The sequence below is a fragment of the Lepisosteus oculatus genome, chromosome 2 (assembly GCF_040954835.1).
Source record: "Lepisosteus oculatus isolate fLepOcu1 chromosome 2, fLepOcu1.hap2, whole genome shotgun sequence".
Classification (NCBI taxonomy): domain Eukaryota; kingdom Metazoa; phylum Chordata; class Actinopteri; order Semionotiformes; family Lepisosteidae; genus Lepisosteus; species Lepisosteus oculatus.
In genome coordinates this window covers 37,711,422-37,772,369 of record NC_090697.1, presented here as the reverse complement: position 1 = coordinate 37,772,369, position 60,948 = coordinate 37,711,422, and the positions used below count along the sequence as shown (strand labels likewise).

Here is a 60,948-nt window from a genome sequence, read left to right as displayed (position 1 = left end):
CATAGTGCCATGCATTCATAGTCAATTTGGGGATATATTAGTTTTCTCATATTAATAGTAAAATATCTGTCATGCTTTCCTGTTATAAACAAATGAAATCCGGCATCTATTAGAAATACAAATTACAGATGATAATCATCTGCCAGTGACAGATGTTGTAGTTATTCTACTCACATCTGTTTCTAATAATAATCATGAGATAAAAATAATGTAGGTTTTAATTTAAACTTAATGTATATAGTATATGACACATCATGTTTATTTTTAAGTTTAACTTATTTTTAATATTAAATATGCCATTTTTGTTTTCTTTTTCAATCCTAAAAGAATGTTATGACAGACCTTGTAGTTCAATTTACATTGAATTAAGATAATTTGGTATTTTAGAACACCTGTAGAGTGTAATGATAAATTTGTTCAATGTAGGTCTTGTACAGTACATTGCAATGTTGTTCATCATTCATGAGTCTATTGAAAACCATATGAATTCATTTCTATTTCAGAATATAAAAACACACACAGAGTTCACTGTGCTAATGTCCAAGCACCCCACTGATTGCACAAATTTCAAGCCTCCTGTCTTGGTTATATTGTTATATAACTACTGCCTTTATCTTCCATAGGTTTCAAGCCTTCACAATAGTCTAATCTGGCACTCATATTTCTGTTGAGGCAATTAAGTAATACGATATGAGATGTTTGGGATCATCTTCACTGATGGATTATGGATTAAGCTGTTTAAACAAACCAAAAAGATTAGTTGAAACTCAGTATCATTGCATTTTTAAAATGATTTTTCTGTTAGATCTTATCAGTATTCTACAAACCCTAATTCAACTAATGAAATGCATTAAGGCAAAGGAAATGCATTATGCTATAATACTTCTAATACAATTGTGTCAAAGAAGGATTAAAAAACAACATCATAAGATTTGTATACACATGCTAAAATAACAAAAAAATAAATGGACCATTAACCATAAAATGCATTCTGCTAATGTATCATCAGTTAAGGTGTATATCATGTTTTTTTCCCTCTTACTACGGTTCCTTTTTTCAACCCCAGTACACTGTGTATGTTATATATGATTCACTTTTACTTTATATACTTGGATTATTACTTTTATATTCGTACAGTACAACTGTGGAATGACATTTCTTAAAGAAGTTCTCTTAGGCTATGATAGGAGAAAGAAAAAAATTAAAACCCAACAGCTTTAAAGGTATTAAGTGGAGAAAAATATTACACCAGGTATTTGTGTTGCTTATGATGAATCAAATAATTACTTTTCACCTCTGTCGCAAGACCGTTCTATTCCTAAAGTTGAAACACTGGTGGATTATGAGAATTGATTTATTAAATACTATATGTTTGTTTTGTGAATTGGTCATTATAACATAGAAAAGGGCAACACTATTGCTCATAAACCCTGTGAAGTGCTGCATTTTAACCCCAGTTTTGAATGTGATATGCTCTATTGTTTTCCACTTGTTCTTCAACCACAATACATCAAACATTGGTTACATGGTCAGGGTTATCTCGGACTTCAATGCATTCAATCTCTTCCCTTTCCTTTCTCTTTGCACGTTTCTTTTTCTTATGTCTCTTTTTGGATGGAGGAAAAAATGTTAAAAAAACAGGTAATATGACAAAGCAGTGTAGAACTGTGCAACCGGCAGTAAGAAGAGAACATTTAAACAGCGTAAAGGTCAAGTTTGAAGGCACAAACACTAAGGGCATCAAACCAATGAGAAAACAACATGTATTTTGCAAAATGGCTGATCCATGCTCCTCTAATGAGATCTTTATGCACTGAGTTCTTGTGTGCTCAGTGGCTAATACAAAAGTATAAAGATGGGGTGCACAGTGATCCATTGCAAAATTCAAAGTGTAAATAAGGCACAGAATAGATATGCTGTCCATGTCTACATTCCATAATGTCATTAAGCCAAGAACTCCCAGCTCTACTGAGGTTACTGTCAGTATCAACCAAAAGTTACCAAGAGGGTGAATCACTAAGAAAAATGTCAAGATTAAAACAATCAAGACACTAAATCCAGAGGTCAGGATTGGGGAAATGACAGAGGAACTGTATCGGTCCATAAACACAAAGGTAGGGTTAAACACTATAAATTTGATGCTATTGATGAGAGAAAGTGGCCTCAGTCTCTCCAACAATTCCAAAACCTCCTCTCTTGTTTTCTCTGTGGTTCTGGCTACCATGTACATCCTGGATGCAATGATATCAACCTCATTCACTGTTTTGGAAAAAATAATGTCGTCCTTAAAATGTTGAAATTGTGGTTTCCTTAAGAATGAACTCTGCAGGACAGTTATGAAGTCATTTTTGGTTGATGCGCTGATGTTAACAACTTTTAAATACTGAAAGTAATGATCAATCCAAGATATTTTATTAAACCCCTGACCTAAAGTCTTCAGATGATCTTGAACAGTGGTATTCCAATATTCTATTGGCTCATAAATATAGAACCCAATCACAGGACTGTAGTTGCTGAAATATTTTTGCTGTGTAAGAGCATAGGAGACGCTTGGTGAATCACTAGCTAAAAGGTTAATGATGTTTGACCCATCACTAATTTGTAAACATCCCATAAATGAAAATGATGCATAAATCAGGTATAATATCACAACAAAAGGCTTGACATAAGTATTTGTAATCCATTCCGTGTAGTGTTCTCGCAGAAAGTGCTGAATGAAGTGATTTTGATAAGGAATGCTGTCATGATGAGTGGAAATGTCATGCCCGTCACTCATCATGGTCTTGAACCAGGTGGGTTGCTTCTCTAGGTACTCTGCAGAAGGTATTTTACAGCAGAATACACTGTGATACCGGTTTTGCTCCAGCTGACCTGCAAAAACCAAGCAGGAGCCGTAAAAAGAAAAGACATAAAAGTAGTTCACAAGAATTGTAACACACATGTTCTGGCAGAATATTTTCACAGATTCAATGTTGGTGAAGGGGCTGGCTCCCATTCCAAAGGTAATGATGTACAGGGAACTGGTCATGGTGTAGCACACCATCACATCAGCAAAGGCATCTGCTACTCTTTCTTTGAAGGGCAGGTTTTCCCTTGTCCTTCTCCAACCAGCAAGAAGTTCAAAAACGCCTTTTGTTCCATGTCCTGAAACAACAACAAAAAATGTTATAATTACTTAATTATAATTTCGAATTACTTTTCTTGTAGAAGGAAAGGATGAAGGCAATACATGATATAATCCAAAGGATGACTGCATCTATTAATAAATGTAAAACAAATTCCCATTTCACTCTACAGTGTATATGAACATTAATTACATGGATTGTAAAAGTGTAACTGCAAGGACAAAATGGAGACAATCCATTTTCAATGAAAGATTATGGTTTTGGGATGGCATAGTGGTGCAGTAATTTCAGTAGCTTTGCTGCCTTGGAACACTGGGACCCTAGGTGCAGTTTCTTAGGTGCTATCAGCATGGAGATTTTATGTTCTTTCCGTATTCATGTGAATTTCCTCACGATGCTCCAGTCTTCTCCCAAAATTCAAAGACATGCTGGTAGGTTAAATGACGTCTGTAAAAAATGGCCTTGGTGTGAGTTTGTGCATGTTTGTGTCTGTGTGTGCCTTGCAATGTACTGTTGTCCTATCCAGGGTGTTTTCCACTTTATGCCCATTGCTTGCCGGATTAGGTTCTGGTTCCCCCAATGACCCTGTACTGGATATAAGAGTTTAGAAATGGATGGATGGATTATTGGTTTGAAATGCTACTACCCAGTCAACAGTCATATTTAAACAACCGGACATTTCAGCTTTGAGAGTCAGATTATCTGTGATCTTTTCCTGATTGTAATGATGTGTACAAAATACCACCTAAGAACATATATTACAATTCATTGCTGATAATATAGTGCATACATTATTTGCATTTTGCTTTATTATCATGCTGCGCATTGTATTTATTTAACTGTTGGGAAGGCTCACATATTTTGGAGACAACTTCATATTGCAAATATCTGAATGACTGAACAGAAATCAATTGAGTTGGAGAGCTTCTTCTCTCCCCTCTGGTTATTTACACTTCATAATAATTTACACAAAAACAATGCCTCAGGGAAATACCAGAGAAACAGCAGAGTGGACTGCAGCTTTGACCTATTTCAATAGCTAATGCCTATACTCATTTTTCTACTCTTACAGTAATGAAAATTGTAGCTCATGGTGTAAGCAGTCTTCCTATCTGGAACAGAAATCCTTATTGGCAATATTTAGAAAATGTTAATTAACTTTTATAGATTTACATATATTAGATGGAAAACAAATTGATTTTTGTCTTTCACTTTTATTAGACAACTTTCTAAATATAACTTCAATCAATTAGTGTCATTTAATTAAAAATGTAATTTAATTACTGGTCCACCTGGGAAAAAAGTGGATCAAATTGCACATGAACCAGTGGGACACCAATATAATCGAGAATAATATAGTTACTTGGAAAAGTATGTATACCCCTTGCACAGTTCTCCATTTTGTTGCTTTAATGCTTGCAGTCATGGCACTTTGAACGAGCAAGTAATATTTGTTATATGCACAACCTAGTTCACATATTCAATCCAAAACCAAGAAGAAAGAAGTAAATTGTTGAATAATCCGAAAGAAAAATGGAAAACTCAGGATTACATAAGCATTCAAATCCTTTGCTGTAAGAAACCTAAATTAATTTATAGTTTAAAAATAATTTAATGATACAAGAGTTTTTTAGAACAGCAAGTTACACAGGTCTTGAAACAACCAAACAAAGTAAACATATGCTGCACACAGATTTTCTTGATACATTTATTGATACAACACAAAAACCTGCATAGCTACCCAACAAAAATTTAATATATATATATATGTCTGAATTGATCTGACATGGTAGAGAAGATTGATCATTTACTCAGGCATTGCAAAAATGATTTTCTAACGTCAACATTCAGTGTACATCAACTATAACATTTATTATTTATTTGTTATTCAATTACACAAAATGCGATACCATCAGAGGATCTGAATACTTTTGCAAGGCACTGTACTGCATGTTGTGAGAGTGCAGCTCTGTCTGGGCCACATTCCCTAGAAAACGTCTGGGGAATGAGCTACTTTTGTCGGTCACCTGACCAGTTGTAGCAGGTGTCAGTTGGAATAATATCTGCATTCTGGAGTACAGAAGGCAGACCCTTTGTGTGCTGCACCCACCAGAGGAAGAAGGCCTATGATGGATAGGGACTTTGAAAGGAAGTTAGTCAGGAACTCAAGAGGGAGCTTAGGCTTTTGTTTTTGTTTGGTTGTGGTATATTTTCTTTTTCTCTGCACTGTGTGTTTAGTGTGTCTGCTGGTCTGGACCCACTCTATTTTAAAGATCCCATTATGACACACTCAATGGATTGTCACACTCTATAGAGTACTCAAGGAGTAATTCAACTACAGAACACTGAGCTCATACTGTTGCAGTCAGACCAGGTAAATATGCCAACACTAAACTTAAACCAAATAACCTTAATTCTCTAATTATATCAGCAATAATTTAAGGCCACTTCATTGCTAAGTAATTATAACCTGGCCTAACTGAAAAACATCTATGGAAGGATGACTAGAGAAAAAAAGTATTTTCTTTCAGAAAACAGGCAGGAAACAATGGGTGGTATGGATAGGACCTCAAATAAAAAATCATGTAGAAGCTAAAGAACTGAATAAAAAGAGGCTACAAGCAGAAATTATATTGGTGGTATACAGTAACCTACAGGTTTCTATATACTCATATACTTATAATACAAGTTTCATAATTGGAAGGTAAAAAAACCTGGAGGCTTTATGAGTGCAATGAGTCTGCAAATGGTAAACTGGAAAAAGATGGATACCTAATTGACAGTTATATTTTAAAATGTTTAATTCTTTAAAAAAAATTCTTAAAATATGTATGTGTCTAGGTAAATTGAGTAAATAATCTGAGAAAATAATAATTATTTAATGCAGAAATTAAGAAAAAATGTTAAAGAGCATTCTACAGACTATTCTGGCTTAAATCCCAATATTCAAAGACTGAAAAAGTACACTGAGCTACAGGTGAAAAATTATATTGCAACTATCAAAAAGGAGACAGAAGGTTATTGCAATGGTAGAAAACAAATATCCAAAACACTTATTCAGTACTATCAGGACAGTAAAAAACAGTAAAAGGTTAAATAAATAGTTTGAGACAAAAAGGGATTAATAATAGAAGATTTAAAAGAAACCATAACAATGCTAAATTCGTATTTTCATATAAAGGTTTTACATGAGATGGCAATAAAATGTCCCATGTTATAGAAGGATTTCCATCAATACTGGGTAAATTTAACACAACTGATATTCCAGTTGCGCAACTCCACAGTAATTTCAGGCTTTAATAGGATATTTCAATTCTCACTACAGATGAAATATGAAAGCAGAAATTGGATAACAGCATATGTAATGCCAACTGCTAAAACGTGGGCACTATGGTATATGACCCAATACACTAAGACTTCTAGAAAGGCTATGATCATAGATGAAGAGTGGGGAAATTGTACATCTGAAATAATCTTACAGAAATAAATGCATTACAAGAAAAATTCTCCCTGGATTCCAAGACTCAACTTGGTTAAAATCGACTATATGTTAAAACCTCCTGTGGGTCCCATGATAAAGTTTTCAAGGTAAGGGAAGTTTAGATTACATTCAGAAAGAGTAATAATGCAACAAGTTCCTTCTACAGACAAATAGTGGAGAGTAAACGTAACACAGTCAACTCCAGCATCCAACAGGGCTGTTTTCCATTTGTCTTGCTTTGCTTTTGTGCGTATGTAGCAGCCTCTGAATGTTAATTCATACTTATCATTGAAAATTGTGAGTAATCCATACTGCATGTCAGGAAATTCATATATTTATTACTTACTGTATGCTAGTTTGTTTAATAAGTCCACAGTACAGTGTTGAGAAATGAATGTATTTATGGTATAAATTTAAAAATTATTTTAAATTAAAGTAATTCTCTTATTTATTTACTGTACTATATATGTAAGTATATGTTATACTATTACTATTCTAATTATAGGGATTTAAAACGTTTCATTCATTGTTATTTCATTTCTCCCCTCTTATATAATAAAAAAAAGTTTCCTTTCTTACTGTACTTTATCGACTTCTATATGTAACTGCTGTTATATTCTTTATTCCTCTCTACCTCTCTCCATTATACACATTCTCGTGGACAGGTTCTTAAGAAGAGTTATAATATGGTAGTCCGTATTAAAAAGAATAGTATGCATGTCTACAGACATCTGGAAAATTGGTTGCCACACCGGAGCTAATTCTCTTGCAAAGAACTTCACAATTATATTTTCAGGACCAGTTCCCTTAACATTTGTACACTGGAAAGTACTCACGACTTGATCATCATTAATGATAACCCTGTCTGAACTGTTAAGACAGTATATGACTCTCAGTCAGTTCTTATTTGAATTTGAAAAGAAGGTTTTGGATTGATTTTGTCAAACCCTTCCAGAATATGGATTGTTGTTGATTTTTTAACTGATTTTCAATTACACATTGCATTTGTTCTAAGCAAGACAATTTCAATGAAACTATGATCATCAACATATCCTTGATTGAATGACTAGTTAAACTGTATTTAAGATTAAATTTTTAAGTAGAAAGTAAACATTTCCATCTGTCCATTTTATAACCATCATATTAGGTATCCAGAGGAGCTGCTACATACAGTATCTTCACAGGCAGTGGTGCAAAGCAGAACACACACTAGATGGGGCACCGGTCCATCACTGGGAGAAAATCTTTCAACAGGCCAATTAATCTACCAGCATGTGTTTAGATACTGGGAATAGCCGGAGGAATCCCACACAAACATGGGAGGAATATATGAAATCCATACAGACAACACCCCAGCTCTGCAAGGCAGTAATGACTAACCACTGTGCCACCCAAAAGGAAGCTTTTATAAATAAGAAAATCGATCACTTTATGAGTAATAATAAAGTAATTATCATCCAGTAATGATTGCTCACTATTTTATTGCACACAGATGGAGGCCCAATTCAACTAATTGCATTACACGTTAAAGTAATTTTGTGCAACTAAACTTTAATTAGTTTGCCATAAAATGGAACTGATCAATTTTTATTAAGGCCGAAAAAATCCTGAATACTTATGCAATCAGCATATTTTAGTTTTGGATTTTTCTGTGCAAGTTTTGCTGATATTTAACTCCATACACCCATGTGTTCAGTTCGATAATTCAAGTCTGAATTGAAAATATTCAGTTGAAAAACGTGTATATAATTAATTCAACAATCTGAAGACTGGTAATAGCAATGTTTCCTGGCTTTCTTGATTTGTTTTTTTATGGGGGGTAAAAAAATGAAATTCAGACTGATTGAAAAATGAAAAAAGTGCATGTTGTAATGCCTTTATGGCAAGACCTTCTTCCTAAAAGATTAGTCAGGAATAAATTTGCTCATGTGTATCAGCACCATTTCCGCCCTCCAGGAATAAGTTTCGTTTGCTAATAATTTTAAGATTAATGATTACAGAGGTATGTAAAACATTGTATTTAAATTGTGCAATAGCCATATAAAGACTTTAATTCTACAATAACTAAATATAAAACAACCGGACATGCAGGTGAAAATGAACCTTTTCTTGACAGAGAATATTTAACGCAAAATTAAACTCCCAAAACGTTTTTTTCAATAGTTAATATAATTAAAAAGATGTATACTTTGCTTGGATGTTAACCAAGTATGAAAATTATTTGTATTTAGTGCTTAAAAATAACTGAAAAGCATCAGTTAGTAAAAACCCTTTTAACAGACAGAAACCTAATAAAGTCCACAGAGCACTTTAAATACTCGGACAAAAATACCTGGCCTTCATACATACACAATGAAACATCTCTGCAACGAGCATATCCCCTTTTCTGAGAGTTCAGTTAAAGGTGCAATCCCCAAATCAACCACCTTATGCTGCACTGAACAAACAAATAAGACTTGAATAACAACAGAAAAAATAATAAGTGATAGTGTAATTCACATCACTTTGAATTTGTATTGTTCTCTTAACAAAATACATATTTTATATTTTAATATACTAATGCCCTTCAAAAGCATAATGGTACTGCAGACCATGACAAGGCAGGGAGCCTCCAGAATACAGCAACAAGGTCACAGACATGAGAAGGTAAACATTTTAAACATGGAGGGAGGGTGAAGGAAGGGTGATGAATCATATCCAGCAGGTTGGCACTGTTTATATCAGAAGAGTTACCCTATACAATACATTTCATATGGTTTAATGAATGGCCCTGGAAGTGAGGGAACAAAGAACGTTAGTAACTGTGAAAGTTAGATCTTAGTCTTTATACAGTACACAGTAGGAGTAAAAAAAGTGCCTAGAAAATGGATATTTAAATATATCTATTGTGTTTAGTGAAATCAACTACCTGGTAAATGACTGGCATAAAATATCGATTTATATTTTCTGATTATACATGATTTAAAGAACATATGAAATTGAGTCAGCAGATGTTACTTTTGTCTGGTAAAATGATTTAAAATGACTCTCTGGAAATGAGAAGTTGTACTTCTTATTACAGTGTGTATTCTAGACAGGTAGAGTGGTTGTCAGAAAAAAAGAAGGCAGTTTGTTATTAGTCTCTGTGGATCATTCTAGACGGAGCGCACCATGAAAAACCTGGAAAAAAAACTGAAGTACTGTCTGGCTATAATGCTTCAGCATTCCTCTGACTATAACACCAATGAATCATTATACAATTTTGCCATTACAGAATTTCACTGCTGCGGAGGCAGAAAACACTTTTTCCATATGGCAATAATGAAAAATCAATCACCAAAAGCATGGCTTACCTAATCAACTTCATGTTTTTTCAAAAAAAAACAGGCGGCTGTTGGTCCTATTTATTGACTTTGATTTTATGTTTTTCCTATGACTCAAGGATGTGATGTGTTATATAACCTTTGTATATCTATACTGTCTGTCATTTCTTTGTATAGATGTTTGAAATGTAATTTTCCACTTCATTGCCACTGTGAAATCTTCAGTAATGTGAATTTAAACTTAAAAGTTACCCAACTGCTAAATTAATACATTAATGAACACTGACACTAAAGTATCACAGCACATGTTCTGTGGAAACTAAAAAAAGAAATCTTCACCCTTTACCCGTTAATAAGTAGCACCTGCTACAGCCCACTTTAATGTATATTTGGAGTTCAGTTCACAATTTCATTAAGGCAAAAAAATCCTATACACAGTAAATAACAAGACAGGTTTTAAATAAAATGAGTAAAAAAGATCATTAAAAAAATCCTCTTGTTACACCCTGTTATCATGTTGGATTGCAAAGGTTTAACGGGTATAAGCCTAGGGATACGAATGTAATCTAAGCAAATGGAATGGTGACTCATAGGGATAATATTGTAGGATAATTGCCAAATGTCATTGAGTGCTTTCTTTTCTATACTTTCTCTTCTTTGTTTTTCTTCCTTTGTTTCAGGTCTGCTCCACACCTAGACTGTATGGAATTTGGCGAGCGTCTGGGCAAACTGTTAAGGATTCGGCAAGTGAAACCAAAACAAAATAATGAACCCATTTGCAGGAGCTTATTAAGCCTAGCCGTGATCCAAAAAACAGTAGTCGAAGAAATGAGCCGAGAGTCCAGGGGAAGCCAGAGATCCAAACAGGGAGAGAGTAACTGAAGCCAGACCGTAATCCAAAAAAACGTAGTCGAAGGGAAAATCCAAAGTCCGAAAACCAACAAAGTAACAAAGAGAAGGAAGGCGTAGCGCAACAAAGAAGCTCGAATGGAAAACCAATACTGAGCGAGGAGGTAGGGAAAGACTAGTGTTTAAATACAAGATGAGACGGACGTGTGGTGGTAAATACGTACACTAATACTGTAGGTAGACTAATGAACTAAGACTATGCCTTCTTCTGCCTCTTCCGTTGCCGGGAGGAAGGGATCGTAACACAAACTGTGTGATTCTGTGAAAATTGCTACCCTTGTGCTAATCATATTAAGAAATAATAAGAATACACCTTAATACAGGGAGCAGATTCAGATACAGAAACATCAATATTCTGGTAGAGCCTCCTCAGATCTGGAAACAGTCACATTTACCTTGGTTCTCTTTCCCTTGGACAGGCTACTTTTACTTAACAGATTTCAGCTGTGTAGCATTGGGATCCAAGAAAAAGTATCTCTTTTATGTATATTTTTAAGTATACAGTGTTTATGGATTAAGTTCTTTACAAGTAAAACATACCTAATATATTATTTTAGCTTACAATTGTACTTTTTAGAACCATTTGCAGATGCAGATATGTAGAACGAGCATCACAACTACTGTCAGCTGTATGCAAGATGTTGTATATGTCACCACTGATGTCAGCAGATGTCGCCACTGCTCTACACGCTACCCTCTCACACCTAGAAAAGAAAGAAAAATTTCCCAGGTGTCAACATCACAGACAATCTAACCTGGACCCACCACACCAACCTCATAGCCAAGACAGCATGGGAGCGCCTATTCTTTCTCCGCAGACTAAAGAAGTTTGGCATGCCATCAAACATCCTAACAAATCTTTACAGGTGCACCACTGAAAGCTTCCTAACCAGCTGCAGCACTGCCCTAGAATGCAAGGTAGTCCAGAGGGTGGTGAAACTAGCACAAAACACTACCTGCTCAGCGCTACCGAACATAGATGATATCCACTCTGTTAGATGCCTCAACAAGGCTGGGTCTATTCTTAGGGACCCCAGTCACCCTAACCACAATCTTGCTCTCTCTGCTACCATCCGGAAAATGATACTGAAGTATACAGATCAAGACCACCAGGTTTCGTAACACCTTCTTCCCCCAGGCAGTAAGACTGCTAAACAGCAAATCACAGCAGATGCCTGCAATTACCTCCTTGAACTGACAGGAGCACCAGCACCCTCCTGATACTTGCACTCTCAGGACTCATCTCAGCACTAAATACCTCCTATCCTTGTGTTACTTTTGCACAATCTGTAAATTGTATTGTAAATTGCAATTGTGTGCGATTTATTGTATCCTATTTTTTTTTCTTTTCATTAATCTAATCCCTATAAATTCCTGTCCTTCTACTCTTCTATCCCTCTTAACAATACCGTGGACAAAGCATTTAATTGCCGACAAAACCGCTGTATGCTGTACTGTGCATTGATAAATAAACCTTGATTGATTGATTGATTGTATACTTCGATGCCAAATTGAGTGTTTAGCAACCCAAAAAACCTCGTAGTGTATTTATTCTGTTTTAAATTTGAACATCAGGAAAACAGAATATATGTGTTATCTCATGTATGATGATTTCATTTATGATTCACAAATTTTTGCGAATTTTCCTCTAAAATCCAACCAACCTACCAGTATGTCTTTGGACTGTAGAAGCAAACCAGACCCCCTGGATTTTACCCCAAGAACTGAATTCAGGGCCAGAGAGCAGCAAGAATCTATCAATTCTGTATAGACTGTTTCTAAGCTCACGGGGGAATTACAAGTTTTAGTCTCCTTGGGATGGTGTCTATTGAATTGTTGAGGTAGGGAAGAGCTGCTCTGACTTCCTTCTTCCTTCTAAGATTCCCCTCTTAAGAGATTTGTGTGTACTGTACTGTACTGTATATATACATTCTTTGCTTTGTGTACATCGTCCTGTATTTAATGTTTGTTTAAAGTTCAGTTAATATTGTGACACTCTTGTTGGGTATATATAAAAAGGAATGGGAGCACAGATATTATATGGCCATTGTTGATGGTAACATAAGATGCCCAAGGAAGATATCTTGTTGCTCTCTGGTTTGGACTTTATTAGGGTAAGCCTGTGTTAATTAAAATGTAAGGTTATTTTCTGTTCCCTGCTCTGCAAAGTGTTCCTTGGGTAATGTCTGTCAACATATCTGAACTGTTTTGATCTGGTTTTCTTGGCTCATGTATTAATCCATGAGTGTGTTTATCATCACAATTGTTTGTATTGGACCTTTTGTGAATTGTGGTTTCAGTGATATTATAATGCATGTTTATATTGGTCAAATGATACAGATTTATATACCTACACTTTACCTGTTGAAAATAAACCTTGTGAGTTTGATTGCAGTGTTCTTTCTCTGTCATTGAGACCAAAGTTGCTCAACCAATCAAAAAAAACTGTACTTTTTGAAAGCCCAGACTATTGAATTGAGTCCTAGACTTCTATGAAAATTCTGATTTATTTCCCTTTAGCCTCACAAAACATGATCAACAGCAAGAAATATAAATTAAAGTTTGTTTTTCCCTCCTAAAACATAAACTGTGCTTCCTGAATACAAATGTAGAACAGGAGACAAAAGCTCAGTGGAATACAGAACTGCTGCCACCACCAGCTGAGGCCTTTACTTCCAATCGGACCACCATGTAACACTGTGAGGAATGTCACAATGGCAAGCCAGTGAGAAAGAGAGGCCAACTTGTCTCTTATTGAAACACAGCTGATAGAGGCAATTACAATTACAATTAAAATATAACCAAAAAAATAACATGCATAAAGATAAATCATTTAAATTTCAAATACTAAATTCAGTTATATGATGGCAGCAAAATCTTCCTCCACCAAAACAGTACAATAAAATAACTCTCCATTGTTTCTGCACTTGGGAGCAAATCCATTGTCCATTAATCCTGAGGGAATATGTTAAATTCCAATCCAAGATGAATATTACATACAAACTAAACATTAATCTAAAACTGTTGAAACTGATTAGATGACTCTGTTAATTTAACTCACTAGAACCAGTTTGTGATTTTGTTGTCTCAAAGCTCTCAGCAATGTTGACTGTTTCATTCATTGCAAAAAATACAAATGTCAAGTCTAAATCAGGCTGAAGGCTGCCAAAATCTAAACTGATTTCACTAGGTTGAGGCAATAAGACGGAAAAAACAACCAGTGCTATTTTCTTATTTTGTCTGTTTTCATTTGGGGTGTGACTCAAGATTTAGATTTAATCAGGACCCAAATGTACAACTGTTGACCTTATCAGTCCACATTAACATAAGTCTTGCAGCTACTCTCTGCTTTATCTAGAGTGTAAACTGGACTCCAGCTTTAAGCTAAGGCAAAGTTAACCCGATCTTGGTGGTGCAGAAACTAGTGACACCTCTTTCTTCTTCTTATACAATGCAAGGTGTTAAAAACATAACTGGACACTAGACTGGAAGAATGATACTTTGGTTTAGATATTTTAAGTAAAATATGTAGCTTTAATAAACTGAATCACTTTTGAATCTATTTTGTGCTCTCCATGTTGTTTTAGTATTGAAAAATTATTAAAGACATTACGTACAGTAAGAAGTTCAACCTCCAAGGGTAAGAAGGTATTCTTTATAAATTTCAAGCAGCTTTCCTGAATGCTATATGAGATAACTGGTCTGATGGCACTAAATGAAAGTTTTATTAATAATATGAAACCATTTTGTATCTTGAGCAATGATAAGCCTTCAAAACAATATCTCTTTTCTACAGAAAAATCATATTGAAGTTTGAATGGAATATTCTGTATGTACATCAATAAGACATGTACAGCATGATTTGACAAAAATCACAGAAGACTAACATTCTTAAACCTCTAGATTTAAGCACTTAAAAACTAAAAACACTAATACACTGAGGATAGGATAGATGGTAGATCATAATAACTGCTGGAGAGATAAACAGACAATTGCAATGCTTCCTGCACAAAACATAAAACCAGAGGAGAAATCTTAAATTAAATTGAAACTATTACAGGCTTTTATTCGAAAGCCTATTATTAAGCAAATGGGAAAATAAAATAAAATGGCATTCCGGGCTGCATAGTGGTATAGTGGTTACCATCGTTGCCTCACAGTACTGGGGCCCTGGGTTCAATTGCTGGGGTGCTGTTTGTATGGAGTTTATGTTACCCTCATGGTTGTGTGGGTTTCCTGCAGGTGCTCTGGCTGCTTCCCATAGCCTAAAGACATAATGGTAGGTTAACTGGCTTCTGTGAGAACGTCATCCTAGTGTGAGAGAGTTCATTTGTTTACAGTATGTGTGCTGTGATGGACTGGTGTCCTGTACAGAGTATATTTTGCCTTGTGCCTGTTGCTTGCTGTGTTGGGTTTCAGCTTCCCCTCGACCCTATAGTGAATTAAGCACTTAAAAATGGATGCACTGATCGAAACTGCATTCAAAACATGTTTCTTTTGAATAAAAAATGGCAAGAACCTCTACCTACAGTAGAATGAGAACTTTTATGAAAACCTAAATCAATGAAGAAGGGAACATATAAAATGACATAATGCATAAACAAGCATAGATTAAAAACAAAACAAGAGCAAGTAAATCTAATAATCAGCATTTAATTAAAATAAAACATATTTTTCCCTGCAGTTGCACTGTTTTGCTCTAACTGCAAGAAAAATGCTTTATAATTATTTTTCTGCAGAAAAAACTTGGCATTGGAAATGAATGGAACCAAATGTTGACTTAACAGATTTCCTTCTGCCAAGGCTGTGCTAATTCCCTGGTGATTGTTAAGCATGGTATTATATTTACATAAATACAATCCAAGCGAGTAGGATATTGTTAATTCATGGACATTTTCCACCGAGTCACCACAGACCTCACAGTGGCATTCCTAACAAGTTTCCTCCTTTGCTGGCTGCTCAGTTTGAAAGGACAGTTTGATCTAGACAATGTCAGAGTAGTACTACTCTAATATTGATTTCTGCATTCTTAAAAGAACATTTAATGTCCTTTAACTTTTTTATACTGCTCTCCTGCAAATGTTTCCCTGACTTGTTTTGAAATCTCCTTGTTTCTCCCCTCCCATGGGGTCTTTGCTTGAAATCTACAACCTAACTGAGGGACTTTACAGAAAAAACATGTGAACCGCTATTTACTGTATACTCACAGAAAAGCCATTCAACTGTGTGACTTGTCAAAGTAATTTAGTGCACCTGTACTAATTAAGGTGTGCCATACCAAAAAGTGAATTCTTATGTAGTTAAGATTTTAGTTTTTCTTTGCAGTTTTTGCTGATGTTTTAATTTGTTGCTTAAGCATTCAGGTTTTGAATAAAATGTTCCCTTTAAAAATGCATACAGTACACATCAGTTGTAATTCAACAAAATAAGATTTGAAACAGTACATTTCCTGTCAGTAGTGGCTGCCAAGGGTTGGTTATTATTAGATTATTGGTGAAAGATTAGTGTTCAGATTCTCACATAGGTTTTAATTAGCTGTGGTTTAGTGTTTTAAAAGTGATTTCAGTGTGGTAGCGGCGATTGTTTCTTTTAAGAAAGCATATAGGGCACTTGGCTAATGTTAATAAGTAGAGAGAAAGGATGTATCTCTAGAGTAGGACGGCGGTTTTCAGTTTTTTAATGTAAATACTGAAAACTGCAGTAAAGCTTACCTTATTACTTTGGACATTGTGGGCTTTTCACATGTACATATCCTTGGAATTGTTTAAGCTAGGGATGGGGTACAGTATATTCAATCCATAAAATTACAAATGCACTTTTTTACACACTAAAATAAGTTATGTTTAATTACCATAAGCATGTGCGTCAGCTGTATTTACTAACTTGGCCCCTTTTTCACTCAGTGTTGTCATTGGTTCCCTTTGCAATTTGTTTATACCATACTTTGGATCCTGTTCAAGTGATATCACTTTGACTTGTTCCCTGACTCCACAGAATTTTGAAAGAGACTGTGAACTCAGTGCGTGGATGGTAAAAAGAGTTTTTTTTTCATCTTTGGCCTGCAGATGTACAGTATATTGAAGGTCACAGCCCTGGTCAAAGAACAATGATCTGATGAAGGAGGGTTTGGTACTTATTGATTGGCTTATCTACCACATTCACTGGGATTTACTACTTATTGATTACGGCTAGAAATGTGAACAAACGGCTCAGGTTTATGGCCATACTCTCTATAAATAGCATGCAAAGCAATCTTCTAATTTATCCGTGGCTGTGTTGTTCCCTTTTCATTTAAATTAATTTATAACAAACACAATGGTGCCTTGTAACATGCAAAAATAAGGTCTCTGTAGTATTTGCAGTTTCCACAATATTTGAAATACGGAAGCTACATTCTATAGTTATTAATATGACAGATTTACTGTATATCCCTTAACTATGAGCATCTGGTTGCTATCTTATTCTTTCTTTTCATTTTTTACTCCATAATAATATGCAATTAATAAGGTCTTTCCTCTGTTTCTTGAACCTTAAAATATTTTTGTTAGGTGCAATGAATTTACATTTTAATTTTTCTTTTCCTCTTTAATATGCCCTATTCTGACATTTTTTTAGTCTAGAAAGTTTTATGTATATTAATAGGAGTATTCCTTCTATAAAATCCATTGCAACAGAATTTCAGTGGATGTGATAACAGCCTGAGATGTGAGTCATGCACACCTCTTTTATAAGTAATTGATGCAAAAAGGGAAAGCCCCTTTCTAGCTCCTTCACATGAAATTCTCTTTAGTTTGCATAAAATATCAAATGCAGCTTGCCACTGCTCTCATGAATATAGATGAAAATAGAGATCAGAAGGAAACATGGCTTTTATATATACCTCTCAAAGCTCTCTAAGTAGAACATTTGGTGTTCCAATCGTTGCCAAGAGAAGAAAATGTAAAAAAAAAAGAAACAATGTTTAGGCTGTTGATCCTTCTTCTTTTTCAGAGTGTGGAATTAACTTTCATTTGTTACTTTGCACTCAATGCATGCTGATGCAACTCCCCACTCAAAGCTCTTACTGTAAAGTATATATCTGCTTATTTGGAATATGTTGTTCATCAGGGAAATTGTGAATTGTTATTTAAAAAGAATAGCAACCATAAATCTGAAATTGCAAATTGAAATTGATTACTGATTTTGGGATGTCTGCCATTGCTGCATCTTTATTCCATTTTACTTTGATCAAAATCCTTTCTGCATTTTCAAGGTAAAAAAAAGCTTTTAAACCTACTTTTTAACACAGTCTTTGTTTAAATAAGTATTACATATATGTTTATTTTTAACAGTATAATTGTAGATATATCTTACAAGGAACACTATTCAGTGTTATTCATGAGAAGATAAGAAAACTCTATAGTACTGCTGGAACTTGATCATGGGGCATATTATTATTAACTGGAATGTGGGGCACATTATTATTGTCTTATATTGTAAACACCTCTACAAAATATTGATTTAGTGTGTTAATTATATATTTATAAACTTCTATTATTATTCCCCTATGATTTCAGAAACAACTCTAGCTTTTTAGTGTACTACACTAGTGTTTTGGATTATTTTTTGTCTCTATTTCAAATTTTATTTTTGGTCTACCTGTTTTTTTTAATCATGGACTATTTTATGCAATCTGTGGCTTGATGTTTTCTTTCCAGTTTTTTCCTACTTTCTCCACTAATTCATTTAGACTTCTCGGTTTTAGGAATTAATTTGATTTAAGCCTTTAACATTATGTTTTTGAAGTATAATCATCCTTCTTCCACTGACTCTGTATCCATGTTCTCATTTCACTTACAGTATTTCCCTGTAAGCTCTGTTTCATTCCATTAATTTTATACAGCTGTCCACTTGTGTCATCTGGTCCGCAGTTGCCCTGGGAAATTGAGAACATCCTCACAAGGGCTCAGGGTTTTTCATGATGCTCCACTGCAGCTGGATCTCCTTTTCTACTCAGGCCCTCAATAATTCAATCTTCCCTTTTCCCTAAAAAGTTTAAAAGTACCTCTGAAGTGGCAATTCATCATTAACTGTTCATTTCCATTTCACCCAATCTCCAGTTTCCTCTGAATGATTCTTCAGTGGTCTTCATTCCATGTAGTCCCATTCCGTCTGGAAACCCGGACCTTTTTCCAGTTGTCTCATCCTTGCCACTACCCAGCTCCATTCCTGTGCAGCTTCATTCATCTAGAATTCCAACTCATCTATTGTTCTGCCAGGAAACCCAGTGCTCACCTTGGACTGTCTGCATCCTTCACTCTGCTGGGCATTCAATGCTCACCGTGGACTACTTCCATCTAGCTGCCAACTCAGTCATCACTCCATGCAGTCCTATCCCATCTGGAGCTCAGAACTGCTTCTGACTCAGTCATCACTCTGTGCAGTCTCTCCCTGGCATCCCAGTTTAGCCACTGGATCTGTGCAGTCTCTTTTGACTCCTGAGCCCAGACATCGCTGATCAGCCTCCTATCTACAGTAGGAGCTCTGTTCACCTGCTATATGTTAATGTGTTAAATACTTGTTGGGTTTAAACTGAAAATGCCACTGCACACATTGTGCTCCTAGAATAATTTTACAGAATCATTAGCTTGCCTTTTCCTATGATATTTGCTCCAAGATGGACTACAGTATTATAACTGGTTCCAATCCAACTCAGGGAAGCAACACATAAAACATTACTCCCTATTGCTCATGCACACAGCACTATGTCTCTAACTGAATCCATCACTATCACAATCTTCCTCTTATAGAGAGGGAGAGAGTCAGTCCCTGACTTTTCTGGTCTTTGTTTAGCTTTTCAGAAGATATCAGTGCTTTTTTGGCATTAGAAAGTTCCATTAAGAGATCCTGGATTTTATTTTTTGGTTCATTCTTTAGGTGATTCTCACTCACTAGTTTCCTACTGGTTAGATTTCAGCAAGAGTTCTGAAGAGACGATCTTGATCTTGATTATTTTTTCCAGTTAGGGCTTGGCTGAATTGGGACTGCACATTTCCCCGTGTACCCCATTTCTTCACTGCCTTGCCAGAGCTCAGAGCGTGTGGCCATCCCCTGCTAGGCCTTTTCCAGCTCTGCCTAGGCTACAAGACTTTTCCTAGCTCACCTCTTTCAATCATTTCTAAAGTCAGGGTTTCCTAATTGCTTTCGCAGTCGGCCACCATAGACTCACACTTCTACTTCTTTTCACAATTGAATTTGGTACACTCATAATTTTTTTAGTTCTACACTTTGCTGGATTTTTGTCTGGTATTGCACTGGAGAACATGATGCAGAGTAGCATTCTGCCATTGTAGTAGGATTAACAGTGCCACCACTACCATCTTCCAGCAGACGGTCAACATCTGTTGGATCTCATACAGTATGCTCATGACTCCTTAGGTTTGGTTTCCATTTTGTAACTTTCCTGTTTGGGCATTCAGCCCCTCTAAGAACTTAATAAATCAAGCTTATCCCCCCTTCCACAGGCTCAGACTACACTGGGGTTGGGATGTATTTCTTCTGTACTTCTGTCTTTTTTTTTTCTTTTCCTTGGACAGGGGAATTTTGCTACTACCTTAGCCACCCCTGAGAAGGCTGTGGTGTATTTGGTTCTCAGATTACATCAAATTAGGTTAGCAGTGCCTGCCATGACCAGACACCTCACAGTCACTACATCAACCAAGGTCTCTTTTAAAAGGATTGGGTCTCATCACTCATGACTTCTCTGAAACTTCAGAGGGTTCATACCCCCAAAATCTGTCTTCTATATTGCTAGTTTATAAGCATATTGCAGGTTTCAAAAAGAAAATGGAAGAGAAAGAAATGTTCAGGAGCACCTCTTAGTGGACCTTTCTACACAAGATCTATCTTAGGGTTTAGTACCAATTTGTGATTGAGATTGTGATCTACAAATTAAGAAACTTTAAAAATGTCCATTAGTACTATGCACATCTTTATAAAGCAAACACTCCATGTACTGTATGCACATTTCTAGCCCCATCACCAATAATCCTATACTTAAATAACTGACACCTAGCTGTCCATTTACATAAATTATAAGTTCCAGGGGTGGACAAAATAATGGAAACACCTAATGAAAAAGGATCTGTATTCTGAAGTAACTGAATTGCAATTAAAAATGACGCTTTTTTATTGATTTCAATACTGATTGCCAATTGCCAATGGAGAAATCCAGCAGATTTTGAAAGAAGTGAAGTAGCTGGTGTCTGAAATGTAGATTAATCATTCATAGAAAGGGCTAAATTATTTAAAGGGAACAGAGTCAAACACAGGCATGCACCAATCAAGGGATAAAAACAGGACAGAGGAACAAATGTTGCAAATTAAATCTCAATAGACATGGATAGATGGACCCTTTAACAGGATATTGACCACATCTTTATATTGACCACAGAACTGAAATCTATACCTTCATAACCCAGTCTCATCTATGGCTGGCATTCTTAAACTGCTTGTAACCAAGGCTAATGCGCAGCAACACATAACTTGGTATAATGAGCTCAAAACCTGGAAATCTGATCAGTGGAAGAAATATGGCCTTATGGCTTTCACTCTTTTTTGTACATCTAGATGGGTTTATGTTCTGAGAAAGCCAAAGGAGGCCTTCAACCCATACTGCCATGTTTGACTATACCCATGTTAAACATGGTGGTGGATCTCTTATGATATGGGAAGCAATCTCAAGGGAATCATTGCATCCAATTATTACTCTGCACAGTAGACTTTTGGCCAAGAAATACAAAGTCATTTTAGGCGACCAGATACATCTCATGTTGCATTGTTTCCTCAAAATGTTCCTATATTACAAGACAATAAAGCCAACATACACACTGGTAAATGGATTCAAGAGTTGTTTCCTGAACACCAGGATGAACTTAAACACCTTTCATGGGCTCCCAAAGCACCAGATCTAAACATCACTGAAGTTCTATGGGAAGTTCTGGAATGCATAGTGTTAAGTAGATTTTCAATCCTTATTCTATTGCAAAACAGTGATGCTCTTCTGAAGCCAATGGGCCCAAATACATATTAGTTAATAAATATTAAAATATTACTTGGTGGTTCCATTTCCTTGTCCACCCTCCACATTTGAAGATTCAATAAACATACAGATGTCATAAAACAACCTGGCAGCACCTAACAGCTTGTGCCTAACAAAGAGAACTTAACAGAGTTAGTATTTTATCAGCTTGCATTATTCTTAAATGAGCAGTGAAAAAAGTAGGACACTATTGAAAGTTTAATCAGAATCATGTTATTCTTTGTAGTGAATCAATTCAATGAATAAGAACTATAATTTGAAAAAAAATGGTTGAAGGCTGGCAGCACAATGGAAGTGGTTAGCATTACTGCTTTGCAGTGCAAGGCCCTGCGTTCAATTCCTAGGGTGCTATCTCAGTGGTGTTTGTAAGTTCTTCATGTGTTCACAATAGTTTCCTGTGTGCGCTCCGGTTTCCTCTGACAGTCCAAAATATACTGGCAGGTTTAGAGGCTTCCAGGAAAATTGGCCCTGGTGTGAGTGTATATTTGTGTCTGTATGTGTCTTCTAACGGACTGGCATCCTGTTCAGGATGAATCCTGCATTTTGCCTATTGCTTGCCGGGATAGGCTCCAACTCCCTACAAATCTATATTGGATAAAGTGGTTAGAAAACGGATGGATAGAAAAGAGGTGCAACACTCTTTAGGAGCAAGCATCGGATTTCTGTAAATTAGATTCAATTTAGTAAATTAAATTTAAAGCAGAGTGTTTTTCTGGAGAAAAAATTACAATTTTCTTGAAAAAATTGGGAAAGAATGTCTGCTTTTAAAGAGGAGGAAGCACACTTAGAGTCATGTACTACTTCTACATCTGGTAATGATAGTTTCCAGATAACTGACGAGTTTCATGCAAATTCATTTGGAGAAAATAACTTTGAAGAGTTGGAAATTGGAATGACAAGTGAAATCATTGAGCCAAATTTATAGAATACCTTAAGTTAACATTTTGGTTCCTTTAAATAGTATGTTTTTTTTTCATATAGGATGGGAGTGGTTACACCTGTCTTTAAAACAACAAGTTTAAAAATTGGAGACACAATGTCATGTTCATCAGTTGTTATTTTTTATTAGTTGTATTATTCTTTCATTAGTTCATTAAAAGTAGTCAATCATAATGTTACTTACTCTAGAAGTTTTAAGATGGCAATAGAGATGCTAGAGTTACTGTATCTGGCTCCACATCAAACCAAAAAGTGAAATCATGTTCACTATTCCACCTCCTCACACACCTATTGTACAGCTCACAGCCTTCATTAAAGTGGCAAAGGTGGTGAAATACACGACCAGGATGCAGTTACAAGTTAACAGCGAGAAGGTGCAGAAGGAGAATAAACCAACCCTAGTGTTTCCTGAATTTTGGAGATAAGATTTCAATTTCAGAATTCCTAAAGGGGAAGATTACCAAAGGGAGTTTTTCAGAGCTAAAGCTGGTTCCTAAAGCCCAGCCGAAGTATAAGCAGGGCTAAGTGGATCTGAGGTTTTAAGGATGGTTGCTTGGTAACTAAACATTAAGACTCCATTATTAGAACTTTTGAATGCAAAAATATCACTTCATCCCCTATTAGTTATTAATATGAACCGAAACAATTGAAACCACTTAAATGATAATAGAATGCTTAACAACTCATATTCAAGCTGGAAACAGGAAGTAGAGAGATGAGAAAAGAGAGTTACAAATGTGGGCGGAGCTACAACTTTCAAAGTAAAGTGTCTCTGTTCTGTGGTCAAAATAATAAAACAGATGTGTTTGAATATATAATTGTAGCGGCAATGGTTATTAATAAGACAGAATTAAGAGTTGCTGTGCTTTCCTAAATGAGGCCCCATCTCTCTTTTTCATCTCTGTTGTGCAGCCACAGAGAAGCTATTCATACAGTTCTGATTTAGGGTGTTTTCTCTCAGATAAGGAGCAGCTCCCAAATGGGGATGCGCCCAGCCATGCTTGACTATCATGATCAATGGCCATTCCAGTCGCAAATCTGTCTGTGAGATTCTTGGGAACATCTGGATTGCGGTTCTAGATGTCAGAGGTCATTGTGACTCATCTCTCATCTTGACCAACTAATCAGGAACCTGGAGGGTGTGGGAACCCCACGTGGGTCTGAAATGCCCACTTAAGTTTCGACCAATCACCATCTGTCTTGGTGCTGGTTTAAAAGACAGTGCACAGCTCAGAAACTTTGCTTCTCCGGCCACTTTTCACAATCTCAGAGACAATCATGTGACGGCCGGTGTTGTCTGTACAGAGACTGGAAACTTGTTTTAGCGAAGTGTCACCCCGGGGAATGCCCGTACGTAAATTGCTAGCCAACTCCAATGTGGACGCTTCGCTTGATCACCGGAGTATACGTTTGGACTCTTGTCCACAACCTGAATACATTTTTATTCAGCAGCAGTGCTATACTGGAAGCAAACCAATTTTGCTTGGACCCGCAGTCACCCTCTGTGCATAAAGACTTTCTACTAGTCAGCTGGACTACTAGTAGATCCCTGAGACAGGCGCTGTCGGTGCGTCGCCACAGCAGAAATATCTCCTCTTTATTCGTCCGACTCCAAGCTGCACCACGACTGGTTGGCCGGGAGCTAGAGGACGCCGGGATGACGCCTATTGAACATCGCAGCAATTGGACGCAGCCACTAGCTGGTCTTGGTGTCCATGCCGGAAAATATGAATCCATATCTGGATAAGTAAACCCAACGTTCTACATTGCATCTCGAGAATTAAATTGTTACCTCAAAACAAGTTGATATCAATTCAATTCATATGAGTAATGTATTTACTTCTGAGTAGCTAATGTAGACTGATTAATTATAGTATAGCCAAAACGGTATACTGAAGCATTTTTTTTGTATCTCTTTGTGTTTTGCATCTCTTTGTGATTATATACCTTACACTTTGATAACCCTCACAGTAAGATCTGCCACCTATATCTAGGCAAACTGTCATGTTTTATACACAATTTATGTATTAATAAATGTATTTCGTTTATTGAATCCGTGTGTGTGTCGCTGATCGACTGATTTTCTAAAAGCCATAATGAACCACCTCGTGATTGCTGCTACAATTAATAAATTGTCCCACTAAATTTACAAAACCCCTACATTTTGGTCCATTACTTTTGTTTTTTTTTCATGAAAAAAAATGGTTCAGCTGATGGTCCTCACCAAATGATGTTCTTTACTGAAGTAAAGTCGAGCCCTCAACTCACACAGATAGCTCCAGAAAATAAAAAAGTACTGAAAAAATGCTTTATTCCCTGAAAAATTTATCAAGCTCTTATAAGTTAGTCAGCCTATACAGTTATCTAATTTACTTTTATACTTTACTGTTTATACTTATATTTAATATCTTGAATTACTGTGAGACGTTAGTAGGGGGTTTTTATAAGGAAAAATGTAACCATACTCATACTATCCCTAGCCCCCACGTAAGTTACTAATTGCCTGTATTACGTTTGCGTTAGGGTTACAAAGAGAGATTTAAGTGGAAAGGGAATTTTTTTATAGTCCTTCCAATGACATGCTATCAGTAAAGTTGACCTTCCACTAGGTATGACCCAATTTATACATCCTGACCTTGACAATGGTCTTGTCAAATACCAGTAGGGCTAATTCAGACCCTGTGCGGGGCTGGAGTGAAAAATTGAGTCAGAGAGTGAGAGTTCTGTTACCAAAGTCCAAATCGTAAGGCAGTACTGTGGTCAGGAAGGAGGGCAGAGATCCGTAACCCAGAGAGCAGAGTCCCACCCATGAAGCAGGTCCGTAGTCGGTGGGAAGGCAAAATCCGTTAACCAAGAGTCAGGAGAGATTTCCAAGTCCTATTCGTAAGGCAGGTCCGTAGTTGGTAGGAAGGCAGAATCCGTAATCCATAAAGTACCGAGACAATCAGGCAGCGAAAGGTATAGCTCAGGTGAGTAGAACTCAATACTGAGCATGGAGAGGTGAGGTAGAAAGGTTTAAGTATAACAACAGGGGAAAAGTGGTTGGATAATAGGTTAATTATTGAAGAGAGCACATTGGAATGTGGTGGCGAGTGCGTGGATGCATGGAAACCCTGACAGGTCTATTAGTTATTCTGGTGATATCCTGTTATGTCACATCATGTAATATCCTGAATATCCTACTCATTGCGTTCAGAATAGTAAAGTTTTTAAATCATGCCTTAAAAATGTTTGTGGAAAAAAAGTTTTGTAATACTCTTGTTGTATTAGAATTCAGATTTTACTAATGGTACATTTCATTTTATTTTATTCTATGCTTTCTGTACAGTGCTTTGCAATATGTTTAATCTGAAACACCCATGTTTTACTTCAACACTGATTACCAGCTATTGTGGGAGTATTTCAGTGGGTTTCTGAAATTTTTAATTAATACTTATGCACATTTTTTATAGTTTTAATAAACACTGTCATTAATTTTAGTGAGATCCATTTTAACTGTGGGGAAGTATCAGTCTAAAAAGTGACCTCTAGCAACAAGGAGAAACAAGAATTGTCCTCAGTGTACTGATGTGAAGGAATAGGTTTCCAAATAATCCATGAACCATGCACCATTATCAAAGCTGTTATTTTTTGCAAGGGTCAGAGCAACCAAGAACGTATTCTGGAAGTATTGGGATCAAAGTAGGACACAAATCAGACAGAATTCTGTCCTTTGCAAGGTACACACAAGTACATAGGGGCAACTTAGAGGTTCCAATTAAATGAACCAATATATCTCTGGTAGGTGAGAGGAAATTGTGACATTCAGAGCAAACTCAGGTTGAATCTCTGCAAACTCCAGAAGATGCCACCTAAGATATCTACTTCTACTATAACTTTGAATTTCTGTTGCAGTGATTGTCTGTCATGGAGAACAATTGTGTCTTTTGGTTTTTGTGCCATCCAAGTTTTTAATCAAAGGCTCATTTGTTTCAATTTTTATTCAAGGTTTCTGTTTAAAAAGCTCTTAAATGCTGAATGGGATTTACAAGTGGTATCAACCATGTGTTAATTAGTGAGTTTCAAAACTGTTTTCATTCAAATGTAGAATTTGAAGTATAAATACTAAATTTAAGCAGAAGGAAAAATACTGACAACAGTCTGTGGGAGCTGTGTGATAGAGTGTAATTTTCATCTGTGTCTGTTCATCACCAGTGGATCATCTACTGTATTCATGTATACTATAATCAGAATAGAAAAAAAAATCTTAAGTAGTAATTTGTGGAGAGACTGCATTCATTTCTGAGTGCCGACACAGATAAAATTATATACTCAGGGTATTCTTAAAATCAATAATTTAGACAAAAGTCTAACCTAACACGTAGATCAATTACAGGTACTAATTAGCACTGGTAATTAAGGGTCCAGTTGGACAAAACCCTGTAGACAAAAAGTACTCAAAGACCAGGAATGAAAACCACTCATCTATTGCAAGAGAATAAAGGAAGAGTAGGCTGAGGTGCATTTACTGTAAATGTTAACTATTCAATTTACAAAATTGTGCAGAAAATGCTATAATAATGACATGAAGAAGAGTAATTACTAAGTATTATGACATTTATGATTGCAGATTATGGATGAGTATCATTGAACAGTTTTCAAAATGACCCTATCCCTAGATAAACACATTCATCTATTTACAAGACCCAAAGTCAATCAAATTCAAACTGTTCCCTTTGCAAATGTCTAACACACTGCATGTCTTTTGCAATACAGAAAGAAAAATTATGTTCCTTTCTGGGTCCTGTCATTATTTAACCATTACAGTTCATATATTAAAAAATAACTTTAGATTTAAGTTTTGAGTTTTCAAGACAAGATTAAAATAAATTGAAATAATGGTGTCATTTAATATGCAACACCATCATTTGGTAAATGTACAGTAGACCAAGTTACAGCAGAGAAATGTCTACCAGAAATCAGAAAGGCATGAAAAACAGAGAAAGGTTCCAATAAAAATGCTTCTTCAAATCAATTTTAGCTCCGAAGAAATTTCAGATTTCCATATCAAATATACAACCCTCTGATACCTGAAATCAATAAATAACTCTTTAATTAAAGATTCAATTAAGCAATAGAGAGCTCGACTGCTACATAAAAAAGGGAAAAGAGATATATAAATGGGTACTCCTCCTTCATAGATAGTATGACCATAATGACAGAGACATTTTAATTTTGTTCTCAAAATAAATACATCTATTTGTTTTTAAAAACATTTTTCACATATCATTTAGTTTTGCACAACTTACAGCATTTTGCCAGATTTGCTCACTTGGCTAGAGAATCAGAATTATCACAATATCAGAAATGAACCCCTGGTTATATCTTATCATCAAACTCAGCAGTCAGAACCCTGGCTAAATATAGATCCAGCCATTTAGAATGTGAGGGGGATACTGCAGTAGTTTGTAATTCAGTGTCTGTGGGGTACGGTAGCTTTTTAGAACTTAGTTGTGGGGTTGCACTACTTTGTAAAATCGCCAGGTGGAGCAGTGAAAGCTTAGCATGGCGTGTGGAGCATTTGGGTCATCGCCAGAAAATACCTGGTTTTGAATTGCGGTCAATGGTGGGGAACAGTTTTTTTTCAATTATAGAATTGAAGTTGTATATTGTTTAGACTTTAATTAATTTTAAACTGTGTAATACTGCATGTTAAATATTAAACTAAGTAGGTATATTTGATAAAAGCCTGATCACCCAGTTGGATATATAAAAAAGCATTTATTATTATACTGTAGCTTGTGAATGTGATGTGCCTCTTTCAGGTTTACATCCACATAGGGAAAAGGTAAATTTTGGTAGCTGAAAAGAAAAACAGTAGTAGTACATATCTAATGTACACATAGTAGATGGTAATGGTAGCTAAATATAAAAAAGTACACAACAGTATTCCACCCTCTTCATAAATATTTACATAATATATGTGTCTTTCCTGAACCCAGTCTATGGTCCTTTTTCCGGAATCGCCACCTCGCATAGGGTCTAAAACACCACCCTTCACGGGAGACAAACCCAGGTTCTGTGACAGAAAGCTGAGCCACTACTAAGACCCTGAGGATGGCATTCCAGATTACCTGGATCTCCATCGGGATATTTTTTTGTCGTCTGGACCCTGGTTGTTTTGATTTGGAATGTCTACGTGTTTTGGATTTTTTTTCCCCAAAGAGGACTGCCTGCCCTGTATATATTCATGTTTTTTTTTGGGTGACTTTCCTGTTGTAAATAGTCATTTTATATATTGGTAGCTTTACCTAGTTGGCTTAATCTGTTCCTGGTTTATATAGTCACTGTTGTTTTTATTTTTAAGAGCATCTGGAGTCTGCCCTTGTAGGAGGGGATACTGTCACGGTCACCATCCTCTCCTTCAGAGGGTGCTCCAACCTCCTCAAGATAGTTCTTTTAATTACCTGCATTATTTCCTGTTGTGCTTTGTTTTCATTTCCCTATTTAAGTTTACTCTTTCCTGCTTTCGGGGCTCAGCCTTGGTACACGGTAGCTTGATAGCCCACCTAGTACCAGGTCGCCCCACGTCCATAGCCTGAGGGAACAGGCCTGTTAATGCTCCCCAACCCACTGAGTCCGGGGCTTGGAAGAGAGCCCCATATTTCCTGGATTCCTGTCATCTCGTCTGTGTTTCCTGTTTGTCTGCGTCTCCTGATGGATCTCCCGGCTATGGACTTATGGACTGCTTCCTGACTTCCCTTTGGACTTCCTTGGATATCTTTGTCTACCAACCCAACCCAGCCTCGTGACAGCCAGAAACTCTTGTTTAATATGTTGTGACAATGTTGTGTGGCTCTGCGAGAGCGCTTTGTGTATCACCTCTTTTTATATTTGTAAAAATGTTCCAATTTACAGTACCAGTTAAAAGCTTGAGTACATCTGCTTGAAACCAGGTTTTTCATGATAATCTGTGCTTTAAACTGTATAAACTTGTCTATAAACACTTAAAATGTAAGTACATAATATGTGTACTTATAATCTTAAGTGAACTGCTTTGAAAATGTTACTTTTTCATTTTCAATAAAATGAACACCCAAAGCAAGCAGATTTCAATCTGAAGCCCAAGTTATTTAAAAGTCAGAAATGTGTATAACATAGTGTTAGAACACTAAAAGAAGTTTAAAATTGTCTTTGTTAGATGTTCTCACAGTTAACTAGCATGTTACCTCATTTACCTTTTGTCACCAATTATTAGTAAACAGGTGAGGGTGCACGATTACCATAAATATAGGGTGCATTGGCAAACGTTTCTAATTCCTAAATGAATATGGCAAAATTTGCTCAGCAAGCAAGGAAAAAAGACAATAGGATACTTATAGGATACTATAATTACTTTAAGAAATGAAGGTCAATCTTTAAGACAAATTGCAAGAATTCTGCAAGTGTCAGTAACTGCTGTGGCAGATTATCAAACGACATGAACAGGTGACCTCAGGTTCAGAGAGTACGTTCATTAGAGTCATAAGTGTGCGAAACTGGCGATTTACTGCCCCTGAAAATCAAGCTGAGCTCAATGCAACTAGAAGTACAGATGTTTCAACTGTTCCGAGAAGGTTGCGTGAAGCTGGCCTTGAATGTCCAGTTTCTGTGTTTTTTGGCCCAGGCAAGTCTCTTCCTCTTATTTTGCACTCTTAAGAATTTCTTTGCAACAATTCTTCCTTGTAGGCCAGCTGCACGCAACCTCCTCTGAACAGTTGATGTTGAAACATCTGTTTCAACATTAAGTGCTTACAAAATTAAACTCTTTTAAACATTTAATTAAAAAGTAAACAAAAAACTTATAGCATACACAAAGACTCTAAGCTGATCATGAGGAAGAAAAATCACCAGTTGTTCGTGCATAAAAAGTGTTTTTTAACTATCTAAACATATTTTTATAGCTTTTAAAGTCATGCAATGTCTAATTTAGGCAGGGACATGTTATTATTTCTTATTTTTTATTTTCTTTAAAAATTAAAAGAATCAATTTCCTATCGTGCCATACTATATTATGTTACATAATACGTTTGTACATTTTTAAGAAACTGCTTCAACTGATGCATAAAAAATGTAGTATAATGCGTTCTTGCATTATGAATTCACTTACACATGGGATCCGCTTATTTCATGCTAAGGTTTCTCAAAATGCAACCAGGTACTAGATATTGTTTAAAGCTGTGCAAATTTTCACAAATCATGATCTTTAAAATACCTGTGATTTGAAGGCATTCTATGTCATTTTTTGCAAAGTTACTGACATCTGAAACATTGTGTCCCATATATAGGCATTTTAATAAGAAATCAGGGGTTATGAAATTCCATATTATATTCTCTACTAAATGGATTCTAAAAAGTGCATGTTTTTTTCTGAAATAATGACAGCAAGTATTCATAGAGAAGGTTAAAACATTATAGCTTTTTACAAAGTATATAAACTAAATAAAGTCAGGACTAGCACGTCAAAACTTTTCTGAAATAACCACAGTAAGTGAGTTAAATACTTTGATGCATAAAACGTTAACCAAGAAAGTGGAATACTGTTGTGTACTTTTTATTTAAGTTACCACTGCCAGCCATATACAGTATGTATAATATATTTATATTCCTAAATTATGACGATGTGAGGTTCAGAGATGCTATACTCCTGTTATTTTTACGCTGAGCCACCAAAATTTCACTTTAATTGTTAAATTCCAAATTAACATTCCATATTAAGCAGATTTAAACATGCACAGTAGAGAGATTAAATGAAGCAATTTCACTAACACCTAATGCAACTAGTGCCACCTCCCGATCATCTTTGTCCAGCGAATAATGTACCACTTCCATCTGTAGCTCAAAACCTGTGGTACAGGGTTGTACCGCACATTATGAATGGCTACATCTGTATGCACAGAATTCCTAACTTAAGAGAGAAAACCTTAGAAAACTTCTCAGAAGACATGATTATTCTCAGTAACATCAGGTCATTATTTTATTAAAATGAGGGGTTTCATTTTAACAAATTTACTTTATTCAAAATCACACAGTTTAACTGCTTCAGCTTAGCTGCACTCAAAAGTTTGGTGAATCATTTAATGTATTTTTGTATATTTTGAGTGTTGCTTTGTATCCTCTCTTCTCCCTCTTTGTATTGATGGTCAGGAAAAATGGATAATTGTACTTTCAAAAAGAAAAAGTGACTAGAAATTGCCTGATGTGATTCTTTGTATCAGGTCCAACCAATTTGATTTTCCCTAAAAACATTAGTTGTTTAAAGAAAAGGTTATTTTAAGTACATTTCACATGTTACTTCAGTGTTCCAATAACTGAAAGCTTTATTTAATTTTACTTTTTACATCTCCATTGAATTGTACCTAATGATAAAAAACACAGTGTGATATTTTGTGAATTTTATGCTGTACCTCAGATCTACGATATCTAAAATGCAAAATACATAGAAGAAAATTTATTGCACACTGTTAAAATGCAAAATAATAATTATGCTTGAGGTGATACAATATCTTTGCTTTATGAAGAAAAGCAGCTTAAACTTAATCACTTTATTAAAGGCACAAAACAGGGAAACTAAATCGAATTCCATACTAAAATAGTGCCTCAATATACTTTGAGTGCATTTAGACATATTCCACTGGGAGCAGACCTCCAGGTAAATCAGCAATCTTTGTCAACTGAGTTATATGAAAATTGGAATTAATTGAAAATGATAGAAAAAAGGAGGTTAGTTCCTATGAGAGCTTACCAGGCTTTGGTTACTGAAGCTACACAACCCACATCATAGAGCATGCCATAATAAGAAAGATCACATGTCACTATAGTGTTACAGGTTTGACTAATTTCAGATATTACTGTACACCCCCACCTCAAATTTTCTACTGAAAGACATTCATGCTAGAAACAAGCAACAATTCACTTACTCATACTTGTTCAGATTTATAAAATAAACTGCAACATAACCTTTAGACAGGGGTTTTACTGTGCATCAAATAAAATAGATTTTCACGTTAGAATGCCTCATCTTCCTGCTATACAAGTCTCCTGAGCTGAGCATTATATTGCTTAGCATACCACAAAGAGTGCATGAAAAAATATCTATTAACTTGTATCACCACAATTCAAAAAGGATTGAGGATTTCCCCTGAGGATTGTGCAAAATTTAAAATGCACTGGCATCAGTAGATTTCTTTATTTTAACAATAGTTTGAGGACTCTGTAAAAAAGAAAAGCAATTAAAATGTAAGAACAATCAGATACTACAACCTTTGTTAATTTGAATACAATCTGTAATCGGATCCTGTGTAGGTTTTACCGTAAGGTGTGCTATTTACTTTGGTGATTTCCTATTTTATATGCATATGGACTTTTCAAGTATATAGTATTACTAATACAGTATACTGTATATCTAAAACCAGACAGGTTTTCCAACATGTTATATATATATTATTTAGTTTTAATAAAAATTATGTTTCCTAAAAGATTTTGAAATTACACAATTCATTAACCAAACTTATTTACATTTAAGAAACAATGTTGAAACAGTAAGATTTGGATCTTTTTGGAGGTGCCTTCTATTTAGTTAAATTATTGAAATATAAACATTTAGTAAGGTCTGCATAAAAGTAAGAAATGTGAAAATTGTTAAACTAACTTTGAAGTTTTCCTAATTGTTTACTTAAGTGAAAGAGACTAAATGATAATTCAGCAAAATCTCATTCCAGTTTGGAGAATGGTAGGTGCCAAAATTGAGGAAAATATTGCAATCACAAAATGATTAGAAAGATATAATCTTAGCTAAAAAACACCTACAGATGTAGCCATCTTGGATGTGTGTCAAAACTTATGGTACACTTATGGTACGTTAGATGTTATTGAAACGGTATCTTAATTTGTAAATCTTAACAGTAATCTATATTACTATTTCTGTAAATCCACTAATAATATATTATTAATATGGAAACAAGGTCAATTTTGATAGCTAATAATAAAAATAACCAAAGTATAATACAGTTTCTGAAAGTTTTCAACAATGTTTAGAAAATATGTTAGTGGTAGCTAAAAATACTAAAAAAAGGTTACAAAACACTATTCATCCCTTTTTCTAAATATTTTCTGCATCAAATTCTTTAACTCAATGACTTGCTGTGGTCTTTTGGGAAGGTTTTCATGTATTTGTTTTAACTACATTTCCCATGAACATGTGTAAGATTCAAATTTAAAAGAATAAACAACATATACTTTAAAAAACATATGTTATATAAGTAACAAGTTATAGGTTTATTCCATGCTGAAAAAAAGAAGAAAGAGAACACAACGTTTCGGCCGTGGAGCCTTCTTCAGGTGTGAGAGAGACAGGGCAGTAGGCAAAGGTAAAGTAGCGGGAGAACAAAGGTTGGGAGGGAGGAGAAGTGAGAGGCGGGAGCAGGGGACAGAAAGAGAGGCCAATCAAGAGGTGTGAAGTCAGAATGGGTGCAGAGAGGTGTGAAATGAAACTTCCAATGAATGGAGAAAATGTAAAAGAACAGTACTCTGTCGTTAAGGGAAGGGAGAATGTGTGATCCTAGCTGCAGAATAATTTTAGTTTCGGTGGTCTTTCTGATGTATGAGTTCGGAAAACTGTCTTTGAGAACACAGACGGAGAGATTAGAGTGGTCGTGGCCGTCAGGGGTGAAATGAGAAACAATGGGCTTGGAGAGATCTTTAATCTTCACAGCCCTGACATGTTCTCTGAAGCGGTCTCCGAGTCTCCTTCCTGTTTCTCCAATGTAGACGGCTGGGCATTTACTGCAAGAGATACAGTAAATAAGGTTGCTGGAGGTACAAGATGCTGTCTGGGTGATCCGGAATTGTCCTGAGGGGCCTTGAATGAGTGTGGTGGTGGCTGTGTACTTGCAGGTGATACAGCGAGCTCTGTTGCAAGGGAAAGTGCCTGGTGTGGATGGTTGTTGAGGGCGGTCAAGGGAGCTGTGAACAAGGAGGTTACGCAGATTAGGTGGTCGGCGATATGAGATGATAGGGCGATCAGAAAAGAGGGCCCCAATGGAGGGATCATCCTGTAGGATGGAAAAGTTCTGGTTAATGGTCCTGGGGATAGGAAGTATGTTAGGGTGGTAAGGAAGCACCAAAGGAATGCGGTTGTTACGGCGGGAGTTCCTGATCGGGTTGATGGTCTGGGGGGTGTTTTTGGCTCGGGCAAGGGCCCTGTCAATAACACTGCTGGGGTATCCTCTCTGATCGCCCTATCATCTCATATCGCCGACCACCTAATCTGCGTAACCTCCTTGTTCACAGCTCCCTTGACCGCCCTCAACAACCATCCACACCAGGCACTTTCCCTTGCAACAGAGCTCGCTGTATCACCTGCAAGTACACAGCCACCACCACACTCATTCAAGGCCCCTCAGGACAATTCCGGATCACCCAGACAGCATCTTGTACCTCCAGCAACCTTATTTACTGTATCTCTTGCAGTAAATGCCCAGCCATCTACATTGGGGAAACAGGAAGGAGACTCGGAGACCGCTTCAGAGAACACGTCAGGGCTGTGAAGATTAAAGATCTCACCAAGCCCATTGTTTCTCATTTCACATCTGACGGCCACGACCACTCTAATCTCTCCGTCTGTGTTCTTAAAGACGGTTTTACATCAGAAAGACCACCGAAACTAAAATTATCCTGCAGCTAGGATCACACATTCTCCCTTCCCTTAACGACAGACTACTGTTCTTTTACATTTTCTCCATTCATTGGAAGTTTCATTTCACACCTCTCTGCACCCATTCCGACTTCACACCTCTTGATTGGCCTCTTTTTCTGTCCCCTGCTCCCGCCTCTCACTCCTCCTCCCTCCCAACCTTTGTTCTCCCGCTACTTTACCTTTGCCTATTGCCCTGTCTCTCTCACACCTGAAGAAGGCTCCACAGCCGAAACGTTGTGTTTTCTTTCTTCTTTTTTTTCAGCATGGAATAAACCTATTACTTGTCCCTTTGCAGCCTACGCATGCTGACGCAGCTACCCACCTGAACTGTTATATAAGTAGTTATAAACCATCAACACTGGCTGGAAACTGCAGAATCCAAGGAAACATAACTGTGGATTTCTGGGAGTTGTAGTTCTTGCGGACAGTTTCCTACTCAGCCTTTTTTTATGGTCTTTCTCTCATGTTATTTTGGAATGATCTGTTCCTTCTCTCATCGATTAACTTCTTAATTACATGTACCAACAAATATGAAAATGTGTTTTTCTTCAAAAGGTTTTTGCAGATTTTAGCATTCAATTATATTATTAATTAAATTAGATTCAATTCAATTCAATTATAGCTATTAATTAATTGATTTTAATTAACTTGAAATAAATAATATATTACTTTTGTCAACTGTTACTCTCAGCTCGACTGTGTTACCATCAGGCCAATTATGGTACTCATAAATGTATTTGGCTGAATTAAATAGTACTTCTAAAATACACCTTCTTTGGTTTGTATTACACAAAAAGAGGAATATTTTTAATTTGCTCAGATTTATGAAAATTTTAATTTTAAATGTTATTTGTTAGAAAAGTACCACCAGAAATCCATTAAATTGCATGAGAGGTGACTTTGTCATGTAAATTGACCTATTGCTACTTTTTTGTCAATGGACAACTGGTCAGTGAGCTGCAGCTACCATCTCCGCAAGAGAAATTAAGAGGGAATCGCTGCAATTTTGTGAACTATAATAATATGTGATGATTATTTTCCCCTGTAAGTTTTGTTATTGTTTTTCTTTAATCACTTTATTGGCCATATACAATTTCTTGTATTACGATTTTTTCTTTTCACATACCCCAACTTGCTCAGACAGGGACACACAGACAGGGAGAGACACACAGACAGGGAGAGAAGCTTGGGGTCAGAGCGCAGGTCAGCCATTTATATGGCATCTCTGGAGCAGGTGGGGTTAAGGCCCTTGCTCAGGGACCCAACGGAGTAGGATTCCTCTGCTGGCCACGGAATATAAACCGGCAACTTTCCAGCCACAGGTGCAGATCCTTAGCCACAGAGCCACCACACTGCCCCTAAACCACCGCTGTTTTAAGCAAGCAGCACAGAAATGCAGAACAGAAATGTATAAAAATAGACCCGTTTAAGAAAATACTAAAGTCTGTTCAGTTAATGTCTGCATTCTGTTTTTCTGGGTTTTAACCAGTGTTGATAAGATTCAATGAGCACCCACCAGAGTTTCTCTAAGGTTACCACACTTGCATCACAACATCTCAATATTTACAACAAAATGTGTTTTTTATTTACAATGTACTGTTTTTCATGTGTTTCTCAATAATTTGTTCATAATGATTTATTTTGGAAAAAATCCTGGTTTGTTTAGTTTCACTTCCTCTGAAAGCAATAATAACATCAGCCATTTTGACTATATATCATTGCTGTTTATATTATGTATAATGTTTCTTTGAAGTGTAAAGGAAAATGAAGCTTACTATCAAATTAACCCATTACTAGGCAACACCTATAAGTTTTTAATTTGTCTCATTGCACTAAAAACATAAAGCAAGATACTACATTTCTTACTGTCCTATACAGTATACTACAGTAAGTCATCCAATCAGAGTGACACATTGGCAGAGGAAGAATTCTTGCCTGCCATGCGGTAGGCCCGGATTTAATTCCTGGCCAATGTACGAGCCGTACTTTCTTTATTACATTGCCCTTTGGGAATTATAAAGGTTTTCTTTCTAATAATACAAATCCTCTTTCTTATAATTAAATAAATTTAATAATGTGTAAACTATTATTGACATTTTTATTAATTTTAAATCTCACAGTATGTTAAATATGAAATTATTATTAATAAGTGTAATAATAACTAAATTGTAAATAAATTGAATCATCATTTGAATCCAAATTATAATTGGTTTGAAAAATTGAATACGATTTGCCAGTTTAATTTAATTTAAGATATTTTGATTCATAGTCATGTGTAATAAATAAAACATACAGGTAGAGTAAAAAGCATGTTTAAACTTGTTACAGTGAAAATAAGTATTTTTTGCAAGAACAAACCTGATTGTAGATCAAGCAAAAATGAGAATCCTGCCATAGGGGGAGTAAAGAAAACCAGCTTTACCAGACACAAGACCATAAGATCACCAATATATAGGTTGAGAGAATAATGGAATTTAAAGATGACCTTAAACAGAAACCAATTAACAGTGCAGTGCAGACTTGCATCAGCTACAGTGCAACTTATATGTGACGTATGTGACAGTCATTCAAGTCACCACTCAAAACCTTCATTTTAGTCTGGCCTTCTTTTTTCTTGTCTTTTATGCATAGGATTGCATTTAAATTATACTATTTTTTAAAACTGCTATGTATAACATTTTTATAAATAAAAACATAAAGATTGCTAGATTTATATTTTTTCTGTAATATCTCTTTTTCATATTAGTTTTTATAATCATTTGGCCTTACCTGTTGAAGCGCTTTGTCCTGGAGTACCTATTTCAGTGTTACTTTTCTGATGTAACATGGGAGTCTCTTCTAACAGTAGGGGGTATTGGAGTACACCTTTTACAGTCTTTGATGTGTGAAGAAACACAAATCGAAAGCTCTTTATGCTATGAAGTCAGCTATATGGCTTTGGAGCAGTTGCACCATGTCTATTGTATTTAAAATGCTACTTTAAGATTTAATGTTAAATTAAACTAATTGTCAGTTAAACAACCCAGAGATTGTGGTGCATTTTGTTTGGTTTTAGGGAGAAGCCAGGGGCAAGGCCATTTTTTTCCTGTAGCTCAGAAATTACACAGTGTTTCACGCACATAATAGCCTTTCAGTCATGCTGTATTGCCCTTTCTCTAGGAAAAATGGAAAAAATGGAAAAAACAGAAACTCATGGAAAAGGACATTTCCCTGACTTAAAAAACTTTAAAACCACATGCTGTGTACATACTATCCTATTCCTTTTAATTGGACCCTTTGATGGCTTTAAAATTATTTGAGAAATTTAAAATCAATAAATGCCACTCACAAAATCCCAAAGTGGTGTAAATATTTGTATCCTTCTATCAGCTACAACTTATAGTACACAAGCAACAAAGTCATTCAAATCCTTATTCAAAACTAACTTTAACTCTGGTCTCTTTTCTGTTTTTTAATGTTGTTATTGGATTTAAATACAATATATTTTTAAAATCACTATCACTATCACTATCTAATTTAATAACAATCTAAAATAAAACTGTTTTCACCATAGTATGTATAGACATTATTAGTATAAATATAAAACATTATTTCTATTAAACAGGAGAGTGTCAAACCAGTGACAGTATCTAATTTGGAGCTGTGGTAGCAATGAGGTAACAACATCCTGCCTCAACAATATAATCAATTATTTAATGAAATTGTTGCTAGTAGAGTATGCATACAATATGATTATCACAGGAAAGCACTAACAGGTTAATGAGCATTTAATACAGTACTGAGCAGTCTGACAACAACACACAGCTGTAGTATCTTAAGGATTCACTGCGTCACCTGGCAGTTTTACATTTATCATGAGTGGTGCCTACTGCAATATACTGATTGACACCTTGCACATTCTAGATGGTTGTATCTGTACAGTGATTGACATCAAATTCTCAGTAATGCAATAGTGGTCCTCAGAAAATATTTTGAAATATTATTACCATAGATTATACATATAGAATAAAAAATAATTACCCATGGCAAAGAAGGGGATTCCAAGCAGTGTGGAATTGTACTTCCCATCCGATATGAAAAATATCCCTGCTGCAGTAACATTGGCGATGCAGATAGTGAGAACTCCCAGTAGCCCAAGAAAGGGCTTTCCTCGCAGACAGTCCCTCATAGAGCTAGAGATGGTGGCAGCCAGGAGAACCAACACCAAACTGACTAACACCTGACTCTTGGCCAACATGCCTGTCTTGTGAAAATCTCTCCAGAGACTGAAAGAGGTAAGGGATTGGATATAAAGATCTTCACTGACAAGAGACAGCCTGTGTGTAAGTTTACAAAATTCACTTTCCCACTTCTCAGCGATGACATCCTGGGATGCAGAGCCATAGTTGTGGAGGTAGTATGTTATTTGAACAGCTCTGGCAAACTTCACCTGGTGATCTCTGCTGTTTGGAACAAGTGTCACCCCTCCCAGCTGGTGACCGATGAAAGAGATCCTTCCATCCTAAAAAACAAAAGGACAACTTTTTTTCAGATGGGGCTCTGACCATAATATGTTGAAGAACACAACGTGCTGTGAAGTCAATATGCATTATATTACTTTTGTTTCCTTTGAATCACACAAAAAAACAAATAGACTATAAAAATGTCTCAGAATGTGAATCATATGTAAACCCATTCATCCATTTCTTAACTGACTAATCCAAATCAGTGTCACGGGGAAGCTGAAACCTTTCGGCAAGCAACAAGCACAAGGCAGGATATACTCTGAACAGGATGCCAGTCCATCGCAGGGCAAACACAGACACAAAGAACCATACACCAGGAAAATTTTCCCAAAAAACAATTAACCTACCAGTCTTTAGACTGTGGGAAGAAACGAGAGCACCCAGAGGCCCACACAAACAAAGGGACTACAGATGCAGCCATTCAAAACGAGCAGGCGATACCGCATTATTTTGCGGTGCGCTTTACGCAGTCTACTGTGAGTTACCGTAAATTCTCCTATAATACCGCAAGCAAAATAATAGTATCCGGAATTTCCGCAAGGTGGAGCTAATAAAGCTCAACCTCTCATGTTTGAGCTGTCGCCATCAAAGTCTTTAACGAAGATATTACTAATAGTATTAATAATGAATGACCTTGGACATACTGTAAACTCAAAGTATTGCCCTGGTCCACATTCTTTTTTTCATTGACCGTCTTTGTAAAAGTAACACCACAGCATTTCGCAATCACGCATTTGTTTCCAATCATGCAAAGTACAGTAATTTTTGAGAATCGATTCACCATGCCTTTCACATGCTCGTAAAAGAGATTGATTTAGGAACATAAACATATTACTGTATGCAAACTGTACTGTATACAGTATTTATATGTATATTTAATGTCTTTACTGTTCCCGTTTAAGTATTGAATATTTATATGGAATTTTACCACTGAAGGGAAATCTTAATAGCTGAGCATAAAAAGAATAGGAGCATACTGTAACGGGTGTGAAGGCCATAAACGATATTAATTTTGGAACATAAACATACAGTATATGGCTGGTCTCAGTACTTTAAAGAAAAAAATACACACCAGTATTCCATTTCTCCCTAAACATTTTAAGCATCGAAGTCTTTAACTAACATGATACCGGAGTCAACAAGCATACTTTTAGAATTTGATTAAAAGGGAATATAATATGGAATCGCGTATCTAAAGAAATTAATAACGATATAATTATATTCATGTACCGCAACACAAGAATTGTACACGCTGTACGATGTCTGTTGATAATGTTTGTAGGGCTCTTTCAACATGTGACCTTGCCGGTGGCGCTGTGGGTTAGGTTCCTGACTCCCACATCACACATTGGGTGTTCAAATCCAGCTGGAGCAATGACTTTTTTTTAACAAACATTTCTTTGACCAAATAAAACGTTTCCCTGGGTCAGAGATTAAATAAAACTTCACTCGCACCATACAAATTTATATTTCTAAATTTAACAACATGATTGAATTTAAGTCATTTTAATAACAATGAATAGTCACCTATGCGTTACAATATAAACATTTGTATTGATTTAAATTGCATTTAAATCGCCTTTATTTAAAACCCATAAATAAAGCTGATACTGTTTAGACTTTTAATTATTTAAAACTGTATTACAGCAGCACAATGCACAATGCAACGTAAATCGCTATCTTTGTCTTCTGCGAAATAATGTAATAATGTTCTGCGTAATAATAGACTGGGCAAACGATTTGTTTTTAAAAAGAAATACAAAATGAGATATAATGATGTGTTCCAGCTTAGACATTAACGAAGAGCATAACACGGGGGCGGCGTAGAGGTCGGCTCTGGCTTTCCCATCTATACCAATGCACTGCAAGTGCAACCCCCCTCTCTGCGGGAGTGCTGGCTGTAAATAAAACCTCACTCGCGCCAAACAAATTTATATTTCTAAATATCACAATGTGATTGAATTTAAGTCATTTTAATAACAATGAATAGTCACCTAATGTCTAAGCTGGAACACATCATTATATCTCATTTTGTATTTCTTTTTAAAAACAAATCGTTTGCCCAGCCTAACAGTATTGTTGTTATTGTTTTTATCCTGTAAAGAGCTTTGAGGAGCATCTTTAAAGGTGCTATATACAATAAAGTTCATTATTATTACTATTGTTAATTTGCTGGACAGAGAGGTGAACATTATTACGCAGAAGACAAAGATAGTGATTTACGTTGCATTGTGCATTGTGCTGCTGTAATACAGTTTTAAATAATTAAAAGTCTAAACAGTATCAGCTTTATTTATGGGTTTTAAATAAAGGCGATTTAAACGTGATTTAAATCAATATAAATGTTTATATTGTAATGCATATATAGTAGTGCATATTTCTAAATATTTTTACATTATTTAATATATGAAGTTTTATTTAATCTCTGACCCAGGGAAACATTTTATTTTTTCAAAGAAATGTTTGTTAAAAAAAAGTCATGGCTCCAGCAGGATTCGAACACCCAACATGTGATAGGGAGTCAGTAACCTAACCCCCAGCACCACCGGCAAGGTCACGTGAGGAGTGTTGAAAAAGCCCTACAAACATTATCAACAGACATCGTACAGCGTGTACAATTCTTGTGTTGCGGTACATGAATATAATTATATCGTTATTAATTTCTTTAGATACGCGATTCCATATTATATTCCCTTTTAATCAAATTCTAAAAGTATGCTTGTTGACTCCGGTATCACCTTAGTTAAAGACTTCGATGCTTAAAATGTTTAGGGAGAAATGGAATACTGGTGTGTATTTTGTCTTTAAAGTACCGAGACCAGCCATATACTGTATGTTTATGTTCCAAAATTAATATCGTTTATGGCCTTTACACACATTACAGTATGCTCCTATTCTTTTTATGCTCAGCTATTAAGATTTCCCTTCAGTGATAAATATTCAATACTAAAACAGGCACAATAAAGACATTTAAATCTTTATACGACCAACCAACGCACCACGAGTGCCCCTGTCGGTCAACCAATCATGTACCACTGTATTTTGCGTCATAGCTCGTCACGATGCGCGAGGCCGTAGCCAATTACCTCCGGTACGTGTCTGTGTCACGCACTTTGAATGCCTGCATCTGTACATACAAACTAAATGCAAAAAACTCCCCATGTCCAGAATTGAATCCAGTGCCCCAGTTGTGCGAGCCAGCTATGCTAACCACTGCACCACCATGCTGCCCTTGTATGGAAAGCATAAAAGACAAATCACACCCTGCATTCTGTATATTCCATGTTTCATAAAAAAAATACCTTACTATTTGTTCATTCATTTTCATTTAAAATTTTCTATTTCATCCTGTGATTTTCTAACACTTCACCCAACTCCCATACAAGCAGTGTGGAGATTAAAAATAGATAAGACCTTTCTGTATTAGTACTGTACATATTCAGTTTCTCTTTTCATCCAATGAACACAATAATATCACTCCTTGAGTTACAGGATTGAACCCAGGAAAGGAGAGATCATTTTGAGTGCTATGTGCCTTGTCCCACTGGGCAGCTTATTAGAATTTTCCTCCGTGATGCAACACCAGCAACCTGGTAATAGTTACAGTACCACTTTATCAAGTCAATAAAACTAATACAATTATTGAAACTGGAAATACCACTCCAGCTTCTATGTACTAATACATTCATATCGCATACTGTACATACTGTATACTGGAATTGCAAGGGCTTTTATTATATAACGTAAAGCAGAAAATTATTCTTAAATACAAAGAACTGTACACTTTAAGTGAACTGCATAGTTTTAAGAACTGCATCCAGAAGATTTTCAATTACATTAATGTATTGTATATGTACTGTATATAATGCAACAAATAGACAAAATCTGTCAAGAAAATAATAATTACTAGCGATGAAACAAATTACTTTGTCCTCTGTGGACCAAATGAGTTGAAACAAGGATACAAGAAGCAATGTAGTGTCTCCTCAGCATCAATGAATGTAATCCAGTAACACAAACTGAGGTAATGATAATAGTATTTTCTAAAGGAAAGAAATCCTGTATTAATGTTACAGATGATGATATTATAACTGTTATTTTCCAGACAGGGTTTGTTTGTTGTTGTATACCTTCATTCATGAAATAGTAATTAATTTCACTTTACGTATGCACATAGTGTTCGTACAGAAAGAAACCAGTGACACTTCGCTTAATAATGTAATTGCTGGCATCCTGTAACTTATCCATTTCATATAAATTATTTAAACAAACTTCATCCCAGTCAACTGTTATCCTACTTTTCAGCCAATAGAGAAATTCTAATTTCACAATTGTAGGTAAAACGATCAATGCTATTAGTGTTAAAACACAATTCACAGTAATTTGCTGTGTAACAAAACATACTTTAAACCAAATCAAAGAAATAATGTCAAAGGTGATAAAACGGCCGAATGTATTAATCTGGAAGGTTTAAATGACAATTTGGAAATCACACACTGCATATTCAGTACCGCATTCGTTTCTCACTGTGCTTTCACCATGAAGGTAGACATCATGAAAACCGTAGCAGATCTTTGTAAAACAACTCGGTTCATGGGACCGACTGCACTAGCCAGAAATGAAACACTGCCCTGTTGTCAGGACACGTAGTTTTGCAAATTTAAACAAACGCATTCAGCAAGAGAATGCTTTATAAATTAAAATTGTCCAGGTTACGGTTTTCAAAAACTCCCTCAAATAAAGTTAAATTCGAGGTTTTTTTTCAGGCTGAAGTATACATGCAAATCAGAACGTGGGACTTTTTTTTATTATTATTATTATTATTATTATTATTATTATTATTATTATTATTATTATTATTATTATTATTATTATCAGTTCAACTACTTGATAGTCGAGCTTCTGGCTCATATAACCCCCGTTTAACAAACCTCAAAGCATAGTTTGCAAGAAAACATTTTTTTCTTAATAGGAAATTCGCTGACAAAATAAATTAGTCTTACCTTTAATGTTGTATTTGGGTAACTCACTTGCACCTTGGAAGGTGTGCTGTTTGAAAAGGCAGCTTGACGAATGTCTCTGAAAATTGTAATTATATCATCCAAAAGGCATTTCTTATCCCTGTGGCTCATGACACAGAGATGCGCAAAAGTGTAATTGAAACCTTTGTAATTAACCCGCAAATCCAGCACCGCTTTGTGGACCTTCAGGACTTGATCAGCCAGCTCCAAAATGTTTCCCCCGGATTTCGAGAGCAGGATCAGCCTGCCATATCTGCCGGGAGTGTGCAGGTCTGAATACAGCTTGTTTTTGGACTGGTCAATGGGGAAAAGACTGTTCGCTAGACTCCGTTCTATTTTAGCCAGACTGTGGGTTGGGGCAACCAATATCTCTAGATCTCTTTCGGGCTTAAATCTGCTCAGAACGGTGGATCCGAAGATGATGGTTAAAACAGCGGGAACAGTAAGGAAAAAAACCGGATGCCTGCTAACAAATAAACCGAGCCAGTAGAAAGAAGATTTGAGCCCTCTGTGTATCACTTGCCGCAGCATCCTCCTCCAGATCCAGCTATCAGATGCCCCGTTTCTTCCTATGAAGCACATGTGACATGTGGCTCCTTTGCCCCGCTCTGTCAATCCGTTTCAGAATACACTACTCCTGTAAAACACTGCAGCAATTTGCAAAAAGACAGTCAGATATTGATCACTCGTGGCTTTTTCCTTTCCTCTCAAGCCATCCCTCCCCCTTTTTTAACCATTGATCTGTGATATACGGGAGTATTTGTATTGTTCTGCAGCAATAGTAGAAAGGCTCGGCAGCCTCATGTGCATGTGTGCCTAGTTCTTCTAAGTACACTATTGGTGCTGCCTGATTTAACTGTAACCATGTGCTGTATTGTAAGGAGAAAAATGCTGATGGACTATATTTAGCGCTCTCGGGCTTAAGAGAGTCGTTGGATCAAAGACGAAAAATAAAATTATGAATGTAAAATAGACAAATGCCACTGTGGATCTCGTTATAAATTGCATTAATGAGTACAGTAATTGTTCTGTGTCATTATATTATCTTCTTTTTACAGTATAACTACACTTTAATGTGTTCAGGCTCAACATTATCAGTATTGATATGAATGCAATGTAATGTGTATATATATATATAAGTTGCCGGCCAAAAGCATAGTCAAAAACGTCTATTTGCAATCATGAAATTAATATAAATCTTAAATGTAAGATAATATACATTTAATCATATTAGAACAATATAATATTTTTGTTGATTTGAAATGACCAAGTGCCAATGAAACACCTTACTTTTATGTAGATTTTAGAATGTATATCTGCAAATGTTTGCAAATCAAATCAATTGGAGGCAATAACTACAGTATATGGCTTCTGCAACTCTGAGCTCTCCACAAATTATTTGTGTAATAATTTGAGATGCTTTGACCTTGAGAGGTCTTGTCTATTCATGATGTGTTTTGACTTGGTTTTCTTCAGCATGTAATACTGTACGTATTCTCAAATGGACTTAAATTTGGAGATTGAGTCTAAGATTTTCCACTTTTTTTCTCCTAATGAACCCCTTGATTGCATAGGGCATATGTTTTGAGTCACTGTGGTAACATGCCACCTAATTATGAAGTATTAGTACTTCTATTATACTGGGTATGGAAGCATTTTCTTCTATAAGAGGTAAAAATAACTTCTATAAGAAGTTTGTGTTGAGAGACTATGGTAGACAAAAACAAACTGTTAGTTCTTGGGTGAGCGACAATCTGAGGCAATTGGGAATGAACTGCCATCCTTGAAAGAGTTGGAAGAAGATAATTGGCCAGGTGACATTTAAATATCAGAAAGCTAAGGCCTCCAAAATCCTGTTTTATATACTAGTATGATCAAACGTATGCATGGAATGACCCAGAAATTAATACAGTACCTATTATTAATATTAAAATTATAACTATTTTCACCAGTGAAAATAGAATCTAATGCCAGCCTGTGTTAGAATGAGCTTCAGACTTAAATGAATGAGCTGGAATTTAGATCTTATCTCTGTAATGTAAGGTCTACCTGAGGGCGCCAAATGGGAAAAAGTGGCTTGGTCCATCCGAAAGATGTTCCCTCAGTGGATCCCTTCCACTCCTACCTCTCCAGATCTATGGAAGATCTGTGGTCAGGTCTTATTTCTGTTCATACTCAGCTTCCGATTGCAGTTATGACAGTAGCATTTATATCCCTTGTACTACCAAGGTGCATACTTATACAGGACTGGAATGCTCCCTTGCTCTGTTACACATAACTTCCTTCTGTCACGGTCATCATCCCTTCCTCCAGAGGGCGCTCTAATCCTCTCTATATAGTCATTTTAATTATTACTTCCTGGTGTGTCTAGTCATTTCCCTTATTTAAGTTTTCTTCCCCCAGCCTTCGAGGCTCAGCTTTGGAAAATGGTTGCCTTATGGCCTACCTACCATCAGGCTTCACGGGGAAGTCTGAGGGCATAGGCCAGTAGTAGTCACCCTGACCTTCTGAGCCCGGGGGCCTGGGATGAAGCCCCGTATTCCTGGTTCTTGTTTTACGTGTGTCTGTTCCTGTTTTGTCTCCGGATGGATTTCTCGATAATGGACATATGGACCATTTCCTGATTCTTCTGTGGACCTCCCTGGATTTGAATGCAATACCTACCCTTCACTTCTGCACAGACTTCCCTATCGTCACTGTGAGCACCATTAAACCTTTACCTCCATTCCCTGTTCCTTTACGGATTTGCCGCCTCGCATAGGGTCTCAAAAAACTCTTCTATGGGAGCCTCACCCGGAAACCAGTACACCTTCAGTCTTTGATATTAATTTTGATAGTTATGAGGTAATGTCTTACCCTGGAATATACATGGCCTTAATTCCCCTAACAAGTATCCTAGTTACCCTGACGTTTTGCACAAACAAATAGATGTCGCTATGATACAGGAATCACATTTAAGACATAATAATATTTCTAGACTTGCTAATAAGTACAAGTATTACTACCAGGCTGTTTCCTCCTCCACGTACAATAAAATGATACAGGCGGTCATAGAAAGGGGTTCCTTGAACAGGGTTGTTAACATTGCGGTAATTTCCTCGCTAAGACCTCTCCCTATGTGCCTGGTATTGCCTCTATCTTTCTTAGATGTTGACTTGAAGCTGTACTCTAAGGTATAGGTAGGTAAGATCCATACTTTAAAGATTTAATTAACACATCGTGATGAGGCAGGATTTGTTAGGAAAAGTTCAGCTGCAGATACGTTAGTCACCTTCTTTATATCATCCATGCTACTAACAATGACAAATTCTTCTGTTGTGTCACTAAATACGAGGTTATGATTAATTCTATCTGCTCTCCTCAAATTGCTGTATTCAAAAGTACTCGCCAGGCCTGCCCTCTCTCACCAATGCTGTTTGCCATCTTATTAGCACCCCTAGCACAGGCAGTCTTCTATATCTCTAAAACTGCTCCCATTGAAATCAAACCCAAGCAACCTTTCTCATATATTTCTGTGTGCAGATAGTGCCCTCTTATTCTTTAAAAATCCCACCCAGAGTCATTTTCAAGTTTATTTCTGTTTTTATTTATTTATAAAAAGGTATTCTTTGACCTTTGAAAAATTATGCTTATCCATACTGTCACGATTATAGTTCCCCCTCCTTAAGGGTGCTCCAGCCCTTTCACTTAGACTTTATTCTCTGCACCTGTTTCCCATTCCCAGCCCACCTTAAAAGCCAGGCGCTGACGCTCATCTGGGCTCTGCATCTGATTTCCATATCGTGCGAGTCCGGGACCTGGAAGCGCCTGGTCCCGTTAAGGTTTTAACCTCCGTTCCCGTTCCTGTTCCCCGTCCGCCGGTTCCGACCCGGCCTTCGTGGTTTTTAATTCCTTGATCTGATGGATCTTCTGGTTTTGGACTTACCCTTCTGTTTTGGATATTCCCAAAGGACTACTCTCTCAGATTGTTCGCCTCGGCCACACCTCCCCCGTGCACCAGCGCACCTTGGACACGCCCCCCTGTCTTCAGCCCCGTTTTCCTGCATAACTTTTCCCCAGTGTTCCCCCACTCCGTCGGACTGTGTCGTCCACATAGGGTCCGGAAAGAACTGTTCGTTACACATACACATCTCTCCCAGTCTGATGTTGACAAAATAATACATTTTTTGTGTTGTCTAGGTTTTCTTATTGTAAAGCAGTGATTGCTGTTATTTCCAAAAAAGATTTATTATGTTCATAAATCAGCATCTTAGATTTGAAAACAAAATGCATGATCATACAGTATATCACCTGTTAAAGTATTCCTCCTTTGGCTGCCTGTGGATTTTTGAATAAGATTCACAATGCTGCTGACCATTAAGGACTTGAACAGTTTGGCTCCTGACTATATAAATGAACTATTATTCCCTAGTATACATATTCAATGTATACTTCTTCCTCTGAACCTTGTTTTCTGCCCTGTGTCTCCAAGACTGTGGGGTGTGTGTTGTCCTATAATATATTTGCTTCTTTTAATTTATTATTGTTTTATTATAGAATGTCTTTAGATGAAGGTTGGCCATGAGAAGAGGGTGTCATAAAATAAAAAGTTATTAAATAGTGGAAATTTGGATATTTGTAGTGGATATTTCAATATATGTGCATAAATCTACTTGCATAAAAGGGTATTATTGTGAGTCACTTAAGCCAAGGGGATTGAATTAGCATATTGCCTTGAAATATTATTGAAGCAATCTATTATTAGGGTTTGTTTTCAAACAATTTCTTGAAGTTAAAAATCATCATTGTAGTTTTCTGTCTATTGAAAGACTTTATCCTTAATTATACAATTTGCTAAGATTACTTAAAATGCATTAGAAATTAAAAAAATAAAGAAATAATATGTTTACAACCTTTACACATCTTTTTTGTATCAAGGTTAATTTAGGTCTTACTGATAGCAGAGATCCCTGCTTCCTTGTATTGTATATGTTGTTTACACAGAGGAAGCCCTAATGTGAAGAAAAGCAACAATCGTAATAGTTAAACATCTGACAAATGTGACTGGAATTTTGATAGCCAAAGGAGCTGTTGAAAAAATATATTTTGAATTAAAAAATATTAAGCTTAGTTTATTTTGTTACAATTACATTATTCCAAAATGATATAAGAATCAATACATACATCCGATTTCTTACAGTATATTAATGCATGTCCATGTTAATGTACAGTTTCAAAATTACAATTTTAAAAATTCTTGCATTGGTGTTAAAAATTGAAGTTAAAAAGTCTATAAAATGTTTATACAAGTCAACCCAGAAAAGTACAGGTGTTTACCTTGCTGCCCTGGCTAAATTCTGATGTACAAGATGGGCAGAGTGAGAATTTATAACAGGCTGTGGTACAGCAGTTGAAACAAACTGAATTAATCTCTGGAATCTGGAATGAAACAACTAATATTGTCAAGATAAAAGTTCATCATAAAGATAAGACAAAATGAACATTTGCAGGTAACAATGAAATAACAAACAAGCTAGCTAAAGCTGCTGCTGTTGTGACTAATCATCAGGGACATGTATAGACAAGGAATGTTACAGCTAATTTTTCAATAGGTGTAAGAGACATGCAAGTGTACTTAGGGTACTTAGGGTAGCCTCTAGTTGGTTTTCTTAAGGTGGCCTGCCGCATGTTCCATTAAGACTGCTCTGTCTACAGTCATTGTACAACATAGTTAATGAGTTGCCATTATTATTAGTATTAGTACAAATACTATCAATGCCACCAAGTGTTATGGGACTCACCCCCTTTGAAACTAAAACTGGAAAGTGGATGAGATATCATTATCATTCAGAAATTAATGATTGATTATTAATGATTGGAAGAATCAAAGTTATTGACTTCCTGCAAGAATTCTGTAAAACAGTATGAAATCTACACAAGCAAGAAGCACAAAATCAACTTAAAGTTGAAACACAAAACAGGCAACATCACAGAGATATGTGATGCCTGTGTTTGTGCCTCAATTTGGTGACTGGCAACCAAGTGTTGGGAAAAGTATTTAAACATACTGGTCATAGAGAGAATGTTGAGATAAATTATTTTTATGACTCCCTCTTGGCCTAATGTGTTGAGCTAAAGATCAGTTTTCTGGTTCAGACAATGCAGTCATACAGTTGATTATTTTGATTTGCAGACCAGAATAGAAAAAGGTAATTAATACTTTGTAAAGCCCAGTAATCAATTGGGGCTGGTGTGACATTATCAGTTATAATGTCCTTTCTCCGCCCTTCAGGTTTCTAATGTGTTGGTCATCTTTTAAATGATTAACCATGATCTCTGAGTCAGGGTCTCAGTCCAGATGGTTTCTTATAGTATAATAGACTAAGAGATACCAATGTTGGACATTTTTCATTAAAAGTATCAATATGGCCTTGATTTATGACATCCTGGTTTGTGTTACTGACACAGGACATGTTAATTATCAGAAAGACACCATACAGCTGCATTCCTAATGCTTTACATAAAAGAATAACACTTGATTCTTTGTGTAATAATTTGCCTTGCAGCTACAGTAGTCAACCTCGGACATAATTAGTTGCAAACAAGCACATCAACATGACCAATAGGTTCTTTCAGGACCCTATGCAGACAACACAATCTGGAGATGAGTGAGGAAAAAATGGGGGGAAAAGCAGAAAAGGGGGCGTGTCCTTGGTGCACTGGTGTTCTTGGTGGTGAGTCCAAGGCAAACAGTCCAAAGAGTGTACATAAGGAAATCTTTGACGAGGCAAATCTCAGAGCCAGGTGCTCCATCCAATATGAAGGCAAACGGAGTTAAAAACTGATTAAAAATCCGATGAGGGGTCGTAGATGGATTAGAAAAAGTTAAAACCGGAGGGTCAGGGGAAAAAAAGGGGAACAGGACCAGGCGGTCCAGGTCCCGGACTCAGCTGGTACTGGAAACCAATACAAAGCCCGGAACAGAGTGAGCGTCTGGCTTAAGTAGGGAGGCAGGAACCGGGAGCAGGTGCACAAAATCAACTCAAATATGAAAGAGCCGGAGCACCCTTAAGGGGGGGGGGGAGCTACAATCGTGACATCTACTTCCTGAATTAATTTACATCAAACACATAACCTTTGGATTAAAGATTAATTCTCAAGGGTTATAATGTGAATGCAATTAAATGTATACTCACTGGAATTAAATGCTTGAATTAAATGAGATTTTTAAAAATCTGTGTGAAAGGATGACCAGGTGGTGAAGGAAAAGAGAGAGAAAGGTCCCACTTAATGTTGCTCTTAAAATGGATTCTCCAATTTAATGTACAGTACAGCTGAGAGTGAGAGGGACTGCCATGGTCATAGTCCACCTGAGAGATTAGTTCTCAAGTTTAAGGGTTTCAGACAGCATTGGAAAGTGAAGTGCGGAAGCAGAAACATCATTACATGTGATGATAGGTTGTGAAGTCATCAGATGTAGTGACATACTGTATTTTGTATTAAATAATTCCCCTGGTCCTGTCACTGAATTTATGAATGGTGACCTCCAGGTGGGATCCAAGTCCAGATTTTATTCTGTATTGAAATATTGGTTTACACCATCTCCAAAGCCACTTTCCCTTCATCCACTAATTCACTGTCCTCAGGGAACCTTGTCTCCCACGCTTCTGCTCCTGCAACAAATCAAAATGTCACACCTACAATCACCTGACAGATCTCACAAAGCAGCCGCAACATATGTGCCTTGATCAACTCTGTCTTTGCCAAGGTTACCGATACCAGCAAACAGCTCAGAACTTGTCATAAGCAGGACTGGAAACGTGTCACATTGAAATATGCATGTGGATATTGTGACAACACCTTCTCAAATGCAGCATCGCCTAAATCTTACACTGCTGCACCTGAAACAGAGGATACTCCAAGGTAACCCAGAAAAGACATAGCAACTGGCTAAAGAAGTGGCTGGATGGAGGATTCAACCCAACACTTGACTATCGTCAGGGTACATTTACACCCACAACTGTTGTTTTCTCATCCAGAACCCTGTTGTGTCCATGACCCATGTCACAGTCCCTAACATTTCCAAGAATGTCCTCAAATACATAACAAGATCAGCCTCAGGATCAAAAGGATTTAAAAAGTAAACTTTTACAGCCTGGGATTGAAAATAAAAAAACAGTTTCACACAAAAAAAAAAACCAGAAAGAGGAACAGTGTCCAAACCAGCCAGAACCCTCTTCCAACACCCAACACAAACACAGAAGTCTGGAAATAATATCTCTTGTATCAGCAGTTACCTTTAGCTGGGTTTCTTTTCAGTTTAGTTAGTTGTTGTTCAGACAGAGGTGGCCACAGTCATATATAGTAAGTAGTTACATCAAGAAAATTTCCAGTGTCTTGGAGAGCATGAGGAAATGTTTGGGAAACAGTTTTAAAGTTAGATTGACATGGGTGATGATTGGTTGTGATGTTGTCAGGTGTAGTGTTCTTTCTTACCAGCAGGTGACCTCATGTTGGAATACTGAGTCCAGATGCCTGCCTTTTGGAAATGTAATTAAAGAGGGGCCATTGTAAAAATGCATCACTGGAGGTGTCACAATTGACCCAATTTATGATTTATCAGAATGCCTGCACATTCCAGTTATCAGGAGCTTATCTTATCAGCATTCTTAAGAAAATGACTCATAGGAGCCTTGCTTCACTGGGTTATTTCCCTTCATGGCAACAGAATGATTCTAATTCTCTTTCAGAACAGTTTAATAAATACCGTTGTTGCTACAGTTATATTCTCTGTATACTGCAGCTGTAATTAGTCTTGCTGCAAACAAAATATTTTGGTTTATCAGTGCAGTAATTGTTTCTTAATTAAGAAATGAAGGTGATTAAATATTAATCAAGCTAAATGCAGGTGTGTGTGTGTCTTGAGCACAATAAAAATAGCACAGAATTATGTATTATATATTCTGTAATGATTGGCTATGTTAAAACAAGAAATTGGGGAATAATATGTTGCTTGTAAAGTTTATACAATAAATATATGATGTAACCTTTTTGTATTATTGGTACCTACATTTTTAAAATAGTATTATAATAAATATGATAAGTACAGTATGCTTACTTTCATGTTTTTTGTTTGGTCTGTATATAAAATTCTGGTACATTTTTTAATATCTGAGGAGGGTTCTACAGCCTAAATGTTATTTTCTTCTCACTTTTTACTTTTGTAAATAGTAGTAAAAGCCTCACTTTGCATTTTAATAATTATTTGGCTATCAGGTTAAATGCGTGATTATTGCTATTATTATGCTGTGCTCAACTATTTCTTTCACCTTAATTTTCAAAAGTTACATTTATAGTAAAAGGGTCTCAATACAAATCAGTTCCATTTAAATGTACCAAATTGTAATTTTGGAAATATTCTAAATTTTCTGTGAAATATTTTCATCCTTATTCATCTCTGATAAACCAGAATTTGAGACATTATTAAATATAACAATATAAAGTCCCTTGAGTAATTCACATTTTGCATATGTTATATTTCCAGTCAACAGTTATTGCACATCTATTAAATTATGTATACATGCAAAAGAAGATAATTCACCATTTGTACCATAGGTGTCGTATTTAAATAAATTGTGGATTAATCCTGATTAAAAAAATCTTGCACAGCTTTCACTGAGAAATCACTGAAAATCCATAATAATAAAGTTTTTTATTATTGTTATAAAGAAACATGATCAGATTTTCCCTGGTTCAGGAAAAAGACGATTAAAATCTGTAATCTTTCCACTTGTATGTCATCGGAAAATACAAGAAGTTTCTGCTTTGTGTAAGGATGGTATCAAAAAGTAATCTAAGTGGTGAGAAAGCTGTGCTCCTCAAAGCGCTTTACAGGATAAAAACAACAGCAATAGTGTTAAGGTGGGCAAACAATTTTTTTATAGAAATACAAAATGAGATATAATGATGTGTTACGGCTAAGACATTAACGAGTACAACCCCCCTCTCTGTGGGAGTACTGGCTGTGACGAATTAAACCGGTTTCACAGGTATTTTCAAAGTAGAAGGGGACAAGATTTCCAGCGAAAGACACCTCCCCCTCCAAAGCCAAGGAAGTTCAGTACTTACTAGTTAAGAAAGCTAGGCTCCTCAATGAAATCGCTTTAACATGCTAATGCGTTGGTGTAACAGTCTGGGTGTGGCAAGCTTCTAATGTCAACTCGACTCGATTGGAAGACAGTGAACATATTCTAGCCCTAAATGAATTAATAGCAAACATGGTTTACATAAAAGACATTTTCCAAGAAAGTTTATAAAAATACGATCTATAGTTTAAATCTGAGCCTAAATAAAAAGAAAAAGCATTTTCAGAGCGCAATCATGCTGTGTTTATGTAGAAAAAGCGTTTAGGTTTATGAGCAATCTAATTACTTATTCGTTTAAAACGCTATATAAAATAAAGTTTATTATTAATTTTCTGGACAGTGCGGTGAACATTATTATGGATAAGACAAAGATAACGATCCTGATCAGTTTAGAAATCTGTGTACGCTGTAAGGTTTTTACTTCTTAAACTTTTAAAATACATGTTTCGAATAGAAAGAAATCATCTTCCTGGTACAGTATGTATAGCAAACCAGCACGTCTTTTTTCTCCAATCAGAGGGGTTAGACGCTCGGTTAAAAGCAAAGAAGATTGTCTGTTATAGTGGACATAAAAACAAGAGTTCACTGGCATTATATCCTAGAAGACACAGATCGGCGCCAGACCAGGAGAATGCCCGCAGCGTAAAAGAAAATGCCTGATGAACTAGGGATTGGATAGTTTCCAAGTGCTTGTACAATGGATGGAAATGTTCAAATAAATGTGCAAAAGAAATAAAATAATCATTTATTTCTTTATCATATTGGCTAGCTAATGTCCTCTCTTTGCTAGTTAGTGGCTGTGTTTCTGCATTGGGTAGCAACGGGTGACTGTTCTCAGGCGGAAGATGTAAACAGCTTAATTTTCGTCTTAAATAATTTTTTAAAATTAAAATTCATTCCATACAGCAATCGCATATTTGGGTACCGTTTCATAAAACTTTCATGCTTAAAATTTTTAGGGAGAAATGGAAGACTGATAATGGAATGAATGATAAGTGTCGCAGTTTAAATAATTTTCGTAGTTAGAAATACTGAAACGTTCTGTGGGAGTTTTTATGTCCATTGCAGTAAAAGAAAATGCCTGACAAAGTAGGGCTTGGACAGAATCCAAGTGCATTTTTGCAATTTACGTTGCATTGTCCATTGTGCTGCTGTAATACAGTTTAAAATAAGTCTAAACTGTATCAGCTTTATTTATGGGTTGCAATTTAGAAAAAGTCAAAAAACGGACTCAAAATGCAATTTAGAGCTTTCTGGTAAGAGGAGACACCCAAATTAATAATGTAACATGCCACTGTTTATATATATATACTGCTATTTCCTTAGATACGCGATTAAAAAAAATAAATTTTTTGAATCCCCGGCGGAACACATTCCATAAGATTCAGCACTTTTATATATCGCCTTTAAAGGTGGCTTCTCAAAATGCTTTACAGGATAAAAACAACAATAACAGCAACAACAACAATATTGTATTTCATTGCACTTTGAAAACCAAGTAATAACTTAACTATATGTGCAAACATTTTATGATATGTCGCTGTTGTGAATCTCTGTGGAGTGTATCTTATTTGCCTGTCTGTCCTGGCTCTCTCACTCGCCCTCCCCCCCTCTCTCCCTCAATTCAATTCAATTCAAGGTGCTTTATTAGCATGACAGATGGGTACAATCGGTGTTGGGTATTTACTTTGCTTTGAGATTCCACTTTTAAAGGTGATATATAAAATCAAGGCTTTAACTTGCTTTAACTCCGCAATGTATTTAAAAAATAAAAACGATTACAATCTAATCTTTCCACGTTTGATCCCAAGATCCCAAGAAAAATAAATCTAAACAGGGAGAAAGCTATGCTGAAAGTTTATTAAGATACTTAGAAGACAAAAATATCAAATTATGTTGCATTTGTCTGATTGTGAATCAAAAAACACATATATTTAAACCCGCATTTGCGATTTAAATCAAAACGCGATTTAAATCAATATAAATGTTTATATTGTAACACCTAGGTGACTATTCATTGTTATTAAAATGACTTAAATTCGATCATGTTGTGATATTTAGAAATATACATTTGTTTGTGCGAGTGAGGTTTTATTTAATCTCTGACCAAGGGAAACGTTTCATTTTTTCAAAGAAATGTTTGTTAAAAACAAAATTAATGGTTCCACAGTGGGATTCGATCACAGACCATGTGACATGGGAGTCAGGAACCTAACCCACAGCGCCACCGGCAAGGTCACATGCAGAGTGCTGAAAAAGCACTACAGAAACATTATCAACAGACAACGTACAGCGTGTACTATTCTTGTGTTGCGGTACATGAATATAATTATATCGTTATTAATTTCTTTAGATACGCGATTCCATATTATATTCCCTTTTAATCAAATTCTAAAAGTATGCTTGTTGACTCTGGTATCTCGTTAGTTATAGACTTCGATGCTTAAAATGTTTAGGGAGAATGGAATACTGGTGTGAATTTTTTCTTTAAAGTACCGAGACCAGCCATATACTGTATGTTTATGTTCCAAAATTAATATCGTTTATGGCCTTCACATGCGTTACAGTATGCTCCTATTCTTTTTATGCTCACCTATTAAGATTTCCCTTCAGTGGTAAAATTCCATATAAATATTCAATACTACAACGGGCACAGTAAAGACGTTTACTGTAAATCTTTCTACGACAGACCAACGGACCACGAGTGCCCCTGTCGGTCAACCAATCACGTACCGCGGTACCCTGTGTCATCTTCGTCACAATGTGCGACACCGTAGCCAATTACCTCCAGTACGTGTCTGTACCGCGCACTTTGAATGTACATTGGACAAACTCACAAGGAAACTACACCCAGGCAATATTATAAATGTTCTAAAGAGGACAGAATGAAGTTTTAATGGGTATATGCCTCATGCCTGGTTGTTTAACACTTTTGTACTGTTGATTGCATTTAAAAAATTGTATAAAATATATACCATTTTAGCTGTTGGGCCTTTTTTGGTGTGATGTTTTTCAATCTTGAATAAGCCTCAATGGCCAAAACATTATCTTTTCACTTTTCAGTAGTATGGAATGATTATTTTTTAATTCATTTGCAGCCAACACACTCTGATGCACCCCACGTGAACAACAAAATCATATTTACATAAAGATATCTGATTTCAGTATGTCTTATAACTGTCAGCAATATACAACAATAGAAATCTGTCCCAGATACCTTTGGTGGAGTGTTTGCTATCAAGGCTATGTTGGGAATAGTAGATGTTATATCTGTGCTTCAGGGACTGATTGTCACATGCTTTGTTACTGCCAGCATCAGTTTTCTAACCTTTGTTTTGGTGTTAGGAAAGGAAATAACTCATGCTATGCAATCAAATAAGAATTAATCTCAGCCTCATAAACACTGTATTAACAAGTAATCTAAATAAATAAATAAAGCTAATACACAAAATGAGTTAATTAATGTTTCCATTTTCCCCTTTAAGTAGTAAGTTATGTTAATAATATCTGGTAACATTTACTTCCTCCTGTTACCTTGACCTCAATTGTACTCTCACAGGAGTTTTGAGGAGAGGGTACATTCCCTGTACAGCTCAGATAACAAGGCCTTGTTATAAAACATACTTATAATTTCACTATCTGAACAGAGGTTGTTAGTGCTCTGAATAAAGGCACCTGTCAATGTGAAGTCTTCCATTACATTCAAAGATGATTACTGTAAGCAATACTCCCTTTGGAAAGTAGTCACTAAAACTTCAATATTCATTACCTGTTACAAGTAGTATTTAATCTGAAAAACACGAGGAAGATTTAAATGAAATCAGTGAGTCTGGAATTACATTTGTTTCTCTATATGTAACCTACAAATACTGAACCTAGTATAATTTTAAAAACGTTTTCATCACCAACATGAGGAAACCAATCACTTTTAGACACATAAATATATGCCAGACTGCTACTTACCAAACTATGCCTGACATCAGCACCTTTCATGTACTGTATAATTGTTAATTTTATGGAGTTGAAAACAAAAGTCTTGAAGAGGTCAAACTGTAATCTTGCTACTTTACCATCTACAGTATGTATAAATATTTTGCTTCTTGCTTATGTACTTAGTTTTTGCAACCTACCCTTCACTCTTCACCCATATTAAGCCTTTACATCAGCTTCCTTGGTCATCTTACATTGAAGGAGGCTACTGTGTTTTTCTTTACAGTTTGTTGTTATCCTCAGCCAAAGAATTTACTGTACATACTATAAAATATAATAAAAACTATTATAGATTATAGTCATTCAATGGCAAAAAAATTACGTTAAATACATTATGATTCCATATTGTAACACAAAAAAAATGTGAAAAACTATGGAGTAAAAGAGAGGGGAAAGCATGGATGAGAGAGGAATGGAAAAGAGAGACATTGCATGCCTGGCAAGAGGAACTTGTTCCTGGAGACAAGATTCAAGCTAAGATATTTGAACTTTGTTTAAGACAGCTTACCCATATTTATTTTGCTATTACCATTATTTATTTTTGGAAATTCTGATTTCTGTTGTTATGGACTTAAAAAAGGGCTAAAAAAGTTCTCATTTAGTTGGTCATGCACTTTTAAAATAAGGAGACAGATTCCCATTCACCCATTCAGCATCCAGGTGTTTAGGAAGGGGGCGTCTTATTCTGATAATACAGGAGGCAGGTTATTTCTCTTTGTGGCCTCTTTAGGCATTGTATAGAATTTCAGATTAAAGCGGTCTGAGCTTCTGAGTCTCAAGAACATTTGCATCTGATATTCCTTGTTTTGTATATAGCATTATGTTTAATGTAGTATGTGTAATGTTCATAGCCAGATAAGCGCTGTTTCAAGCTCCCGTAACACCACAGCCAGTGGTTAAAAGCCAAATCAATTTCCTAATCAACCTGTTCCCTAGGCAACATGATAGCGAAAAATGTCAATAAATACTGCATGTAATTAACAGCACAAAACGTTCTTCCAGCAGGGTATTTATTGGTGGTATTGCATTGCTCAGCCTTAGCTTTGCTTTCTGACTTGCTGCTTATACCATGTTGCTTTCTTCTCCGACTTCATTCTCTGCTTTCTTACATGGCCATGTTACTGAAAACCCTCATGTTTTGTTTGTGATTCTCCGATGTTTGATCCAGACTTCCCAATCTATGCTGAATTCTCTCTTGAGTTATGACCCCTTTGACTGCTCAACTTCCCCTTTCAGAGTCTGCTGCATCATTACTACCTGCTGCATCAGCACAGCTCTCATCTTCAACTGCACTAAGATTCATTACCTGTCCAAGACCACTGCACCCTTCTAGGTAAGTACACACATTACAGTATGTACTGTATGTAACATTTTCTGTTATATGGTTTATTTTATTGTTATTATTACTGTGCCAAAAAATACAATAAACTCAGGTGCCTCAAATTAAATGAAATGCATGTGTATGTGCAGTATTACATTTAGGGGGAATACTTTTTTATTTTAAGTATATTTTATTCTGCTCTGTATTTTTATAACCCAGTTTTTGTAACAATAGTTCACTTGATTGAAAGTTTATTATTCATTGTGAATATTAAAATCTATTATATTTTGAATTATATTAAAGTTACTAAAAATACAAAATGAGAAATAACCAATGTACTGACCATTCATTTCAACCACTTAATATCTTTATTGAGAACAAAGAGAAAGTGAGATCCCAGAGTTTTTGGCTGTATACTTCAAGGCATTGTCTACTC

At 36.0% G+C, this 60,948-nt stretch overlaps 1 protein-coding gene across 1 annotated transcript; it reads right to left on the bottom strand.

Annotated features, from left to right (window-relative positions):
- Positions 1-333: 333 nt before the first annotated feature.
- ptchd4 (patched domain containing 4) lies at positions 334-45,852 on the bottom strand. The gene is made up of 3 exons (XM_006625951.3): positions 45,060-45,852; positions 39,572-40,052; positions 334-3,144 (listed from the first exon to the last, which is right to left on the bottom strand). The coding sequence occupies exons 1-3, from the start codon at positions 45,657-45,659 to the stop codon at positions 1,511-1,513; spliced, it is 2,715 nt and encodes a 904-aa protein (XP_006626014.1). The 5' UTR covers positions 45,660-45,852; the 3' UTR covers positions 334-1,510.
- Positions 45,853-60,948: the final 15,096 nt, after the last annotated feature.

Excerpts from the sequence above, each read along its gene's own strand:
- ptchd4 (XM_006625951.3), bottom strand. The coding sequence starts at position 45,659 with ATGTGCTTCATAGGAAGAAACGGGGCATCTGATAGCTGGATCTGGAGG. Across the intron at positions 40,053-45,059 it reads ACCCAAATACAACATTAAAG|GATGGAAGGATCTCTTTCAT; the intron begins GTAAGACTAATT and ends TTTGTTTTTTAG. Across the intron at positions 3,145-39,571 it reads AATCCCCTTCTTTGCCATGG|GACATGGAACAAAAGGCGTT; the intron begins GTAATTATTTTT and ends TTGTTGTTTCAG.